Here is a 72,089-nt window from a genome sequence, read left to right as displayed (position 1 = left end):
ACCATCATCAATTGATTTATATGTTTTAAACCAATCTTTATGAATACACATGTGGTTAGATGCCCCGGAATCTAACAACCAATGTTGATCATGCTTTGAAACATTAACAGACAATACCTCATCACTCATACCTGAACCAGATACTGAACCTGTATCTGTGGTGTTGGCTTCCTTCTTTTCTGTCGAAGAGCCTTCTTTAGTAGCCTGCTTTCGCTTCGAGCAATCCTTTTTTAGATGTCCAGCCTTGCCACAATGCCAGCACTTCACCTTTGGCTTCTTTCCTTTGGATTTTGAGCGAGAGTCGCTATGCTTTCCTCCAGAGTGTCTCTCTCGTGAGCGACCTCTGGCCATCATTACCTCTGATGTAGAGGTATCTGCATTCGACCTCTTCCTCGTCTCCTCAGCCAACAAGGCTCCAACAACATCATCAAACTCAAGGATATCTGATGTACTAAAGCTTATGGAAGTAACAAATTAATCCCAGGATTCAGGCAAAGAACATAATAGAGTTATTGCCTTATCCTCTGAATCAAATTTCACATCTAGACTGTCTAATTGCACCAATAAGGTATTAAAAACATTCAGATGATCAGCAATTGAGGTACCTTCTTTCATCCGCAAACCATAAAGCTGCCGCTTCAGGAGAATTCGATTTGTCAAAGATTTCGTCATATAGAGCTTCTCAAGCTTCGACCACAAGCCTACGGCGGTTTTCTCTGACACAATGTTGAACAGAACATCGTCTGCCAGACATAACCGAATTGCGCTCAGAGCTCTATCGTCCATCTCATCCCATTCATCCTCCATCATGGAAGGAGTTCTTTTGTTTTTCCCCAACAGTGCTTTTGCCACACCTTGTTGAACCAGCAGATCGTGCATCTTTACCTTCCAGATCTCAAAATTATTCTTGCCATTAAACTTCTCAATTTCAAAACGGGCACTTTGAGTTTTCGCCATCTTGTATCAACAAAAAACACAACAATCTCCAATATCCAACCAGCAATTTAAAAAAAAATTGCCTATGCCTTTGTTTTTACATAACAAAGAAAAAAACTGCCTATGCTTGTACCTTTGCCTTTAAAAACGAAATCTGCCCTTTGCACTTATATTACTTCGATGTCTTTATTGATTTAGAATTTGTCTGATTTTTTTGTTTTAAAAAATTCGCAATGCAGGAAACTTCCATTATATACCAAATTCCACTCTACTATTAAATGCAAATAAAAGCCGAATTGCCATGAACTTTAATGACATTATACCTCCACCCCACCATATGCGTTCACCCATATAACATATTACCACCATATGCGTTCACCCATATAACATATTAATCCACCATATGCGTAAGGGTATAATATATGTTTATATCTTAACAACCAAAAAATGGCGGACGGGAGTAATAGAAACGTTTATTTTATTGCCTTAATCCAAAACAACAAAACAAATACCGTGAAGCTTAGAACCAATTTGGCAGCGGCACTCACCCTTCGCTCCAAATGAATTCACGCCGAAGATAACAATGAATTGAACTCCCACGCAGCAATCCAAAAAACCATACGCAGTACTCCAGGTATATCAGCGCTCACGCAGGTCCACAGCGATTAACACTTCATGGGTTTGGCACCACGGTCGCAGTTCCACTTGTTTGAGCAGCAGTAGGTTCACAATACGCAAGTCCAGCGTGCAGCGCTCCACGCAGGTTTGGTAAACAGCGTTCACTCAAACGCATACCAGTTCTGTGCATAGAAGACTCCCGCACCAGCACTGTCAGCACAATTTTTAAACAAAAAACGCGTGCCTGGATTCCTGTTGTCCTACGCACAACACTTCCAAACAATTTAAAAACTCCTGGAGTCTGTCCTCCACACAGCGTTTCACACCTCCACGCAGATTTTACTCAGCGCACCAGCAGCTCCACGCAGCACCAACACAGCCAGCGCTAACAGATCAACGCAGCACCTCCATCATCGATCAGCGCAGCGCCTCGATCAGCTCCTCCAGGCAGCACCTCCAACATGCTCTGATACCAATTGTTGGAATTCAGAAGCACAACAAATCCATAAAACACACAGCAAAATAAATCAAGTACATAAACACAGTTTTTAACGTGGTTCACCCAACCAATCTGGGCTACGTCCACCAAACATAGGCATCAGAAGTTTATTAATCAAATTAGGAGATTACATCATGAAATCCTCACACTCTCTTAGAAAACATCCGAATGGTTGCCTGTTATATAGCCTAGAGAATCTATCAGCCTCATTAATTCCCTCACATCAAATATAGGAGGCATTAACTCCCTCCCAACAACCTGGAGTTAATCTAGGACCTGAATTCCTATTGTTGTCACCAGCTGAGATTTTTCCTATTTCATCCCAAACAGAAAATCTCAACATTGCCCACACTCCAAAAACGCTTGCGTGATTACCATCCACACTCAAAAACAACAACAACATATTAATTATTTGTTCTGTAATGTATTAATGTAAAATTGTATGTTGAGATAAATATGTATGTAAAAGTCATTTTGCAAGTTAGAGAGAAAGACAACGAAAGTTTGTGAGGTGAAAATCATGGAACAAATTTTGGTGAGCGCGTGGAAACAAGTTTTTACTCCGCGTGAAGTGTAAATAACTATAAACTTTTTTTTACTTGGTGAATAAGTGCAAGTTCATATGAATGTATTTTCATGAATTAAAAATTAATCCTAAGTTTTTATTGTTGCTCCAATCTTACTCTGTTTTACTCATGAGTGAATACTGTGTTTTTAAGCCTCTGTATTGCATGAAATCTAGTTGCGCTAGCTGCTCGAAATTGAGTTGGGTGAAATCATCTTTGTGAAAGTCACCCAGCTGCTCGAAATCGAGTTGGGTGAAATCAGCTTTGTGAAAGTCACCCCTCTGCCTCTCCACTTAATTTTTTTTCAACATGGTATTCGAGTGGGTTAAAATTTGTTAATGTAAAAACAAGTGTGGGTTAAACTTTGTTAATGTAAAAACAAGTGTTTTTACTAGTAGTTAAAATTGTTTTCACAGAAGAATGTTTTTAGCACATTTACCACGAGGTAGAATTTTTTTTCTTACACTTACAAATGGAAACATCAAGCACACGCTTTACTAATCCTCAAATACCTTAGTTTAATGGAAAAAATTATGATTATTGGAATATTACAATGAAGGCTCTGTTTTCTTTTCAAGACATTTGGGATTTGGTGGAGAATGGTTTTTAAGAACCAGCAGATGCAGTAGCATACAATGCCTTATCTCCAGCAGAAGGAGATTTGTTAAGGGACAACAGGAAGAAGGATTCAAAATACTTGTTCTATATTTTCCAAGCAATTCATGAAAGTATTTTACCAAGGGTTGAAGGAACAACGAAGTCCAAACAAGCATGGGGCACCCTCCAGATAGCCTACGAAGGCATGGAAAAAGTCAAGACAACAAAGATGCAAATGTTGAGAAGAGACTTTGAAACACTTTGTATGAAAGAGTCTGAGAATGTAGACTCGTTTTTTACACATGTAAGTGGGCTGGTTACTCAAATCAGGTCTCATGGTGAGACACTTGAGGAAAGAAGAATAGTTGAAAAAGTTTTGAGAAGTTTGCCAGCAAGGTTTGATGCCATTGTTGTGGCCATAAAGAGACAAAGGATCTCACAGTTCTTTGTGGATGAGCTTAATGCATCACTGATTTCTCATGAGCATAGACTGAATAGAGAAACAAGCTCCTCATTGGAGCATGCCTTCAAGACACAAGTATCATTTGGTCAAGGTCGAGGCAGATGAAGATCATATGCTAGAGGAAGAGGAAGAAGCCTACATAGAGGTGGAAGAAGCAGCCCTTCAAGCTCAAATGGAAGAGGCAGTAATCAAAGTCCAAGTCAAGGCCCAAGCCAAAATCAGCCACAAGGTCAGAGGTATGATAAATCTCAAGTTCAATGTCATTACTGTAAGAAGTATGGTCATTATGAAAATGAATGTAGAAAGAAGCAATATGAAATTAGTAACAAACCAAGTGTAAATTTAACAAAATAAAGTCAGAACCATGATAACATGTTTTTATCTTGTAATGTAGCACAAGAAAAACAAAGAGATATATGGTATCTAGATTCAGGGTGCAGCAACCACATGTCATGAAACATAGAAACGTTTCCCAATCTAGATGAAAGTGTGAAATCTGAAGTGACATTAGGTACTGATAGAAAAGTATCTATCATGGGAAAAGGAAGAGTTAATATCCTAACAAAGAAGGGGGAAAAGAAGTACATCTTAGATGTTTACTTTGTCCCTGGTCTGAAGCATAACCTCATGAGCATTGGACGGCTCATACAAGGGCTACAATGTTTTTTTCAAGAATGATGTATGCAAAATTTTGGATAGGCCTCCAAGTATACCACTGATTGCAAAGGTTCATATGACAAACAATAGAATGTTTCCCCTAAAATTAAAATCAGATTTGAAGGAAGACGATGCACAAGCACAACTATCAATGAACTTACAATAAGAGGGAAGAAACGATGCAACTGTCACACAAGTAAACTTTCAAGTAGAGGTCGAAGATGAAAATTGGTTATGGCATTTGAGATTTGGACATCTCAACTTTAGAGGTTTGAATTTGCTGCATAGGAAAGGCATGGTGAAGGGAATACCACTCATAGAAAAATCATACAACCTATGTGAAGGATGTATCTTGGGCAAGCAACATAGAGAAACATTTCCAACAGGAAAGTCAGTAAGGGAAAGGGAACCTTTGGAGATTGTCCACTCAGATTTATGTGGACCAATGTAGACACCATCAATTGGCGGCATCCACTATGTATTGACCTTCATAGATGACCACATAAGGAAGACATGGGTTTATCTCCTAAAACATAAAAGTGAAGTGTTTGAGAACTTTTTCCAATACAAAACTCTTATTGAGAAGCAAAGTGGATAGTGCATCAAAGTCCTCAGGACTGATAGAGGTGGAGAATACATCTCAAATGATTTCCTTGGTTTTTGTAGGGAGCGTGGAATTCACAAGCAATTTACAACAAGGTATACACCTCAGCAAAATGGTGTGGAAGAAAGGATGAATAGGACCATTATGGAAATGGCAAGGAGTATGATGAAGGCAAAGCATTTGCCAAATGATTATTGGGCTAAATCTATCGCTTGTGCATCATATATCTTAAATAGATGTCCAACCAAAAGCGTCCATAACATCGTTCCTGAAGAGGCATGGAGTGGAAGCAAGAATAATGTCACCCACATGAGAGTTTTTTGATGTGTGACGTATGCACATGTTCCAGATGAGTTGAGGAAAAAGTTGGACAACAAGGGGGAGAAATGTATATTTGTTCGATACAGTGATGAATCCAAGGCATACAAACTCTATGATCCAGTAACCAAGAAGGTCATAATCAACAGAGATGTGAAGTTCATAGAAGAGGAAGCATGGGATGGAAGTTTAGAAAAGACAGTCAATGTCAAAGCATGTATACCACATGAGGACAAAGAGTAATTAACAGTAGCAAGTAATTCCTCAACAATGACTCCCTCTACTCCTATTCAAGCGCAACAAAGAAGGCAGCAAGCAACACCATCAAAAAATAATAGGACAACTTTGCGTAGCTAAGAAAGTGCTTCTCCAAGCACACCACAAAGTGCAACACCAAGTGACATGTCAAGCCCATCTTCATCAGCACAAGAAGACCAAAATTCAGAAATTTAAATGCAATTTATGAGCAAGATGAAGTTGATAGTAGCACTAGTTTGAATTCCTTATTTGCCTTGTTTTGTCATGTAGATGACCCAAACCATTTTGAGGATGTAGCCAAAGAAGAAAAATGGGTTGCGACAATGGAGGAAGAAATATAAGCAATAGAAAGGAATGACACATGGGAGTTAGTGAACCTTCCGAAAGGAAGACATGTCATTGGAGTGAAGTGGGTCTATAAGACCAACAGAAACATTGATGGAATGATTGAAAGGCACAAAACAAGGCTAGTCATCAAAGGATACAAACAACAACATGGAAGAGATTAGGTAGAGACATTCACACCAGTCGCAAGGATGGAGATAGTGCGCGTAGTTGTGGCAATTTCCATGCAACATAAATGGAAAGTGTATCAAATGGACGTAAAATCAACGTTCTTGAATGGGGTGCTGAAAGAAGAAGTGTATGTTGTGCAACCGCCTGGTTATGAGGTAGAAGGCCAAGAAGGCAAAGTGTATCGGTTGAGGAAAGCTCTTTATGGGTTGAAGCAAGCACCGCGTGCATGGTATAGCAGGATAGATGTCTACTTGTTGGACAATGGTTTCGACAAATGTGACAATGAACCCACTCTTTACATCAAAGAGAGCAATGGTAAGATACTTATTTTCGTCTTATATGTAGATGATTTGATTTTTTCGGGTAGTGATGATTTCCTCATCGTTGATTTCAAACAAGTCATGAAGAATAAATTTGAAATCACTGACTTAGGAATGTTAAGATATTTTTTAGGCATAGAAGTGAAGCAAACAGAAAATGGAATTTTTATCTCTCAAGCGAAGTATGTGGCAAACATTTTGGAGAGGTTTAAAATGTAGAACAAGAAGCCCGCACCAACTCCAAATGTCATGGGGTTGAAGTTGAGGAAAGAAGATTGCAACAACAATGTCAATCTGACATTATAAAAAAGCATGATAGGAAACTTGATGTATTTGACCTCCACTAGGATGGATATAATGTATGCAGTAAGTTTGGTGTCAAGGTTCATGGAGACACCTAAGGGAACACATTGGCAAGCAACAAAAAGGATTCTAAGGTATGTCAATGGAACAAAATAGAATGGCATTTTATAAATAGCAACAAGTGATTTCAGGCTGGTTGGTTACACTGACAGTGATTGGGCAGGAAGTGTCGATGACAAAAAGAGCACGTCAGGATAGGTTTTTCATTTGGGTTCCGGAGCCATTTCATGGGCCTCCAAGAAGCAGCCAATAGTGTCACTATCAATAGCAGGAGCTGAATATGTTGCAGAAATAGTCGCAGCGTGTCACACAGTTTGGATGAGAAGGATGTTGAGGGATCTTCGTCATGACCAAGTCTAGGGAATGATAACTATTTTATGCGATAACACCTTAGCAATTGCATTGTCAAAAAATTCTGTCTTTCACAAGAGGACCAAGCATATTGATGCTAAATATCATTTTATCGGAGAGTTGATTAATAATGATGAAATTGTGTTCCAGCACTGCATGTCATAGGAACAATTTGTTGATATCTTCACAAAGCCATTGGCACATGAAAGTTTTGTTTATCTCAGAAACTGTTTGGGAATTGTCAATTGCAGTGAGTGTGATTAAGGGGGAGTGTTGGAAATAATAATCCCAACCATCGCAATAAATACCCTGATAGTAGCCATACTTGTCAGAAGTATTTTTTTAGGTTGCGTCTCTGTTTGAAGATGGAAGGACCGAAGCCAGAAAATAAGTACCGCGCGAACCATTCTACAACACAACAATGAATTTAAAGCATTTAATGTATTTGGTAAATAGATATGGGAAAGCATTCATTCCGCGATTATTGCCCACACTCCACAAACACATGCGCGATTATTGTCCACACTCAACAACAACAACGTATTAATTATTTGCTCTGTCATGTATTAATGTAAAATTGTATGTTGAGATAAATATGTATGTAAAATTCATTTTGAAAGTAAGAGAGAAAGAGAGCGAGAGTCTGTGAGGAGAAAATCGTGGAGCAAATTTTGGTGGGCGCGTGAAAACAACAGTTACTGTGTTTTATTGTGTGTTATTCCATGTGAAGTGTAAATCACTATAAACCTTGTTTTACTTGGTGAATGAGTCGTGGAACAAATTTTGGTGGGCATGTGAAAACAACAGTTACTTGCTGTGTTTTACTGTGTGTTATTCCGTGAAGTGTAAATCACTGTAAACCTTGTTTTACTTGGTGAATGAGCGCAGTCTCATATGAATGTATTTTCATGAATTAGAAATTAATCCTAAGTTTTTATTGTTGCTCCAAGATTACTCTGTTTTACTCTGAATTTTTTGTTGTCGTGAGTGAATATTGTGTTTTTAAGCCTCTGTATAGTTGCGTGAAATCAGCTTCGGGAAATTCACCCCTTTGCCTCTCCGCGCAAATTTTTTTCAACATCGTCAAGAAGCTCGAATTGCTCTCTGTTTCCCTATGGAAACATAATGTTTCCATATTTTCCCTCTCTTGTAATTTAGAAATAGGTGATAATATTTTTAGTTCCAGAAAACGGAATCAACACGTAATTTCTCTCTTTTTCTGATTGTTGTAATGATTTGTTCTTCCCATAGTTTTGCAGTCCAACTTCAGATGGGATTGGTAATCCGCATTCCGGGTGTAATACCTATTCTATATGCATATCTTCTGACGAGTTTGAAACCCACTTCAAACATTGTAAAAGCCACAATACTTAATCACTGTTTACGAAGTGTCACACAAGTGGATTGGCTTGTGGCCAATTCGTTTGAGGGCTTAGAATGACAAACAGTGGAGGCTTTGCGGGACAAATTGTGTGTATACTACTATACTGTGTTGGGCCATTGTTCCCTTCTGTCTACCTCAACCCCTCACATCCTTATTGTAACGTCCCCGAGTCATAGTTCGGTTTTGCGACAGGGCAGCGGTGGACGAGTTGGACAAACTAGCGAGTTGGGCATGCCAGCACGGTGCGATGAGTTGGACCGGATAAAGGAAAAATGCAAAGTCATGAAAATGTCGAAGTTTTGGTGGGACGGTGAGTTTATATGGTGGGGTCGTCTTGCGGGTGGGCGCCCTCACCATGTGCCGACGTAAGAAAATGGCTAAGGCACAAAATGGTGGGTCGGCTGGGCTAGGCCAGCGCCCCCATGTTGGGCGAACTGCCATATAAATAGGTGGGTGAACTTGGAGGAAGATTCATTCAATCAAGGATCAAGCATCTAAGCGATATAGGAGAAAAAGTGCGAGCTAGACCTGGAGGTCTGAAATAAGAGGCTGAGGTGCAAGCGAAGCTAAGGGCCGAAGCACCTTAGTCGTAGAACTGGGCGACTTGAATGACATCGTTCAAGCGAGCTGAACAACATTGTTCGGGCGAGCTGAATGACATCGCGCGAGGGTGTGCGAGGGCGTCAGTCGACGGGCTATACGACAGACTGTTCAGGAAATCGGGGGATGGGCTGAATGACGAATCGTTTAGAGATTCGGTTGAAGAGCTGAACTGGTTTTCATGCGAACGCACCGAAGGGCGAGCTGAATGACATTTCGTTCAGGAGTGTTGGGCGACAACTGAATGAAACAACGCTCGGTGGTTAGGTTGAATCATGAGACAGTTGGGCGCGTTCGGGAAAACGTTGAATGGTGAGTTGAACGATATTTCGTTCGAAGTGTTGAATGGTCAGTTGAAGGTGTTCAGGTTGTCGAGCGGGTGAGGCGTTTGTGTGATCGGTTGAAGGAATTCGGGTGAATGAACGGGCGAGTTGTTCGGGTGAATGGTTGAAGGCGTTCGGGCGGTCAAATGGGTGAGCGTTCGGTGAACAGTTGAAACGTGCGACGGGCAGTCAACATGGTGAATGGGTGCGGTTGGTGTAACTCGTGCAGAGGGCGAGTCAGGCTGAACGAAGCATTCAGGAAGGAGTAAAAGAAGGTGCGTTGGGCGATCGGGTGGGCGATACGGTTGGAAAGTGTGACGAGCTGAACGGTGGGTCATTCAGGCGAGTTAGAACAATGAAATAGTGGGTGCGTGCGGAGGTAAATGACGAGCTAGGTAAACCAGTGAAACGGTGGAGGATAGGCATGGGTGGTCTGAATGATGAAGTGCAGAATGGCATATTTGTCGAGGCTTCATGGTGGTGCAGGATGAGTGTAAATTTTACAGGTTGATTGTAAAATTGTAAAAACTGAAGATTATCATTATTATCGGGCAGACTCTTATTTGTAGTGAGTTGCCCCTCCCGAGTTATATGTTGTGTATTTGTGGTTTAATGGTGATAATGTATTTATGAAGATGTTATGAAAGTTTTTGCTGTGTTAATGAAAGAATTTACTTAGTGAAGTTGAAAAATAAACTAAGTATAGAAAGTAGACGTAGTCCACAATCACAAGTATTTTTAAAAAGAAAGTGGTTGGTGGTGTCGCACCCCAGATCGTGCGGTTGGAAGAGTACCACCATGGTAGGGGCGTGACAAGTGGTATCAGAGCTTTGGATTCCACAGGCTTTGGTGATTTAGAAATGAAGGAAAGACTGAAGACTTGGCAAATGGTTCAAGTTTTGCAGGTGACTTTGGTGGATGATCTATACAAGATCACAAAGAAGGCAAATAGCAAGAATGGTGGAGGAACCTCGGGTTGTAATAGGTGAATCTAGCAAGGATGCTGGTGAAGCTTTCTTTGACAAGGTATTGAATCGTATGGAGGAATTTTATTCCGGCATGGCTTTGATGAAAGCTGATAACATACAAGCGAAATGGGAGCTGGATGAACTCAATATTCGATACGAATATATTGAATGGCAGTATACACGAATGGAAGAAGAACTCAAGAAGACTGGTGAAGCAAGAGATCAAGGTAATTGCAGCAAGCTCTTGACGATGCTCGGAATGAGATCGCGGTTTTGAAGAGGGTTTTGGGACACAATTCAGGTGGAGGTGTGGCTCATGTCAACCTCAAAGAGCCAAATTCTTATGATGGGACAAGGAGTGCGAAAAATCTTGGTAAATTTCTATGGGATATGGAGGAATACTTGGAGTGCTTGGGGATGAACAATGAAGAGTCCAAAGTGAAATTAGCTGCTCAATTCTTGACGAAGGATGCTAAGATGTGGTGGCGAAGGAGGATGGATCAGATTGCCAATGGCAATGCTGAAGACATAACTTCATGGGATGACATGAAAAAGGCTTTGCAGGCTCATTTCAGTCCACAAGACGAAATGTGGGATGCAAGGATGAAGATAAAATATATAAAGCAAACGGGAAGTCTGCAGGCATATCAGCGAGAGTTCTCAAGTGCGGTTTTGGAACTTTCAGACATGGTGGAGAGAGACAAGGTGTTCAACTTTATCATTGGGCTGAAACCTTGGGCACAGAATGAAGTGAAGAGATAAAAGATTAAAACATTTGAGGAGGCTTTTGTTCTTGTGGATCATTAGGTGGAACACTGTGATGAGGGTTCCGATGAGAAGAAGGAGAAGTATGACAAACCAAAAGAAAAAATTGTGAAAGAGGAGACTTCGAGATCGAATGAAAAGTCGAAGACGAAAAAACTGTTGAAGTATTGGATTTGTGAGGGACCCCATGTGGTGAATAATTGTCCTTCAAGATCAAAGGTGGTTGCCCTGGCACAAGCCAATGTGAAGAAGAAATAAGAGGCTTCTATAGGAGTTATGTAGATTTTAGGTGCTATGGTGGCTATGGAAGCAGTCTCACGAAGGGACCTAGAAAGAAACAAATTGGAGTATGTCGAAATGAAGGTTGGGAGTGCTGATGTACTCACTATGGTGGATAGTGGGGCAACTCACAACTTCATGAGCGAAGATACTGCGAGAAGGATTGGACTGAAGTTTGTACCAGTGCAGGCACAAATGAAGGCAGTGAATTCTCCTCCAGATTCTGTGATCGGTGTAGCTGAAAAGGTGGATGTGACACTTGGTGAATGGGCTAGGAGAGTCAACTTCACTATAGTGCGGATAGATGACTATGAGGTTGTACTGGGCATGGAGTTTATGAAACAATTCGAAGTGATGGTTGTTCCCCATTTGAAGAAACTATACATTTACGACGGACGAGAGGATGTACCTATCAGTGTTTCGACTGTGGGAGTAACTAAGCCCGGATGTAAACTTACAGTGATGAGTGTGGAGAATGGGAAACAGGATGAAGAAGTATATAAGCAGTTGTCTATTGCAGAGGCAAAGCTTATGGAGCAGTCACAGGTTATCAGATCATTGTCGGATAGCATCTTGGATCTATCTAGGAGGCTGGAGGCAGTGGAGGATGATGATGACAAAGAGTATGTGAGGCCAAATGTTCAAATGGAGGATTGGGAGGCATACTTGCAGAGAATGGAAGTGGAGGATCCAGATAGGTGGATTGAGTTGATTAGTGAGGGAGAGCCTTCAGGCTCTGCTCCCTCCTCGTCTACTTAGACTCTCACGGAGATGAGGCTCATTGTTAGCTGCTCATGGCAGTGAGTCTCCAACATTTTGAGAAGGCATATAAAAGGAGAGATGACATAGAATGACAGGTAGCATATATTGGATAGTCATGATGATGTAGGGGCATGAGTTCTTATGGAGGTGATGCATGGTTGGATTAGCTACCCAACTACTCAACAACATGAGGGGTACCGGCACATGATTCCTTGCATAGTAGTGGCACATCTATGGCATGAAACAGGGTTGAATAGTGGACATCTGGATTACCCATATACACAATTGTGTGGATGACTGTCTTGGCGGGAGGTGGTTGCTAGGATGGGAGATTGTCGAGGACGACAATTGTATAAATTCTCACTATAGATTAAACTGATTATGCAATGTACTAAAGCAAAATACTTAATCTACTTCTACAATCAAACTTGCGGAAGCTTAATCGATTTTGAGCAAGATCAAACATAACACATATAACAGAGAAGAAGATTCAATTACACATGAAACACAAAAGAATACTATGGGAAAAGCCTCAACTAAAAACCTCGTTATCTGTATTATCATATAAGTGAAAATATCTCAGGATTACACAAAGATTTAACTCTCAAGCTATCAAGCTCTCAGTACAATCCCTCACTGCTGCTCATAGATAGAATAGACAACACATATGCCTTCTCCTCTGTCCTCCAAGCCTCCTATTGCCTTGCGTAGTTTTCTCTAGGTCCTCCAGCTGTAACCTATGTGATTCTCACCTCACTCACTACTCTGACCTCTGTAGTAACTGCGCAATCGTCAAGGAATGAATTCCTTCTGCATGCAAGAGATATTCACATGGGAATATTCTAGCAATTGATCGTACACTATCCCTGCCTTTAATCTCAACTGGGTCTTTGTCTGAACTGACATGCATGAGTTATTTACGAGAGAATATTCAGTGATCTAGAGAACACTAGTTGCATACATGCATGCATTAATTGACTGAACTCACAATTAGTTCCACAAATTGTTTGGAACTAATTTAACTGGACTTAACTCAGTTAACTGAGCTAACTAATTACAACTCAAATACAACTCATCCTTATCTCCTTAATTGAGGGATAACTTCCTCAATCAAAGGGATAACTATTGCATGTCTTCACAAAGACTTCATGTTTGATTTTCACCAAGTAATTAACTCAAGATGAATTAATTAATTATTTTTCAAACAGCTGGTGAGACTAAATTCAAATTTTAATTCAAGGACAAATTAAAATTGGAATATATCCTGAAATGCTATCTATAACAATGTTATTTTTAGCATTTTTTGTTGCTATTTTCAACACTCCCTCTCAACAAGAAAGATATTCAACTCGAACCCGGTCCTGAACCTTTGGAATGTTCTACATGCAACACTTCTCTCAAGTGTTGTTGCTCCAACAACATCAGAAACAAAAAACATCAAACCTGAATCAATATGATGCATCTGTCATCAAAGTCTCTGACTGCTATTGCCTATGTCAACTGAAAACTATGCACTTCGGCTGACTCTGCCTTTTTGCACTAGTGTCAATCCTTCTCTGTGCTCTTTAGTATCTAACAGCTCTAGCCTCTGTCACTTTGATCTTTGACTACATCAATCACATTGATTCCTCCTGCTGCATCCGTGCTATTTCTGGTCCTATCTCCTAGCACTGCATCCGCATTGCACCTCCTCTCATCATGTTGCATCGTGCTACCCAATGTTGCACTGCAACTCAGTTACTGAGAAGTAAGTAATTGATCTCCCAACTGACCTCCTTGTTGAGCTAGAAACACCTTCTGATGCTGAAGCTCCCTCTGCCGCTCCATCCACATCTATCTCTATCCACTTAACCAGCCCTGCTACTCCTCGTCGGGGCTCTCGTAGAAAGGTCTAATCAAAGAGGCTGGGTACCTCAAGGATCCTGCCCCTATTTCAGCCTTCTTAGGACTATCACTTCACATTGCCCCACCTCACACCTGGAGGTATGGCTGCACGTGATCCTTCTACCAACTTGGCTGGAAATTTCCCCCTACTGGAGGTCTCTGCATGAGTGGATGCTTCCACTCGGTCTCCTCTCAGCATCTCCAATTGTGGCTCCTCCACAATTGTTTGAGACTTCTTATGGGGTTGCATATTGAGAGGTAATTTACTCTCCCTCTCAACCACCAAGTCTTCAACATTTTCCTTGCTCCTCAAGGCTTTGCATGCATCTTGAACCTTAAGAGCATACAGGTTCTTGACTCGTGAACCGATCTGCTTCACCTGTCTCATGGTGATGTGTCTAAGGAAAAACTTTCCCTTACTGAAGACAACATTGTAGCCATTGTCCTTCAACATCGCGATCGATACCAAGTTCTTCTTCAGTCCAGGCACATACTTCACATCTGTCAAGGTAATGAGAGCTCCATTCTCCCTCTGAAAAGAAATCGTGCCCACTCCTGAAACACTATACCTTTCATCATTACCCATATTTATGCGCATTTGGAGGTCTTTCTCCTCCAAGGTACTGAACAAACTCTTATTGTCGGTCATGTGGAATGAGGCTCCACTGTCAAGAAACCAACAAAAACCCATCATTGATGAAACCATGCATGCGATGAGGGTAAAATCCAATTCAAACTACAAGGTCAATGCCTCACCTTCAGATCCGTCCAAGGATCCCTTCTTGGATTTCTTCAATAGACAATTAGTTGCATAATGGCACACCTCATGAAAACTAAAGCATCTCACTTTAGGTTTGTCAATATTCTTCCCACCATGGGAAGAACTCGATTTGGAATGAGAATCCTTCTCCTTCCCTTTCCTTGCCTTACTGGCTAAGGCTAGATTTTCTTCATCATCATGCTTAGATGAAGAACCATCTCTGGTGCTTCTCCTGATCTCCGCCTACATCAGATTCGACCATAGTCGTTCCTAATTTGGCAGTTTCTCTCTTCCATTCACTGAGTCGTGGTAGCTATGCTAGCTCTTAGGAAGACTGAGTAGAGCAAGAATCACCATGTCATCATTGACTATTGTGATTCCTACACTTCCAAGCTCATCTCTGCAGGTGATGATCTTGTTCAGATATGTAGAAATCATGTTGCCCTTTTCATACTTGATTTTCTGAAGCTTGTCTTTCAGCGCTAGCTTCCTCTGGTCACTGTTGTTCTGATATAGATCCTTCAATGTCTTCCACATTGAAAATGGAGTCTCCTTCCCATGGAAACTCGAGACAATATGGTCTTGAACTCCCTCCAGAAGAATCCTTCTCGCTCTTGCCACACATTTCTTCCATTCTGCCAATTCTTGGGCACTAGCTGCCTTTGGTTTGGGGACTTCTTGATCAATGAAGTCCTTCAAACCACTGTCCTCTAATAACGCTTCCATGCAATCCTTCCATGCTATGTAATTCGAGCTGCCATCCAGGGCATACTCGAGTCTCAAGCCATTAAACGCCATTGGTAAACTTTGAGATGTGATAAGAAATCGATTTTGTACCTACAATCAAGAACTTCAAACTTCAAACGTCTCCCTTGTTTATATACTGTTCTCCGCTTTGATAACCTGGCTCTAATACCATGTAGAAATTCTCACTGTAGATTAAACTGATTATGCAATGTACTAAAGCAAAATACTTAATCTACTTCTACAATCAAACTTTTGGAAGCTTAATCGATTTTGAGCAAGATCAAATAGAACACATATAACAGAGAAGAAGATTCAATCACACATGAAACACAAAAGAATACTCTGGGGAAAGCCTTAGCTAGAAACCCCGCTATCTGTATTATCATACAAGTGGAATTATCTCAGGATTACACAAAGCTTTAACTCTCAAGCTATCCAACTCTTAGTACAATCCCTCGCTGCTGCTCACAGATAGAATAGACAACACATATGCCTTCTCCTATGTCCTCCAAGCCTCCTATTTTGTTGCGTAGTTTTCCTTGGGTCCTCCAGCTATAACCTATTTGATTCTCACCTCACACACTGCTTTGGCCTCTGTAGTAACTGTGCAATCCTCAAGGAATGAATTCCTTCTGCATGCAAGAGATATTCACATGGGAATATTCTAGTAATTGATAGTACACTATCCCTGCCTTTAACCTCAACTAGGTCTTTGTCTGAACTGACATGCATGAGTTATTTATGAGAGAATATTCAGTTATCTAGAGAACACTAGTTGCATGCATGCATGGATTAACTGACTGAACTCACAATTATTTCCACAAACTGTTTGGAACTAATTTAACTGGACTTAACTCAGTTGAATGAGCTAACTAATTACAACTCAAATACAACTCATCCTTATCTCCTTAATTAAGGGATACCTTCCTCAATCAAAGGGATAACTGTTGCATGTCTTCACCAAGACTTCATGTTTGATTTTCACCAACTAATTAACTCAAGATGAATTAATTAATTATTTTTCAAACAGCTGGTGAGACTAAATTTGAATTTGAATTCTCAATTTTAATTCAAGGACAAATTAAAATTGGAATATATCTTGAAATGTTATCTATAGTAATGCTATTTTTAGCATTTCTTGTTGCTATTTTCAACAACAATGACTTGAGGTGGGGGAGGATGTAACATCCCCGAGTCGTATTTCGGTTTTGAGACGGGTGTGCAACGGGCGAGTGACAGATGAGCTAGATGAACCGGTGAGTTGGGTGCACCTGCATGATGTGACGAGCCGGACCGAACGAAGGAAAATCGCGAAGTCATGAAAATGGCTAAGTGTTGGTGCGATGGTGAGTTTATATGGTGGGGCGGTCCTGGGGGTGGGCGCCCTCACCATGGGCCAACGTGAGAAAATGGCTAAGGCCAAAACGGTGGGTCGGCTGCGCTAAGCCAGTGCCCCCATGTTGGGCGAGCTGCCATATAAATACATGGGCAAACTTGGAGGAAGATTCATTCAATCAAGGATCAAGCATCTAAGCGATCTAGGAGCAGAAGTGCGAGCTAGACTTGGAGGTCTAAAACAAGAGGCCGAGGTGCAGGCGGAGCTAAGGGCAGAGGAACCTTAGCCGTAGAATTGGGCAAGCTGAACGACATTGCTCGGGCCAGCTGAACGACATCGTGTGAGGGCATTGGTGGGCAGCTGAACGACATTGTTCAGGTGAGTTGAATGACAATGTGAGAGGGTGTCGGTCAACAGGTTGAACGACCGATCATTCAGGAAATCGCTCGATGGGCTGAACGACGAACCGTTCAGAAGTTCAGTTGAAGAGTTGAATGGGTTTTCGTGCAAAGGCGCCAAAGGGCGAGCTGAACAACATTTCGTTTAGGAGTGTCGGGCGACGAGCTGAACGAAACAACATTCGATGGTCAGGCTGAATGATGAGACGGTTGGGCATGTTTGGGCAAACGCTGAACAATGGGTTCAACGATATTTCGTTCGAAGTGTTGAACGGTCGGTTGAAGGCGTTAGGGCGCTCGAACGGGCGAGGCATTTGGGCCAACGAATGGGTGAGTCGTTCGGGTAAACAGTTGAAGGCATTCAGGCGGTTGAACGGGCGAGCGTTCTGGTGAACGGTTGAAACATGTGATAGGCATCGGCATGGTGAACGGGCGCTGTTGGTGTGACTTGTGTGGAGGGAAAGTCGGGCTAAACGAAGCGGTCGGGCAAGAGTAAATGAAGGTGAGTTGGCGACCAGGTGGGCGACACGGTTGACAAGTGCGATGAGCTGAACAGTGGGTCGTTTGGGTGAGTCAGCACGTTGAAACAGTGGGCGTGTGTGGAGGTGAACAACGAGCTGGGTAAACCGGTGAAGGATAGACATGGGCGGTCTGAATGACGAAGTGCCGAACGACAGATTTGTCGAGGCTGCACGGTGGTGCAGGCCGAGTGTAAATTTTACAGGTTGATTGTAAAATTGTAAAAACTGAAGATTATCATTATTATCGGGCAGACTCTTATTTGCAGGGAGTTGCCCCTCCCAAGTTATATGTTGTGTACTTGTGGTTTAATGGTGATAATGTTTATATGAAGATGTTATGAAAGTTTGTGCTGTGTTAATGAAATAATTTACATGGTGAAATTGAAAAATAAACTAAGTATAGAAAGTAGGCGTAGTCCACAATCACAAGTATTTTTAAAAAGAAAGTGGTTGGTGGTACCACACCCCCAATTGTGCGGTTGGAAGAGTACCGCTAGGATAGGGGCATGACACTCGTGACTCTGTTGCGGGGACCAACTCGCAGGTAGATATGGACTATGCACAATGGCTGGATGGAAAGCCTCCTAAGTCAGTCATGTATGTTTCGTTCGGCAGTTTAATCTCCGTGTCCGCAAGCCAAATAGAGGAAATATAAATGGGTCTCAAGAAGAGAGAATGTAGTTTTATGTGGGTGCTTCAACAACCCACCCAAGAGACCGCTGAAGTCTCCGCCGTGCTGTTGGAGGGGTTTCTGAGCGAAACGAAAGAGCAAGGATTGATTGTTCCATGGTACTCACAGTTGAAAGTGCTCTCTAATTTCTCCATTGGCGGGTTTTTGAACCACTGCGGGTGGAACTCCACTTTAGAGAATATCTCCTCAGGCATCCCCATGCTGAGATTCCCTCTTAGCAATGAGCAACACACCAACTGCAAACTCATAGCTGATGAGTGGAAGATTGGACTGAGATTGAGAAGCGGCGATGATAATGATAAGATTATCGGAAGGAAGGAAATAACAGAAAATGTGAGGAGATTGATGGAAGAGAAGGAGATGAGAAGGGCAGTAGAGAAACTCAGAGATATTGCAATGTTAGCAGTAAGGAAAGAAGTATCTTCTGATAGTAATTTGGAAACTGTTGCGAATGGATTAAAGGCCAAACTCATTTAAGAGACGGTTTCAAAACTCGGTCTAAATTGTGATGTGTTAAATTGTAATCCTCTGAAGGGGTAGTTTTTTTAGGAAATGTGAGTAAATTAACATATTATTTCCTTAAATGCTGATTGAAAATAAGGTTTCAAAACAGTCTTGTCCAATCCAAAATTTGATGGGTTAAATTCCATCACTTTTAAGCGCTGAATTTTCAATAAATTTTGTTCATTTAATTTTTGTTGATATATGTGTTTAGGTTGGAAATTGAGTCCTTTTTCATTTTCAAGTATTATGTTACATAACTGACTTCCAATCATAGAATTTGAGTTTTTCTAATTATTTGGACATAGTTGATTTTACAACATGTTTTAAACTTACCAATCATTCATCGAATATTTTAGTTATAAGATTTATTTTAAATTCAAATCTAACATGAGTTTAGAGGGATCCAATTTCTTTAAGTGTCAGTTTTTTTATGAACCAACATTATTTAAATATTTTGTTAGTGGTCTTCTTTGTGAGGGCATCCCATATATTGTATCTTTCTTTTATGTTCCTGTATTGTATGTTTTATATTCATGCATTGTATTTTTTTTTTTATAGGAGATGATTTGATTCTCTCACATTTTATAGACATCATTGTAATTAATAGTCCCTTTGACCTACTTTGTGGTCATTAGTTGGACATAAATATAATTATCTTATCTTATAATTATTTTATTTTTATTTTTATTTTTTTTTAAATTTATATTTAGATCTATGTAAATAAAATTTCAACTAAATTACAAATCACATTACACTGTGAAATAAACCTCCAAGCTCAATAAACCTCCAAGCTCAATGACTAGATTCACTGTATCATATACTTGTAAAATAAACCTCTAACCTGAATGACTAGACTCGCTGTATCAAATAGTTATAATTTGGTTTCGTTAAAGTTTATTACCATGTTTTCTTTAGCATCTGCGTGATCGGTCTAACGGATTCAAAGATAATAATATTATATTTGTTTGTTTCCATGTTTGACTTGTGTCGGTGTTTGAGCCGTTGCTGTTGGTGCCTTGGCACACGGAATTTCATATGTTGTGGGCGAGAGATCTGCAACGGCTGCTCAAGCGACATTGAATCTGACCTCCCCTTTCATCTGCGCCTGCACAAAGCAATGCAAATATTAGAAAGCGTGCTTAAAATTAAAAGCATGAAAACAGATATATCATTGTTAAAAATAAAACCACATATGATAAGGAACCATTATAATATATTTGAAAAACATCTTCAGAACATTGTTGAAGAAATACATTTAATCATGGATATACTTCGAAGCACACACCAACTAAACAATAACGAAGAATTCCATTTCCCCAATGTAGTTTACAATTTTTAACTAGTTTTTAAGTTGGATATGATATCTGCTAGAAAGTGATGGACGATTCACTATGGTTTCTTGATTGTTAACGCAATTGTGTGGGGCAGGTTTCTTGATTGTTAACGCAATTGTGCATAGTGAATCGTCCATCACTTTTCACAAGACTCTTGTTTTTGGATTTTTAAATCATCTCCAACAGTTTTTCTTCACAAAAGACAAAGCAGGAAGAATATGGGTAGGTTCCATGATGGTTAACGCAATTGTGCATAGTGAATCGTCCATCACTTTTCACAAGCTTCTTTACAGGGTTCCTCCTTTGTCTTCTGTGAAGAAAAACGTGGGAGATGATTTAAAAATCAAAAAATAAAACTCTTTTGGACGCAATCTCCCTTTTCGGGTCAGAGATGCAATGCATTACAGTGACCGCAAAACGCCATTATGGATGGATTACTCTATATTTCTATCAATTATGGGAAAGGTTGATATGGGTATGTTATTTTTTACAGTCTTATAATAGAGTACGTAATGATTAATAAGTAGTAGAAAAAATAAGAAAATAATAAATGTTGAGTGATAATAGAGAGTAAATGTTATAGGAAATAAAGGTTATAAGTAGTAGAAAATAAGAAATGTTGAGTGATAATAGAGAGTAAATGTTGAATAGTTACAGGAAATAAAGGTAAATAATTAATAGACCGTGAATGTAGGTAGCAACTAATATTTATTTAATTATGGTAGTTTCTAGCATGTAAAATTAGGAAACTATAAATAGTTTATAATATTTTAAGGAAACTATACATAGTTTATATTTTTTTAAATTTTTATATTGAGTGAGATAGTTAAAGAAAATTAATTTATGTGAGTTTTAATTAATTGTTATGTGGTCAAAATTGGCTTTGAACATTTTTTATATTAAGGAAACTATATCTAGTTTATATTTTTTTAAGTTTTTATATTGAGTGACATAGTTAAAGAAAATTAATTTATGTGAGTTTTAACTTATTGTTATGTGGTTAAAATTGGCTTTGAACATTTTTGAGTGTGGTTTTTTCCTTAAGAAATTGTTGTCTAATTGTTGAATTTTTCTATGTTGTTTATTACTATAATTGTGTTTACTTGATAATTGCATATTCCACTATTATTGATTAGTGTAGGGCATGCATTACACACCTTTGTTTCCTTTCATTTGGTCCCAAATTCCAATCACCTCATGTCCAAGCCATTAGCTATTAGAAATTAATTAAATGAACAATGAAATACATAAAATATTGCGGAAATACAAACAAAAAAGTGCACAAAACAAGAGAGACATAAATATACGTGGTTCACCTAATTTTGGGCTATGTCCACTTAGAAACAGTGAACCATTCGCCATTCTTTTTATATTATTTAGCAAAATTAAGAGATACAACCTGCAACAAATCCGCTGAAATTTCCTATTCGTTCTCGCACAATCTCCTCTCTCTTTCTCGCTGAGAATAATAATACACATCCACAATACAATTCTCTCATATAAACCAAGGGTTTTCCTTCTAGGGTTAAAAACCGTAAATTAACATAACTTCTACCGTGAGATCATCTGCCTAATGAACGACACAGATTGACTATGAAATTATAATATTTTACAAGGCAAATTTTCATCTATTTTTAGCTTTGGGGGCGTTGTCCGCCGGGTGGGTGTCTTATCAAATTCGTCGTTGTCCCCCTTAATCCCCCTAACGGTGATTGAACGAGCAGCTTTGCCGCCCCTTTAGGAACATATATCTAAATCAATTGGAGAAAAAAAAAAACTCTGAACAACCCAACATTAGCAACATTTTTTTTAATATAAATGTTGGATTGAGTGGTAGCTTACAAGAAAGAAAATTTGGTTTCACGGAAATAGAAAGTGCATAATCTATATTAGAATTGGAGATGTTTATTGGCACTAACTTTGAGAGTTCGACGAGGAAAATTCTATGAGCTAATTTTCACCTATGGACTAATATTCCATGTATTTTCCAAAAAAATATTTCCAAATTTCCATTTTTTTCTAAAATGTTTTGTTAAAATTATATAGAATAAAAGTATTTTTCTTTAAGCCCAAAGGATTAGCTCAATTGGTCGAGTTCCCGTTGCTAAATACCTCGTGAGTTGGGAGGTCATGGGGTCAAATCTCTTTGATGTCCTTGGGGTTAGGCCCTGCCTTGTTTGGCTGACGAGTAGATCCCTTTGGGTTGATCTGCCTAGATTTTTCTCATGGATGTAGCATCAATATTAGGTGAAAGGGAGAATGCATAATTATGGATACCCTGTATATAAATTTTGAGGAAACCCAAGTCAAGTTTTAAGAGGGAATTGTATGACCTTTGTATGATATTGATGACCTAGAAGAAGGGGTTTATTAATAACTGAGATGCACAGATCTAAAAAAAAAACTCCAAGAAACAACCTACAACAACAAACATGTGAAGTTGGGTTGGAGGAATATGTCCCTTGTGAAGCTTGTGTTAGCCTCCTGCTGCAGCAGGTTAATCATCTTTCATGATCGACATTTTTACATGCCAAATATGTTGTACTATGCATGCTGCAATGCTCCATATTTGCTACAGATGGCCAGAGAAGTATCCATGAGAGTGTGCTAGTGTAAATGCCACTGCTGTGTTCCATTTTTGATAAGTTGATCCATTTTCATGAGTTTTCAGCTAAGGGAGGTCCAAACAGCTTAATCTTGGTCTCCCTAGGTTTCAATTTCCTGTTTTAGAATATAGAGAATAAACATCTGTCCAAACTGTTTAATCTTGGCAGATCTGTAAATAGGTAGAGAAACAAGGGTGCTCAACAGCCTAATCTGAGCCCCTGGATGCAATAAGTGTAGATTTAGATAGGAGGACAGCAAGAAGAAAAGAATGAAAAGCTGGGTATGCTAGTTCAAGTGCACCCAAACCAAAAAGAAGAGAAAATGCTAGGTGAATAGGCCGGGTAGGTAGCTTTGTGGTTGCAGAATCATGACTTGTGATCCATTTCAGATTTTCAAGTGTCATATCTATTCATATCACAAGTTTGAGGCAGTTTTCCATTTGAAGGACTTCAAGCGAGGCATGTCTGACTTCCCCTTCCTCCTCTGTCCCAAAGTCACTCACTAACTTCCCCTAAAGAGGTCAAGATCTGCTTGATACCTCTTAGATTCATCATTCTCCATATCATTTGCCTTGGTGAAGATCTGCTTCACTCAAGGAATGTTCACACTCCTTCTATCAGTCATTTTCCCCATTGATAGCCTAAGACATCATTCTTAGCACTTTTTCTCATCATTATCATATTAACTATTAACTTTACTACGTAGCTCCCTTTCCCCTTCCCCTACTAAAACTATGTATATAACTCCCCTATATATTTATCCCTTCCCCTGGTTGAAAAATAACCATATACATCCTTGGGAATTGCTAAGTTTATCTGAAACTCAGCAAGAACCCTCATTGACCCCTCTGACCATCTTCCAAATGCATAAGGACTCATTCCTTTGCATAGTTTCCTTTCATATGTATTAAAATCATCTCTTTGGCCTTGGTTTGCCTTTATAAGGCATGAAACCCTCTTTGGCCACTAAAACCCTCTCAAAACCACATCACTTTCCCCCTAAGTGCCTTTGGACTCCTTCCAAGGCATGAAAGTTTCCAAAAACCATGCAAAAATCATTAAAAACCTTCTACAAATGAAAAAATCCTCCCTTTTTGGCCATCGAACCCCTTCCGATGCCTTAGAATCCATCCGAAACACCAAAGGCTACCCCTCCGAATTCATTTTTCCTTTGCATTTTAATAAAAAGCGTGCTCCGATGAGATAAAGGTCTGTTTGATCCCCCTCCGATGCGATATCGCTATCGGGAGGGGGCAGTGGCATATATAAGCGAAAATGGCTAGGTCTCAAGGCACGGGGTATAGTTCCGATGGGACAGACCCGAAAACATATAAAGTGGACCGGTAATAGAATATCGGGTCCGTGCAGTTCGGCGATTCCATATGTGCCACCCTCTGGTCCCTCCGACTGCCGATTCGCCGACGGATCCAGGACCATTGGATCGGGCCACAGATCTAACGACCCAGATCTTGTCGCACGGCCCCCCACTTCGCATCGCCCCATATACTGCTCCGATTTGGCAGAGCCGATGAGTTATCAAATGCAGTTTTAAAGGGCTTTTGGGTCCGCGGACCCATTCCACTGTTAAAACCGCCGATTTGGGTTCCGCTGATGGGTCGGACCTGAAATAAAATAAAGAGGGCCTGTATAACTTATCGGTTCCGATGGGTTTCAGCGTTTATTTGTGGCAACCCCATGACCCCGCCGATAGCGAATTGCCGAGTTAAACTCAGTCGCCCATTCAGGCCCACAGATCAACGGCCCATATTTAATCGCATCACTCCTATATGGCTCCGACCAGTGGAGCCGAAAAGTAATAAAGCGCGGCATAAAGGCATATCAGGTCCGAAAGGGTCCGCGCTGTGTGCTCCTATATCCCGGAGCCGAAAAATATTAAAGGGCAGTGTTAAAGGTTTTCGAGTCCGCATATTGATTTTGTTAAAATCCGCCGATATAAAATCGCCGACGGACCGGACCCGATCTCCATAAAGAAAGGGTATATAAGCATTTCGGGTCCGCCAGGTTCATCGTTATTCGGAGGTTTTATGTGTTGGGACCAATGGTCCGCCCCGATGCGAGTTAGCGCCAGTCGTTGGATCTGCCTTTGCGCGGTCCAATGGCCAGGATTTAATCTCCACTACAGTGCCACTCCCGCCTATGTTTTTCACGAATTTTACATAGAAATTGGTCTTTTTTTCTGTGTAAAAGAAAAGGCGACATTTGTTCATATTTTCACATATATGCCCGCGCCCAACTCCCAATAGCGCAATTCATGCATCCCTAAGCTTTCTGAGATCGCTCCAAGGCCCAGTTTTGCTTCAGATAGCTAGTCTCGGCCTCGGCACAGTTGGCAACACTTTTTCCTCCTGTTTGCACCATTTTTCAAAAAGTTTAAGGCTAGTTTTGATCGGCCAAGCGCCGATTGCACCCAAAGGCCACGGAGGACATTAGCAGCAGTTATTTTTGCATTAAAAGGCAGAAAGGGGGCGATGGGACAGTCTAAAGAGTATCAGCGGTGAGAAAAGGCCCAGATTCAGTGCCAAAGTGTATCAGGATGCGACAAAGAGTATCAGTCCAGTTTTTCAAAGCAGATGAAAGCAAAGCAAGCCCAGCAAAGTCAACAAAGCATCATTCGGCCATTAAGGCTCACCAACACTTCTTTTGTTGCTTTAAAGCCACCTAAAGGCATAGATGAAGGCTTTCAAGGCAGAGTTATTGCAGAGACATTGTTCCTAGTCATATTTTTGGAGCAGCGCTGCTTCCTTAAATGCACAGTTATCACACAGAGGACAGCGCGTGGCTCAAGGAACTCTTTTGATCCATTTTTGAGGCAGCTGCCCCAGCGCAGCACTTAGATAAATGTTTTAAGCATTTACTTCAAGATAAAATAGATTAAAGCACTCATTTTCCTCAGATCTGCCTAAGATATGCTGTAATAGATATTTTGAGATGCCAGTTACCCCAGCGCAGCTATTAGATAGATATTTCTGCCATTTACTTCTGTACAAATTAGGTTAAGGGCATTTATTTGAGGAGATCTATCCCAGATCTGATGTTTGTAAATATTTTCTATTTAAACCACCCTCTGCACTGTTTTAAGGGTTGGTTGGTCGATAACTTCCTCTAGACTTGCATTGTATTTTCTGATAGTCTCTATAATCAAAGATCGCTGGAATGTTTGGGAGATGAACTGACTGTTGTGTTTTGATGTCTGAAGAGTGACTATGGAATCCTAACGCTTCTACATAGCCCAATAAGTGTTTCTTATCTCTGTTTATAGTTTATATGTGTTTATGCCATCATTGTTTCACTATCTAAATAGCAGAAAGAAAGAATAGTTCAGAGCTCACTTAGTTGTATTCTGTTCTCAATTTCTGTGATTTATCTATGTTTTCCTCTGAATTAGTCCTAAATGTGAATATTGATTTGCTCATATTTACACTAGTTCCTTCATATATGAATGTTGTTTAGGAATCCTTGATTGCTCCTATATAAATGTTCATTCACCTTCCCTCTGTTAGCATAATGAGAGCTACTTAGTGGCCTTTCATTCACTGACCTTCGTTCCATCTTTATTCTAGCTAGATATTGTTTTATGTGTAGCTATCCTGCTCTGTATTCCTCTTGTGACCAAGAAAACGCAACAGCAAGCCTAATCTACGACTCCATGCCCAATGGTTTGAACTTCTCACACTATGCATCCCAACTCTGTTTGAAAGAATCCTCCATCCCACCAAAATCAAAACAAAACCCAAGAAAATCATAACTAGCCTAAAATCAACCCAAAACAAAGCTAAATTATAAAGAGAGAGCCCTCTCTGATTGCAGGTAGGCTAGGACCTGCAGTCCAAAGATTGGTTTGTGGTTACCTCGGCCGTATCCTTTAAGGAGCTTTAAGGACAACCTGAGTGATAACAACTTGGAAGAAGAATGGTTTCCCCTCACATTAGACACTTGAAAAATACTAGGAAAATAATCTATGGCCAAAGCAGTCTCAAATGAGGGAGCCCCAACTGAAGTAAAAAAGAAAAAAAAAAAAAAAAAAAACAAACAAACAAACTCATGTAACTGTTCTGAGTCTAAATGACTTTGCTAACATAACCACATATAGTTGTGTTGATGATTAGAGAGGCCTGAGCATTGTGGAGGAAACCCGTTGAACTATGTGTAGTTGGAGATGAGTATGAGCTAAGGATCATGGAAATAGGAAATAAACACAAAAATTCTCCATAAAGAGAGTGTAGAAATTCCTATGCAATCGAATTCCTTGGCTATGCAGTAGAAATTTAACCCTTCATCCTAGTCAGATAGACACATTACTACAAATTTCAAAATGTCTATTAAACTATCCACACATTATTTCTACAGCTCAAGCAGGGGTCCTTCTATCAATATTAATTAAAATACGAAATCAACATTTTGTTGGTGTTGTTGGTCTGTCATTATATACATTTAGTGTAGTGTGTTCATTATTTATGTTCTTACTGAAGACACCATAACCAGAGAAAATTTTAAGGGTGGGAAATTATCTTGAAGTTTAAAAACATTGGCAAATCTCACTAGTCCCTAATATGCAAACTATAAAAGATTTATTGATGTATTTGTAAAATTATTCAGATTTATAATGATATTATATATACTCTCTATTTAATGATGGCAATTTTTAAGGTGAAATAATTTTATATTGTAATATTTGGGCGAATCATGTTTATAAAAAATGGAAATTGGCGAATCTTGTTTTTTGGAAAAATCATGGAAAATTAGCCCACTTGCGAATATTAGCCCCTAAAATTTTCCATGACCTTAACATTGTGCCTTCAAAACCTTCGTTATGAGTTTGACCCATGAACTACTAAAGAACGTGATTTCATCCGCTTCCTTCAATTACCAGGATTCGCCAAAATGAAGAAACAACACATGCATTTCAAAAATGCATTCTTCAGGAGACATCAATGGTGAGCTTAGATCCATTTTCATGAACATGTTCATTGTCAAAGGTATTATTTGTTGGGCCACTAGTATTCAACATAACAATTATTTCAATAATATTTCCAAGCTCATAAATGGAATAAACATCTCCCTTGTAATGACAGTTGCCAGAAGATGTTGAACAACTTAATATTTGATAAAATATATATTCCTATCTCAAACCATTGAAATATGACATCCCCATTGATAAAGTGCCAACTTTAGATATTGAAATATGTATATTCCCAGCAAATTGCAATAAAAACAATGGTATTTTTTTTTACATCTCTATCTTTGGTTTTATTTCATCCATTTATCACTAGGGGACATTTTTATGGTAATGGCTTGCCAACTCTTCTCCTCCTAATAAAGTCAGTGTGAAGTTACCTACCTTAGCTAGGAGTTCCAGGGCCTTCTTCAATGAGATTTTTGTGTAACATATAATTTCCTAATTTCTTTTCAATAATGGGGAGCTTCTAATTTTCGCCATAATTCCAATGTACACAAAACACCCACAACTTAAAATCAATAATTTTACCATCATGCTATTATGAAGTTCCACAAAACTAAATTTTGCTCTAGAATTTCATCAAAAAGTTGATGCACAACATCCAATTTCCAACCTAGCAATAATAGCTACATAGAAAACCACATCTAATTCCAACGTTTTTTCAAACATTTTTTAGGGTTCCATTAGCACACCCTTTCTATGCATGCCTACAAATAAATATATTCTAGCAAACTATACCCTGCTAACACATTTTATCAAGCATTTGGTATGCATTTTCTATATGTTGTTCTGTCTATGAGATTTGTCCCCTTAACCTTGGAAGAATTGTTTGCAATGCATTATATCCACCAATTAGCGTAGTCCAAGAATAATTATTTGGTTTTAACATTTTGTAAAACAATTTTTAAATCCAAAAAAACGGTAGTTAAAATAGTTGAAATCTTTTTCATAGTGATCACATAGATTTAAAAATTTTATCATATAATTTGCAAACATACTCTTAAAATTTTGGTTCCCTTTCTTTGGTTGGCATGTGCAGGCCTAGTATTGTAGCTTGGGCTTTGATACACATGTAACACTCCCAACCCTTCTGTCAGATGATGCCATTCACATAAATATCAACCTATAACCAAATACACATGCATAATTTAACCAAAACATAAATTTATATGCACAATGATACCCTAATAACAAAAGACCAAATAATAGCACAATGAAATACATGCCAAGAAAGTTCATGAAAATTGCACATAATGGGTTTTGCAACCTATCTGATAATTTTTTTTGGCTAATTGTGGACTGAGGAAATTCTTCCCAGTCGTCGACCGCATTGCTCAAGTTCTCTCGATAGCCAATCATCCCTGAGCTAGGACCATTATTCCACTCACCATCATCTTCTTGAGCGAGGTACATGCCTCGTACCAAATTTAACAGGACCAACCAAGAGGCTCACATACCTCATCAACCACACCCAAGTGCACACCCTTCTATGCACTTGCAATTCCTCTAATTTTGTCATTACCATTAGGGTGTCTAACTCGGGCAGACATGGAAGTTCTCAGAGTCCTATAGCTCTAGGAGTTCTTGTTGCCCTTATAGGTCTATAAGTACCCTTCAGGTCCTCAAATGACCAAGATACCAAACCCAAAATCCTCCAACCAACAGGGTCACATCCTCGATCAACCACATCTAAATTCACACCCTTCTTTTGCACATTGAGTCCCTTCTGCTATGTCACTACCACTAGGGTGTCTAGCTCGACTCAACATGGATGTTCTCAGAATCCTATGGATTCGAGCATTCTCTCTCCCCTTACGGGTTTCCAGGTACCCTCTAGGATATCATCCAATGACACTTGTCCCTTATTTGTGTAGAGCATGTTATGTAAATATATCAGTGTTCCATAGAAAATTGTACTTTATGTTGTTTAATTTTCTTGTTTAAGTTGGGCATGAGGTACTAGTAATGACGAACAACGAAAGCGATGTTATAAGAAATGGAGGGGGAGAGGATTGAGCTTCAGGGTCACACATGAGGGCCATGTTTGATGTTTCTTGGTGGTGTATTAGATGGTTGTGAATATTGTGAAAATTTATGTTCCTCCCGCAAGCTAAGAAACACACGTTTTTAAATATAAATTGGTGATTTCAAGAACCTTTATTGAAGTTTATCTTTTCACATGGCAGTTGTGTTTTTGTAATGAAAAAAGTTAGAGTGTAAGTACAACCCATGGATTATGTTTTATTCTCGCTACGAGCCAATGACGTGGTGAACGAAGAACGTAGATAGGGATATTCCCTTCTTACAATATTTGTGTGGGAGATTCAAACATGACACTAGTGGCTCTTTATCAAGAGTTCAAGTCATGAAGCATGAGCTTGCCAGTTGAATATGAAGTCGTGGTGAATCTTGAGCTAACCGTGGTGAGTTGTGAGCCTATGTCATAGTGTTCTCACTAAATAAATGGAAAATCCAAAAGGTTAAGAAGGTTGAAGCAACAACATGATATGTTTGTGGTCGATTTTAAAGAGTTGGAAATCAAAAGGAAAAATAATGCCTTGGCAATAAAATGCATAAAGGAATGTGTAGATGAAAGCATTCTTGCCCCCATTGCAGATGCCAAGACAACAAAGGAGGCTTGGGATATCCTTGAGAGGACTTTTGGTGTAACCGAGAGTAATCAAGTCGAAGATAGTAGTGTTGTACAACTTGTTGTAGAAGTGATTGAATATGAAAAGGAAAGTGGAATTGTAGTAGCGAATCTACAGAAAGATGAAGAGTTTAGAGAATCCTAATTGAAAGTGGATCACAATGTTGATGGTGAGTTACTAACAAGAGATGATTTTGGCATAGATAATTCTGCCAATGCAGATGCAATTGGTTCAATGGATCCAACTATTCAAATTGCTGGTGTTAACTTTGATGAAGAACAATCCACTAGTGATGAGTGGTCGCAGATGATGCAACAAAAATATATTATTGATATGTTGTTATTTGGTGAGAGAAACCCACTTGTGTTTGAAAGCCAAGTAGAAGAAAACCCGCTTACAGAAGCAGAGGTTGGTGAAGAAGTGGAGAATCAATATTATGAGCCATCGATAGAGCAAATAAGGAAGGAGAAGAAAATAAGGCTCTTAGTCCAGAGCAGAATGAACAAAACCAATATGGTTTTGAAAATGTTTTTTCATATAAACTTACCATTGATTTTGAGTGTGCAAATGTTAGCAACAACCAAGAAGAATCAATAAAATTTGAGAAGAATTAAATTTCCATGAAGCATGGCTTGAAACACCATGTGTTGTTGAACCTTGCATAGAAGTTGCATTAATGAATGTTGAAAACAACATGGACAATGTAGAAATTTAAAATGTCAATGAAATTTTCATGTATTGGAGTCCTAAAGAGATAAAATTTTATTATGGGCTTATGTTGCAAAAAATTGATAATCAAAAGATTGATGATAAAGAACAAACTATAGAAGATGACATGTCGTAGCAGTCCACAAACAAGGATGTTTTTTGAAAAAGTAGAGGACACTCATGGACAACTTGAAATGATTTTCTATGTTTTTTTTATGATAAATAAAGATATAACGATGGATGAGCTGCAACAAAAAATGAAGAAACTATTTGGAGCCTACACCAAAAAGGAAAAGATGAAGCAGTTCAGTGGATACATGATTTGGAAGAAAAGGAAAAAGAAATCCAGCACAAGAGTTGATGTCAATGTTTTGAGTCATTATAAGCCTAGCTGAGACTTAGACCAACAAGAATGTTTAAGTTATGTTGAGTCAAGGTTAATATTGTTGGTCATAATTATGGGGGAGTGTTGGAAATAATGAATCCCACAATTTAAAATTTGATTAACTCACCACCTACAAAGGCATACATCAAATCCATTGAATCCACCACCTCACCATTTCAACACTGCCATGACCTGTTCAGCTTCGAAGGGGAGCCACTTCCATAAATCCTTTAACCTGAAGGGGCAGTTATCGACTTAGTTTTTTGTATAAATTGAGATGATCATCAATATAATATATGTACATAGCCAATGTCAAAATGCAACTATAGTTGCTTTGACATTTCAATATTCTATTAAATCATGTCTAGCTTTTCTATTTAATTAACAATCGTAGCAGTGTTGTTTTGTGTACTCTGAGAATTTCAACATGGTGGTTGTTTCTAGAATAGGAATTTGTTGTAGAAAGCTATAGGAAAATCTAGAAAATTAACTTCAAAGACATTCCCATTTTCCCTTCATTATGCATTTTCTAGAGATTTTGTTTGCATCTTGCTGAAAGGGCCATTTGGGGCACAAAACTCATGTCTTAGTTTTTCTTCATTTCGTCTCAGCTGGTTGCAATATCTATGCAAAAAATATCATGGATGTAAGGTGTTATAGGTGATTGCTATAGGAAATCTAGAAATGACGGTTACAGAAAATTTGGAAATGACTGCTGCAAAAATTTTAGAAAAGATTTTTGGAGGGAATTAGGGGAATTTTGAGGTCTAAAATGGGCTTCCTAAGGAAATTATAAAATAATAGTGGAAATAATAAAATAATACTATATTACATCATCAAATTTTATAGGGAAAAAAAAATGAAAAAAAAAAAAAACTATTTTTTCAACTCGTATTTTCAACTTATCTCCACATGAGTTTACTCAAATTTCAACTTATTATTTTTTAATATTTTTACTTTTTTTACTTCAAAAATGGTGAATCATTCCCTATAGTTGATATCATCATCTTGAATCCTATTGGTCCTTATAAAATTTATTTTGGTTGTACATTTTTCTTAGGAGGCGCATTTTAGACTTCAAAATTCCCCTAATGTCTCCTTATCGCCCAAGTCATTACATGTTCTGATGCAAAAAAGCTTGTGAACAAATTTTACATACTCAGAATGTTTAGCCCCTTATTTTGTTTCCTTTGTCCCCCAATATCCTTTTTCAATTTCTAGTGTTACCATTAAATGACCACTATCATGCATATTTTACTTCCGAGTTCACCTTCATGTCCTTATCTTGTAGACATCAACTAGAATAAGTTTATTTTGTGGATATTATTATAATTGAAAATAAGTTTCATTTAGATATTATTACACTGCCTTACACATTCAATTTTGCTTTGACTACTTATTAGTTTGTCTTTGACCAAAATTTTATGCAAATTATTCATATTTTAACAGTAGGAATTCAATTTTTGTTATTTATTATTATTATTTAAATCTATTTATTTGTAAGGTGAATGGTTGAGGTTTTATTATGCTGTTTAGTAACTTCCATTTCTATTAGTTACTAACAATTTTTTTTTTTTTTTCTTGACTTTTAATTTTCAATTTAAAGCTACTTACCATAATATTAATAGTTATATATATATATATATATATATATATATATATATATATATATATATATATATATATATATATATATATATGAATTGCCTTTAGTGCGACTTTTTGGACTTCCTAATGCCAGAATCCTGCGGAAACAATTAAGGTGAAATCTTGATTTGTCTTATTTAAACTAGTTTTTTGATTATATATATGGTTTCATCACCCCGAAAAACCCCTAAGGCACTTCAATTGTGCTGGGGTTACCCATCAAACTTGTGATTTCACTAAATTCCTACTGGATTTTAGAGAAATTAAATCGGAAGAACTTGTCGGAAAAGCTTCTAAATATATATATATATATATATAACAATATTAGTTAATCATATTTCTTAATTTTTAATGATTGCTTTCAATGATACAATATTTTAATTATATATATATACATATATATATTTTAGTTGAACATATGTTTTTAATTCTCGGTGATGGTTGGCGATGGTTTTCAACGATATAATATTTTATTAGTTATTTTATTACTTGTTTTATTTTGTGATGAAATCTTCATTTTTATTGTTTTTTAATTTAGTTAAACTTTATTTACACTAAGCGGAAGATATTACCTACGGCGTTTGTTATAATTATAATTTTAAAATGTTAATTTATTAATTTATTTAAATTTAATTTTTATATTAATTATTTTATTAAAAATTGTAAAATAATAATATTTTTTTATTTAAATTATAAATTTATAAATAATGACAAAATTATTCATTTTATTTTATTTAAAATTTAATAGAAAGATTACGCGATTATTTTCTCATAATCCTATTTTTATAATAAATTATTATATTATTTAAAATTTATAATATAATATATATTTTTCAATTTTAAATTGACATGTGAAATATATATAAATTAATTTAATGATGATGTTGTTTTTATTTTTGTGTTTTCAATTTTAAATTAATATGTTCAAAATAAATAGATTGATTTATTGATAATCACGTGTTTATTTCTGTGTTAGTTGGATTTATTTTAGATATTCGGAAATCATATTATGTTTATTTCATTTTTTTTCCTTTTGTAAGTTCTTGCAAATGATTTCTAGTAATAAGAGAAGGTATTAATGATTTAATTTAATTTTAATTAATACTTGATTTCTATTTTATTTTCTTCTAATAATACTTGATTTACTTGATGTTCTTGTATTGATTATATTAAATGAAGTTTAATTATTTTATGTTTGTCTTTTTAGTTAAAATATAGAGGTAACTCTTTTTATATATAATTTTTTAGATGGCTATATTTTATAAATTGAAATGTAATTAATGAATATATAAATAAATTTAAAGTTTCAAAAAGAATCCATAATATTTAATTTATAGAAATTTAATAGTTTTGTCACACTAATTTTTAATTGGAATCAAATATATTTTATTTTAATTTTAATTATAATTAGCTTAAATATATAAATTAAATGGTTGGTAAATGATGATACACATTAAGACACTTTGTGATAAAAATACATGTAACAAGAATTCAATTCCATAGATAAAACTTGAACGGAAACCAAATTTGATACTTGTGTATATAGACATGGACATGACATCTTTTTTAATTAATTTGAAAAGAAAAAAAGGACATAACTATCTTTGAGATAAATCTCAACTCTTTATTCTTGAATTTTTCACAAAGGTAAAATCCTACCACTCCTTTTTTTTTCTTCACAAAAATGAGATATTTTATATTAAATGTGTGCCTAGTCGCAGTAGATACCTAGGAAATGAGTTACATTTGTGCTTCTAGCAGTTGACCCCTTGGGGTGGGGATATTACTAATATCATAAAAAAGTTCTACCTAGGAAGTCTAATATGACTATATGACGACAAGAGTACATCTTACAAAAGCATCAGAGTAGAAGACAAAATTTGCACTGAGAATACATTAGTATATGGTAGGAGTTTCCTCTTCTGAAGTTCATTTGAGGTTAGGGAGGAACCTTCCAATGTGCCTACTAGAAATGCTCGAATTTGGGTTCTTATTGTTCACATGATTTCTCTGCTCTTAGGCCTTCAATTTGCTAGCATAGGGCATCCATCTCATTGATTGATGGGCTCATATTCCCTTCAAATTTTGTATCTCCTCCATAATATTGATAATGGCCATCATTTGGTCTTTTTGTTTATGTTTTCCTCCAGGATATGAAGTTGCAAAGCTTCCATCAATGGTTTTCAGTTTGTTACACATTGTCCAACTACTGTCTCCAAGTTCTTTACTCTTATTTGCCCACATTATGGATCAATTGAGAATGATTGACCTATGAATCCCTTGAATCCTCTGTCGATTCCACCTCTTCCCTATAGCAAGTACTTCTTGTTTTATGTCGATATTTTTAACTTCTCAGATTGAGATGGCTCTTGCTTGACATGCAAGAGTGAGTTGATGCTAATAACACTTGAAGAGGTTACTCAACGTGTCTTAAAATACCTCGTCGATTGGCTGATGCTCGCTCAGGAAGTCACATGTTGGGTTTAAATTGAGGGAGGTACCCATAACGAAATTTGCCAAAATGAGAGACTTCACATAATAAAGTACTCCCCCGAGATTCTAAGAAATAATAATTGCCAAATTGATAGATGTTTAACACCTTCAGTAAGGCTGAGAGAGCCATGCATGAAGGAAATTACTAGACATGGGAGAGTTGCTTACCTATCGAGAAATTTGTTTGCTAATCAGTGCAGGGAAGTGAACTTGTAGACAAGACACTCGGGCTCACCGAATTACAGTCTTCTAATTCAATCATAAGCATGAGGAATGATTACTTTTGCCAACAATCTGACTTAGCCTGAAACGAATATCACCAGACACAATTAGCCAATTGGTCTTACTTAGAGTAGGAGTTCGTTTCACAATATGAAGGTGTAGCCTTGAGAAGCACCTTGTGGGAGCCAGAGAAATCTGTGCAAGGAAATTGCATGGCCACACAAATTGCCTTAGACCTTGATTTTTCTAAGTCTAGAATTTCCAACACAGGAAATTATTCATGCTTTCTATCATTGTAGCTTCACTAAATTATATTTCTCTGTAATCCATCCACATACTTTGATCATAATCTCACCACAAAATATCACAATTTCCACATCCCTTGTATCAATTAGCAGTTGTGATGGAATTCCTTTGCTAATACCAGGCCATTGTTAACACATTGTACCGTGATCGTGTGATGTGATGAGCCTAGAGAGCCCTAAATGCATCGATTTTACTAGGTCTCACACAACGACAATTTTGGCCTCTTCCAAGTTTGATTGAGTGATTCATAATGTACACTTTGGTCGAAATGTGCAAATGAGATTGATATGGACCTAAGCCCATGGAACTTTGATTATAAGGATGGAATGAGGGGTTAAGGCAAGTTTTTCCACCCTTTTTTGCCATTGGATTCTAATTGGCCTGCCATGAGTAGGCATGTTTTATTAGCTTGATGATTAGCATCATTATTATGGTTTCTTAGAATGTGGAAGAAATATTTTTGCGGGATATCCTACAGTAACCTTGTTATGCGCTGCAACAAGAGCTTGAGGTGAACTTATCCTTTGGACAAGTGCATTTATGCAAGTGTTGAATTATTATTAGCGAATCCACTAGAATAGAAATGTTTGTCACATGCATTTCCTTAGCCAAGATTAGACCTTGCAATAAACTTTGCTTCTCTACTTGGTTATTGGTCATGTGCCCTAATCCCATGAATATCTTGATATCATTTTTCGAGCGGGGTCATATAGAATCCCTCCCTCTCTCGCCACCCCATAAATCCCACCATCCACTTAATAATTATTAATAATTAAATTAAAATTATAAAAATTATATTTCAAAATAAATAAACACACATAAACATTTAAATAAATTCTAATATTTGTAATTTATTTATATTTTTATTAAAAAAAATTAAAATTAAAAATATTTACATTCATATTAAATACTTTAAAAATTTTTTATAACTGTACTTATTTAAGTTTACACTGAAAATTTAACAAACTTGATCTAGCACTTTATCGAATGAACTTTCTATCTTTGAAGATAATTGCGACAATTTTTATCATCATATTTCTAGTTGTAAAAATATAATATTTTTAGTTTAGATTACAAATTTATAAAAAACGATAAAATGATTCATCTTATTTTACTCTGGTTAATTATATATGTAGGGTAGTGATGTTATCATATTATTTTGTCAAAACAAGATTTTTAGAATAAATTAGTATTTTATTCAATATTTATAACATAATATATATTTTAGTTCTCTCTCTCTACACACGCGCGCGCGCGCGCACACACACACACACACATATATCTCCAAGAGGTATTGGATAAATGGTGATCGAGTGCTTCACCGTTCAATTCCCGGCCCCAATCGGGGTGATATATTGGACATGAAGAATATATATATATATATATCCACGAGGCCTCAGATAGATGGTGATCAGGTGCTTTGTTAAGGCACTCCTTGATGTGAAGCCACCGGTTCAATTCCCCACCCCGATCGGGGTGATATATTGGACATGAAGAAGAAGTAGTCCTGCCAAACTTATATATATATATATATATATATATATATATATATATATATATATATATATATATATGGCTTTTTACATGACAATTTTTCTGGTTAATTTTAATCAAAATCTCACAATTTTTTTTAAACTTCAGTTTAAATTATTTAATGTAACACCTCCTAGATAACAGTCATAAATTAGTTTATATTGTTTAATATTATAGTAAATAGAACTCAGGAAAGACCAACGAAATTTTAGATGAATATTTAAATAGTAAATAATATTGTTTTTATAATTATGAAATCGTAGAATTCAAGAAGAGAGACCAGAAATGAACTCCAACCTCCAGGAAGTTAGGAATAGTTAGAGACAGTTACACCTTTATCTCCTAGAGATAAAAAGATATCTCAGTGGAAAGAAAGGTGTTCAGTCTTGTTGGAGAGAAAGAAAATATTGAGTAACATGAAGGACATCCTAACCTGGACTTGAGCAATTGGATAACCTCGTTACGAGAAGGATTCAGAGGCTTGAAGATTCGATTGTAGTCCTAATGTCTGTTTCCTGATTCAAGAACAAAAGATAATGTTACCTGTCGTTTTGGGGTGGAAGCTCGAGGGGTAGAAAGGGACATCATTGCCCTTCTCAAGGTTGGGCAGAGAAGGTATCACCCTGTTAAATTTGAGAAAATATTCAGAGAACAGATAATATTTAAGATTCCTTTTAATTCTGTGAGTTTTGCAGGGAAGTGTACCTGTTATTACCGTGCATGAAAGTATGAAAGTAAACTCATAATTTTTTTTACCTGTAATATAAATATGTGAATGAATGTTGAATGCACAAGAATTCTATTTTATTCAATTTACTACAGACTGGTAACTTAAAGTGCGAGCTATAATGTTGATGTAAGCATTGTTGTAAGGGGGGGAATTTAAATATAGGAACTGGTTATATACATATATAAAATTTGCAATAATTTAGAACTGCGAATGTGGTATGGTGGCAAAGATTAAGGTCTAGAATTTAAAGCAATGAATCAAGAAGCAATAATCTAGGGAATTCGAACCAGGCCAAGTATAACATGTAACTATGTAAATAAATTCATGTAAATTAAGAGGGTGTTGTATGTAATTAAATCAAGTAATGGGTAACCAGAGTAGGACAGGATAATTGTAAGCCAAAATGGAATTCAAAGGAGAGGTAGTCTTGTTGTTTCCAGAGAATCAGAAAGATTTATTAAACAAATGAAGATCCTGAAGACACATTCATAACACACAAATCAATGGGCGAAGGGGTTAGGACCAAGCTGCCAAATTTGTATCGACTTAATCCAGTCCCCTACGCAACTGTGTGTTAGTCAAGCTATCTCGAAGTACAAACTATTAACTGGAACCCTATTAAGAAAATATACATATTTATATACTGAAGGTTAGGGTTAGTCAAAAAGGAATTTTACATAGAAGCTGTAGTAATAAATAGAAAGAAGTAAAAAGAAATAACAGTGAACCCATCCTATTCCTATTAAGAAAGTCCATTTACACATAGAAGATTGAATTGGAACTTGTTTGCAGACAAAGTAAATGTTGAACAATATAAAGTTCATTGTAACCATATCACTCGAGGTGAAAAGAAAGAAAACTCGTAGAATCAAGTACTAAACATATTAACCGGGTTAAATTCAAAACTGCACATGAGGGAAAATTGCTTAAAGAGTAAAATACTTATTAGTTAATGGCAAGTATGCCCCAATCTATATTTTCATGTAGAATCTCAGTTCAATTTAACTAGTATGGAAACATAAAAAAAGGAACATGATAACTTATAAACATAGTTCATGCCAGTGACCCAAATTCCCTTTAACAAAATTCAGTATTTAGCAATTAAGGCATAAAAGACTAGTTTGACTTGAGTCCTAATTAATCAATTGCGAGAAAAGTAGAACAATTATAACCCTAAGTTATGATCTTCATAAAACCCAGAATTATTAAGCTGTTTTCAACAACAAATCTTGAGAATTTAACTTCAATGCGAACCTGGAGGTGTCATTGGCCAGAGCTTCACTTTGTCCCATGAACCGACTCTTGAAGGGCATGGACAAAGCCCCTGTAGAAACCCCTGCAATGACAGAGAAAACTGAGTTAGGGTTTGTAAAATTCACCCTTGTGCAAGAATCAAGGAAATTTGATAGTTCGATTAAAAAGTGAACAAACCCTCACAGTACCTGAGTTGATTGAAAGGCAAAGTGTTGTTTCCAAGATGTTTGCTTCTCTAGGAACAAGATTTACACTTCTTCAGGCGAAGGTGAGTTAACAATCAACATTATACTAAAATTACAATGAACCTTGTGTAACCTTGTAGCTCGAATGGCCGGACACTGCAAGGGTAGCAGACCTTGCCGCCACTGCCTCAAGAAAAATCCTCTCCGGGATTAGTAGACATCCAAGGTTAGAAAAGAAAAAGAAATTACTGTGAATTTGAAGCGATTAAGACTAAAACATACCCTATTCATAACTTGTAAAACATCCTTAAGAAAACTGCAAATATTCGCCCAACTGAGTACCAGTTGTAGAGCTGCCTCCTCGCAAGGGAAATGAAACAAATGATTTTGCTCCTAGGCTACCCTCGAGGTAGTTACCCTAAAGTATAGCCAATAAAATTTAATCATTTGATGCGACCAGTTAAGATCAAACGTGGTGAAAAACCTATGTGTCACGCTGCGTACATGCGCACTTAGAGGACAGAGCCAGAAGCATCTAGAAATTCCAAATGTATCAATGGGAGGCAAGGTATTTAGAACTGCATTGGGACTGCAAATGGTTACCCAACCCAACCCATGGTAATGTGAATGATAAGTGGACATGTTACAAGTGCTTTCAAAGGCATAGGTTCTAGCACAATGGCCTTGTGTAAGAAAAGTTGTTAATAACAAAAATGTTTAAATGCACAGAGAGAAGAAAAAGCAATATGAGAAAGGGACGAGGAACCACCCCACCTCGTGGAGTTGGATCTAATAAGGAAATGTGGGTCTAGATAGGGGAAGGAACAACGAATGAGAATGTAGTGCTATTAGAGATCCTGCAACAATTAAGAGTAGAAATGATGAATTTGCGCGCTGACAATGAGAGAGTGAGATTAGAGTAAGAGAGGATCCTGAAAATCCTCTCGGATCAATAGAACACGAGGGATCCATATCCTAGTGCACATAATGGAAATAGGGAGGAGACAAGGCAACAATAGAGAGATCGCCCAGATATAGAAGAAACTCGAACGAATAATGAGGAAGAATAAGGAAATACGTTTGAAGGTAGAGGGGCTAAGAGGCCAAAGATTGAATTATAGGGGGAATTTAAGAAAATAAAACCTCCATTATTTGATCGAGAAGAAGAAGAGGTTGCAGAGGCTTGGATGAGCAATATGAACCAGTATTTCCATATTTGTGAATACGATGATAACTTAAGGGCTCGACTAGTTGTTTGTCAACTGCAAGGCAAAGCCACACTCTGGTGGGAAGAGATTAAAACAGTTCGAAACGTTGACGAGTGAGAGGTGACTTGGAACACTTTCCAAAAGAATTTCAAGGATAAATACTTGACGGAAAGGTCCTATGATTTAAAGGTGAAGTAATTCCATGATTTGAGGTTGGGACAACAGTCTATAGATGAATTTATAACCAAGTTCACTTCCTTGCTACGCTATGTTCCATACATGCTAGAAGAAAAGGCGAAAGTACAATGCTTCTTAAGCAGTCTACCTACTCATATGAAAGAACGAATAGAGTTTGAAGACCTAAAAATAATGGATGAAACTATTCGGAAGGCCTGTATATTTTACCAGTAGATGGGATATAAAGGAGAAGGTAATAAAAGATGGTTGGGCAAAAAGGGACAGAGGGGATTCTTAAGTAATTATAAGGGAAAGAGATCAGATGGGTGAAATATGTAGCCAAAAACTGATGGGAGGATCCCGAGGAAAGCATCAACAGTGAAACCGAAATCCTAATGAAGCCAAAACAATTGAAACCTTCAACAAGATAGAACTTGGACAACCACCAAAACTATCCCTTGCAATGTTGGGGTTGTGGGGAAGCCCACTATTACAAGAATTGTCCTCATCGCTCCAGACCTGGAATTACAACAAGCATTCAAGAAGGTTCTATGATTGGTGATGTGGCCAGGAACATACTGAAGATTAATGTTGCCTTGGAGGATCATCAGGTAAAATATCAGCCCGCTATGGAGGAGTTTGAAGGTAAGATAGATAATCAGACTATTTCTATTTTGATTGACCCACGAGCAAGTCTTAGTTATGTTAGTGCAAAAATGGTCAAGAAATGTCATTTATCAAGTATGAAATTTATAACTTCATGGCTAGTGCAATTAGCCACAGGCGCAAAACGTAGAGTGACAACCAAGATAGAAATTTGTCTCGTAGAAATTGCAGGCCAATCCACTAAAGTAAACTTAAATATATTACCATTGGGTTTTTATGATGTGTTAGTTGGGATGGATTGGATATAAGGACATTGGTCCTTAGTAAATTGTAAGGATAAAACCATTAGTTTCCTCACAGAGGAAGGAAACAGTCAGGAAATATAGGGTATTCAAAGAAATATTAAGTTGCAATTAATCATCGCTAACTAGTTAAAGAAATGTTTCTGGAAAGGTTGTCAAATATATGCGGTGTAGGTTGGATATGCCAATTCAAAAGATAAATTGTCCTCTTTGGAAGATATACCTGTTGTCCGAGAGTTTATAGATGTTTTTCCAGAAGATATACCTATATTACCTTTGAAAAAAAGCATTGATTTTACCATATAAATTATCCGTGGAGCTACCCCAGTGTTGAAAACACCATACCGTATGAGTATTCCTAAGTTGACTAAACTCAAAATGCAGCTACAGGAATTACTCGAAAAAGGGTACATCTGACCAAGTGTGTCACTTTGGGGGGCGCCAATAATATTCATTAAGAAGAAAGATGGACCGCTGAGACTTTGTATTAACTATAGACAATTAAACAAGTTAACCATCAAGAATAACTATTCTTTACCTCGAATATATGATTTTCTTGATAAGGTCAAAAGTGCCAACATATTATCCAAAATCGATTTGTGATCGAGGCATCATCAAATTCAAATTAAATATGAGGATGTTTGTAAAACAATGTTTAGAACACGCTATGACCATTATGAGTTTATCATGCTACACTTTGGGTTGACTAACGCCCCAACAACCTTTATGAGTGTAATGAATGTGATTTTCCACCCTTACTTGGACAAGTTCGTTCTAATTTTCATTGATGATATTTTAATCTACTCGAAAAATGCAGAAGAACATAAGGAGAATTTGAGGATTGTTCTCCAAACCTTAAGAGAAAATCAACTTTATGCCAAATTAAGCAAATGTGACTTTTCTAAAGAATATATACAATATCTGGGGCATGTGATATCTTCCGAAGGCATTGTTGTTGACCCTAAAGAAATTAGGACTATCCTAGACTGGTCTATCCCTAAAAATGTAGCATATATTCGATCCTTTATGGGTTTGGCAGGTTATTATCGTCGATTTATTGAGGGGTTCTCTAAGATTTCTTACCCCATTACATCTCTACAAAAGAAAGGGAGATTTTTTAAGTGGAAAATGGAATGTCAACTCAGTTTCGAGCGATTGAAGCATTTACTAACATCTGCTCCAATATTGAAGGTAGCTGACCCAAAAAAGGACTGTATTATTTGTATGGACGCTTGCCAACAAGGGGTGGGAGGTGTTTTGATGTAGAATGGAAAAGTGGTGGCCTACGAGTCTAGGAAGCTCAAAGAGAATAAACAAATATATTCGGCTTACGATATAGAACTTAGTGCGGTGTTGCACGCGTTGAAAGTATGGTGCCATTACTTGCTGGGAAAGAAATTCATGCTTATGACAGATCATAGCAGCTTAAATAATTTCTTTAAACAACCTAATCTAAATGCACGTCAAGCTCGGTGGACAACCTTTCTAAGCAAGTTTTACTTTGATATAAGGAATCTTAAAGGAAAGGAAAACCGAGTGTCAAATGCCTTAGCAGAAAGGTGCAATGTGTGTATGAAATTCAGTATCATTGCATAGAATTCCATGTGACGGAACAACTCAAAGATGCTGCCCTCAAGGATCCTAAATATAAATTCTTATGGCAGCAAACTAAACAAATGCAAGATTCTAGAAAACCATCCGAGTATGGTATGGATGAGAGGAATCCGTTAACTTTCAAGGGAAGACCGTATGTTCCCAATCAATTAAGTTTTAAACAAATGTTGTTAGATGAGTTTCACAACAATCCTTATGTTTTCCACCTGGGTTATCATAAAATGTTTTATATAATTAAGAGGGATTATTTTTGGCTTGGGATGAGAAAGGATATCATGATATATTTGGCTAAGTTCTTAGAATGTCAGCAGGTTAAAGATGAGCATAAACACCCGCTAGACTCTTCCAACCACTTCCTATACCTGAGTGGAAGCCGGAAATGATTACATTAGACTTCATGACTAGAATTTGGAGAAATCGGAATTAGCATGATTCCATCATTGTGGTGGTGGATAATTTGAGCAAAGTTTCTCATTTTATTCCTATTAAATATGTATAATAGTCAGTGGAAATCACATACATCTTTATGAAGGAAATATTATGATTGCATAGCATGCCGAAAGTAGTAATATAGAGATGTGAAATTCACATCTTCATTCTCAAAAGCTCTTTTTATAGGGCTAGGTACTCATATCCAATTTAGTACCACTTATCACCCCTAGACGGATGGACGAACAAAGCGGGTCAATCAAATATTGGAAGATATGTTGTGAATGTACACGATACAATAACCAACCAAATGGGAAGACTATCTTCATTTGGTTGAATTCACTTATAACAACAACTACCATGAATCATTAAAGATGAGCCCCTATGAAGTGTTGTATGGAAGAAGGTGTAGGACTCCAACTAGTTGGCATAACCCAGAAGAAAAAATGATCTTAGGACCGAAAATGTTTGCAAAAATGGAACAAGAAGTGAATAAAGTTCGACAGAACTTGAAAGCAGCTCAAGATAGACAAAAATTGTACACAGATAAAAATAGAATTTTCAAAGAATTCCAAGTCGAAGATCATGTTTATGTCTAGATAAAACCCAATAAAAACACCTTGCAAAGGGGTAGTTGTGCTAAATTGGCACCTTATTGTGGCCCTTTCTAAGTCCTAAAAAGGACAAGATCGATAGCTTATCAGCTTGCTCATCCTCATCACATAAAAGTTCGTAATGTATTTCACGTGTCACTATTAAAGAAGTATGTGTATGCCCCCAAGTACATTATTAATTAACAAGATGTGCAAGTAAGTATGACTGAATTTGAATTATATTACATCAAAGCTAGAATGAATAACTAATGGTGATAATGATGTTTTTGACAGGTCGAACCAGATGGGGAATGTTTGGTAGAGCCACTGCATATTCTCGATTGGAGAGAAACAATGTTGCAGAAGCGAGTTATCACCCAAGCTAAAGTGTAGTGAAAGCACTTTAGCCCAGAGGAAGCTACTTCGAAAGATGAAAGTTTGGTGAGATAAGCTTATCCTACTCTGTTCCATGGGCTACAACAAACACCGAGGATGGTGTTTTTCCTTGGGGGGGAAGATGTAACACCTCCCGAATAATCTCTGGAAATTAGTTTATCTTGATTAATATTATAGTAAATAGAACTCAAGAAAGACCAATGACATTTTAGATGAATATTTAGATATTAAATAATATTGTTTTTGTAATTATGAAATCTTAGAATTCAAGAAGGGAGACTAGAAATGAATTCCAACCTCCAGGCAGTTAGGAACAGTTAGAGACAGTTACACCTTTCTCTCCTGGAGACAAAAAGAGATCCCAGTGGAAATAAAGGGGTTCAATATTGTTGGAGAGAAAGAAAAAAGAAAAGATTGAGTAACATGGAGGACATCCTGAGCTAGACTTGAGCCAATGGATAACCTCATTACGAGAAGGAATCAAAGGCTTGAAGACTGGACTGTAGTCCTGATGTATGTTTCCTAATTCAAGAACAAAAGGTATTGTTACCTGTTGTTCAGGAGTGGAAGCTCGGGGGGTAGAAGGGGAATTCATTGCCCTAGAACTGAGTATTACATATATAAACTCTAGTAATTTAGAACTATGAATGTGGTATGGTGTCAAAGCTTAAGGTTTGGAATTGAAAACAATGAATCAAGAAGTGATAATCTAGGAAATTCAAACCAGTAAAAGTATAACTTGTAACCATATAAAGAAATTCATGTAAATTAAGAGGGTGTTTTATGTAATTAAATCAAGTAATGGTTAACTAGAGGAGGACAAGACAAGCGTAAGCCTAAACCGAATTCAAAGGAGATGTAGTCTTTCTGTTTTCAGAGAATGACAAAAATTTATTAAACAAATGAAGATCGTGAAGACAACTTAATAACAAAAAGATCAATGGGCGAAGGGGTTACGACCAAGCTGCCGACTCAACAACGACTCAGTCTAGTCCCCTACACAACTGTGTGTCAGTCAAGCTATCTTGAGGTACAAACTGTTAACCGAAACCCTATTAAGAAAATATACATATTTATATACTGAAGGTTAGGGTAATTCGAAAAGGCATTTTACATAGAAGTTGTAGTAGTAAATAGACATAAGTAAAAATAAATAATAGTGAACCCATCCCGTTCCTATTAAGAAAGTCCATTTACACACAAAAGATTGAATTGGAACTTGTTTACAGACAAAGTAAATGTTGAACCATATAAAGTTCATTGTAACCATATCACTAGAGGTGAAACTAAAGAAAACTCGCAGAATCATGTATTGAATATATTAACATGGTTAAATTCAAAACTGTACAGGAGGGGAAATTGCTTAAACAGTAAAAGAATTATTAGTTAAGGGAAAGTATGCCTCAATCTATATTTACATGCAGAATCACAGTTCATTTAACCAGTATGGACATGTAAAAAAAGGAACACGATAACTTATAAACATAGTTCGGGTCAGTGACCCGAATTCCCTTTAACAAAATTCAGTGTTTAGCAACTATGGCATCAACGACTAGTTCGACCTGAGTCCTAATTAATCAATTGCGAGTAAAGTAGAACAATTATAACCCTAAGTTACGACCTTCATAGAACCCAGAATTATTAAGCTGTTTTCAATGGCAAAGCTTGAGAATTTAACTTCAATGCCAACGTGGAGGTGTCATTGGCCAGAGCTTCACTTTGTCCCTCGAACCGAGTCTCAAAGGGCTTGGACGGAGCCCCTGTAGAAACCCTTGCGATGACATAGAAAACCGAGTTAGGGTTTGTAAAATTAACCCTTGTGCAAGAATCACGAAAATTTGACAGTTCAATTAAAAAATTAACAAACCCTACAGTACCTAAGTCGGCTGAAAGGCGATGAGTTGTTTTTGAGATTTTTGCTTCTCCAGGAACAAGATATACACTTCGTGAGGCGAAGGTGAGTTAACAATCAACATTATACTGAAATTGCAATGAACCTTGTGTAACCTTGTAGCTTGGATGGTTGGACACTGCAAGGGTAACAGACCTTCCTCCCACTGCCTCAAGAAAAACCCTCGCCAAGATTAGTAGAGATCTAGGGTGAGAAAACAAAAAGAAATTGTTGTGAGTTTAAAGAGATTAAGGCAAAAACCTACCCTATTAATAGCTTGTAAAACATCCTTAAGAAAACTGCAAATATTCTCCTAACTGAGTACCAGTTGCAGAGCTGTCTCCTCGCAACGGAAATGAAACAAATGGTTTTGCTCTTGGGCTACCCTCGAGGTAGTTACCCTGAAGTCTGACCAATAAACTTGAGCCATTGGATAAGACCGGTTAAGATCAAGCGTGGTGAAAAGCCCATATGTCAAGCTGTGTATAGTCGCACTTGGAGGACAGAGACGGAAGCATCGAGAAATTCCAAATGTATAGGCGGGAGGCGGGGTATTTAGAACTGCGTTCGGACCGCAAATGGTTGCCGAAACCAACCCATGGTAATACGAATGACAAGTAGCCATGTTACATTTGATTGGTAAAATTTGAGTGCCCCAAAGTTTTGCATAGTATTGAATAGATTTATACATTCAAAATTATATTTTAAATATAAAAAATTCACAAATTTTTAAAATAATTTTATCGGATTCTTGTGAAAAAATATATTTAGTATATAATTTAGACCATACATATATATAATAATTTATCAAGTGTTAATTAAATTTATTTTAAATAATTTAACGAAGGAAAATATTAGATCTAAATTTACCTCAATCTAAAATATTATTAGATCTAAATTTCCCTCAATCTTGTCTCTATTGATAATTCCAATACGTTTCTCTGTTTTCAAAACAATCACGTACCCGACCATGGGATTACATACGATGATAGGCCTGTATCGCCCAGGTCGCTGAGAGGATTCTGGATTTACAATAAGACAGTAATTCTTCGTTATTTTTTTATCTATTTTTTTTATTAAAGATGAATTTTCTAAAATTTTGAAAATAATTGGATTATACAAATTTGACTTTCTTAAAACTACGAATTTTCCGCTCTTTCACCAAATTTGAGAAAGAATCTTCCCAATAATCCGCCCTCAAAATGCCCAAATTCACTTCGTTACACACCTGCTTTGAACAACGAGGATAGATGGACACAAAATCCCAGGCGCACTATTCCTACTAGGACACGTTTTTCCGTCTTTAATTTGTTTCTCTCACCTTTCTTGATTTAAGAAGTCAAATCATTATGGAGAAAGGGACACCATTTGTCTAAATCGCTCCGTTGCACTGTACCCACTGCGTACTTCCACGTTTGAAATGTATAAAAAAATTACTATGTAGAGTTGTTACCGTACAAATAGGGTTTGAGAAATGTGTATAATCGCAGGTTTTAAGGGTTGTTATTATCAAAATTAGACAGATTCATGTTTAAATGGTATAAAATTGTTACGTGAAATTGTTCCACGACAATTAGGGTTTAAGAAATCTGTGTGTCATTGCTGAAATTACAAATCAGTAAAAAATGATGAGGGTTTACATATCTTGGCTAATGTGTGAAGATAGGTGGAAAGACTCCACCGGAATGGTGTGCATCTTTGACTAACTACGATACCTGCAAATACCTACAAATATTTGTTCAACACGGTTCTGTGCGTTTCTCATCAACCCTACCAATATCTTCAAAACATTGAATCGAAAGGACGTGATAGTCCGGCTATGGAGAGCACAGGAAATGGTGGCTTTCACGCCATAGTCGTCCCGCTGCAGAGGCAAGGACATATCAATCCTATGATGCAGCTCGCAAAGAAGCTCGCCTCCATGGGAATTTCCATTACATTTGTCCTCACAAACTCATGGCATCAAATCATCACTAACGCCCATTTCGGATACGGTGTCGATGCATTCTCCCACGCTCGAAATCTTGGCCTCAACATTCGGCTGGTGGCTATACCCGATTGCGTGCCTGGTGAGTTCGAGAGATGGAGTAAGATCCGAAAGTTTTATGGGTCGTTGGGTAACATGGAAGGGCCTGTGGAGGAGCTCATCCACGATCTTCGTCGGCAACCCAATGTAACGCCCGTCTCCTGCATCGTGGCCGACACTTACCTCGCATGGGCAGTGCCTCTAGCCAAGAAGCTCAGCCTGCTATCCATTTCTTTCTGGACGCAGAGTATCTCAATGTTTTCCATCCTTTACCATTCCGAATTAGGTGATCATTTCCTTTCTCCAAGGAACTTTCCCTTCAAACCCTTATCTACCCATCATTTCTATTTTCTTCTGAGTATTGTATTGATTTGTTCTTCCCGTTGCTGTGCAGTCCACTGTAAGGCGGGATCGGTAGTTCACGTTCCAGGTGAAACCTCCAGACAGGCTGCAGATCTTGTGCCGTTTTTCAAACCAGGTGTCGACCCTGCAAAGGCTAGAGCTGTTGTTCAGTGTTTAGAAAGAGCCAGAGAAGCAGATTGGGTAGTAGCCAATTCCTTCCAAGCGTTAGAAGGCCATGTAGTGGAGGCTCTGTCAAAGAAATTGCAAGTATACTGTATTGGCCCATTGCTGCCTTCGGCCTACCTCGATTACTCAGTCTCTCGCGACTTCGTTGTGGGGACGAGCTCGCGGGTGGAGATCGACTGCACAAAGTGGCTGGACGACCAGCGTCCTAAGTCCGTGATATACGTTTCGTTTGGCAGTTTAATCCCCGTGTCGGCAAGCCAGGTACATGAAATAGCAATGGGTTTGAAGGACAGCGGTTACTGTTTTATGTGGGTGCTCCGACATCCCGGTCCGGAGGCCACCGAAGTCCCAGCCATGCTGCCGGACGGCTTTCTGAACGAAACAAAAGAGCGAGGAGTGGTTGTTTCATGGTGCTCGCAGCTGAAAGTGCTCAATCATCTCTCCATCGGCGGGTTTTTGAGCCACTGCGGGTGGAACTCCATTTTAGAGAGCATCTCGTTGGGCATTCCCCTGCTGGGATTCCCTCTAGGGAATGACCAATACACCAACTGCAAACTCTTAGCCGATGAATGGAAGATTGGACTGAGATTGAAGAACAACTGTAATGATGAAAAGGTTATAATTGGGAGGGAAAAAATAGCAGAAAAAGTGAGGAGATTGATGGAAGGGGAGGAGCTAAGGAGGGCGGCAGAGAGACTGAGAGATGTAGTGCAGATGGAAGTAAAGAAAGGAGGAACTTCCAACAAAAATCTGGAAATTGTTGCAAATGGGTTGAAGGCCAAACTCAGGTGACTGACTTGATTTTCTAAATTTTCATCCTTGGGTAAATTTCACGACATCTTGAAGTGTAAATCGTATTTCTTCTTTATAATTTGGTTTTTGTTGAACGTCTGATCTATTACTGCTTTATAGTCTGGTTTTGTTGAATTCTGCTGCATGAATTAAGTTTCATGCAATCATATTTACAAATTCTTCACGCATGGTTTCCACTACCTAATTAGCTTGGATATAACGATCAATTTACGAAATGTCTGAAGTAGGGTAAAATTATTTAGTTGGACTCTATTTGCTATTTGCTTTTACTCTTTTCACATTCTAGTATTTATGGGTCTATTATTTTAATCACCCTACATCATATCGTTATATACCTGAGATTAATTAATCGTAAAATAGATATTTAAATTTATTTGATATATTTTTAATAATTTTACATTTTAAAGTAGAGATATATTTATTTTGAAATAATAATTATTGGGTGTATAATAGGATTTGAGATTCATATTCACATCATATTTATAATAATTATGTGAACAATATCTCTTTCACATATCGCACAATAAAAAATAAAGAATATGAGGGAGATATTTTCACCAAGTTATTTTTAAAAAAATTAAATATATATGGGCTAATTAATAATTAATGGAAAATAAAAAATGCTAAGGAGATGTTGTTCTGTATTGTTACTTTAAAAAATTTAAAATATATGTAGGCTAATTAATAAAAAATAAAGAATAATATTGAATATGTAACTCAATTAAACTTTTTAACAAAAAGAACATATATACAATATTATTGTTAATCACAAAAGAGAATTAAGTGTGGAAAAATCAAGAACAGAAAAGAAAAGTATAAGGCTAGTTTAGTTAGGTACCAAAAACTTAAAACTTAAGTTAAGGTATGTTTCATCTTCAAATAATTTTACTGTAACTTGTAGCAATGAAATGAGATTAGTTGTCTGTAAAACGTGTTGCCTTAGTTCACATTTGATCCGCATTTAAACAGGAATGCAACAAATTACATATATAACCATAAATACAAAGATGCAGTAGAAATAACACCTCATTTCATTAATATCAAATACTGAAATATGCTTACAAACAGAATGGAAATAAGACTAGCTCGGGCGATGGTAGCTTATATTTGAGAAGAGATGTGGTGGCTACACCCTCTGAACTGTGTTACAATGAGGCTCAATGGCCTTTTTATTATTGAACAATAAGAGCAATCCCTAAACAACAAAAACCCTAACATGAGCAGATGTAATGCCAAGAGTTTATGGGCCTCGTTGGGGTTAGTTGGACAGCCAAATTCCCGGAGTCGCGACTTGGTCATATTATCTTTGTTTGACGCGCATGATACCCCGTTAGAAAGATCTCTCCGAGGACTATGACAGAAAATACGGTTTTATCATAAAATAATTGGCCTCAAAAATGTCTCTAGAAAAGACAATTTTATTAGAAAAATGTCGTTTAGTGCCTCAAAAGGGCTCTGGAAGTTTGAGAGTCGAAAAACTTCTAAAAATAGTAAAGACTTTGTTGCCTACCTAAAACTTGTGTGGCACCCAATGTTGATCATGTCACTGCTTGTACTTAGCATTTGATTTCTCAAGAATGTTGTGGACCTACTGGCGCATATGTTGGATGTTCTCAATGAAGTTGTTTGCCTTATCAGTTTCAGACTTGACATGAGTCGAATCTGCCTGAGTAGCTACAAATGGCATGGCCACATCAATGTGACATAGTGGCTGGAATCCCAAGCGCACCTGAAAAGGGTTGTGGCCAGTCGAGCTGTGGAGAGCCCAGTTATAGTTGTGTTGGACATAAGGGAGGCTCTCATCCCATGTGCATGGATCCTTTGAGTTGTACATGCGCAAAATGTGGATGATCATCCTGTTGACGATCTCTATCTAGCCATCAGTTTGGGGATGGAAAGTTGTCGCCTTAGTGAGCTTGGTGTCCAACATCGACCAAAGACTAGACCAAAATGTACTGAGGAACCTGTTATCATGATTTGAGATGATAGACTGTGGGATCTGTTATAGTTGCTGCAACAACCACTCCAAAATTGCGGGAACCCTAAAATTTTTAGAGCCCCTATACTGAGTGGAGCCACTAGCCCCACAAGGTTTTGCTCAAGATTTCAACAATCTCAAAGAACCTAAGGAAAAGTCTAAGTTTTCTGCTAAGTAAGTCCAAGTTGCTAGTTCCTGCCTTAGTCAGTTGGTCGCGACGTCAGAGTGCAACTAAGCCTAAGCCTTGTGACCATCACGACTTATGTGACCATTGCGACTCACAGATCGCGGAGTCGCACTTTCCTCCTCGTACTTACTTGCCAACCTTGCGACCTTGTGACCATGTGAGTCGCATAGGTTGCGTTGTCCTCATGCAAACATAGATGCGACTATGTGACCTTTGCGACTTCGCGACCCGCCAGGTCACAAGGTCGCATATGTCGTGAGGTCGCACCATTGCCTCCCTTTCATGGACGCAACCATGCGACCCTTGCAACTTTGCGACTTGCCCGGTCGTATGGTCGCATAGGTCGTAAAGTCGCATGCCAGACATGTGTGAACTCACATGTGTGACCAAAACTATATAAAGAAGTCACCCCAACCTCATTTGTAACTACTCCTTGGGTCGCACGAAGAGCTAGGAAATCCTCCGACTTGGGTTCGCGCGCATCTCTCTCCGGGTATGTAACCATTCACCTTCGAGCAATCATGATTTTCTTCCAACTGTCGTTGTTTGCATTCCCCGACCTCTCACATCCCCTCACCCTAGGGTTTTAACTCTTTTACTTAGTTTTTTTCTACATTCCTTGCCTAAAATAGTTGCCTTGGCTACAATCTCCATGCTCGAACCCAAACATCGGCCTTTGCCTCAACGTAAACCCTCCTATTTTTACGAGTAGGCCTGAATTTACTCATCTGAGGGAGACCTTGACCTCCTAAGGCCATTTCAGTGCCTTACCTGATCCTCGCTAAGCATAAGTCACGTGTCTTGAAGCCGCGATATCCTTTTTCTCGCGACTTCGTGACCTCAGAACCTTGCGATCTCGTCGTGTTGTGACTTGCGACCAATCTCCTTGACTTGAGACCTACGACTTTGCGACCCCTATCAAGCTGTGACCCATGGTGCAAGTCGCTTAGTCCCATTCCTCTTCCTGCGACCTATCTTCTCTATGAGTCGCCTTTCACCTACGGCAACTTTTTTGTCTTTCATAATTTTAATTGATTTTCATGTCACCTCTCTCATCATGGGACTGTGTTTTTGACATGCTAGGTGATTAGATCTAGAGTGCATATCCATTTCTTCTTTTGAAGATGAGATGGCTCCCCCTACCACTAAAGCTAGTCACGGGGCCTCGGGAACTGGGTCATGGGAGGTCGACCCAAAAGAGGAGCCACCCATCTTCGGGGACACTACCTACAACATCAGCGAAACCACAAGGCTCTCCTAGTATAACATTTACAAGGATTTTGAAAATTCAGACATCCTGTAGACATAAGAGGATTTTCAAATGTACCTCCACGTCAAAAGGTCACGGTTCCACAATGTAGCAGCACACCCCCCAGTCTTCCCTTGCTCGAAAACCATTGAATGGATCTTGAAATGCATAGACACAGAGTATTGGACGATCAGGGGCCATGATGGGGTGCCCATAGCTACTATCTCCTCGGCATACATCAACGCCTACTACAGACTCCTTGAGAAACAGAAGGTTTTCAATACGAGGTGGCTCGCCGAGTTCTCGAATCCAACGAATGAAATCCTAAGGGAATGGTGGAAAGACTCTTCTAAGTTCTGGTCAAGAGAGATCAGGGTTACAAGACAAAGGGATTACAAAAATTATATCAGTTAATTGCTGCAATGATGTGTCATTTGTATGGCAAGCCAGACTGTGACATTTTCTATGGCACCTGGGTTCCCCTCATGTATGTCGTTGCCACCCGAGGAACCATTTTTAATTGGGAAAGCATCCTTTGCTCATCCTTGAAAACAAACGTAATGACTGCCAAGCTCCCACAACAAGAACAACCTCCAGAATTCTATATGTCATGATACCTCCTCGACATTGTTTGCTCGAGATGCTACTTCAAGAACTGGAGTTGCAACTGGGACTCATCGGTAGCTAGCCCTGTGCACAACCATTACAAATTTTTTTGGGACACGGGTTACAAAGGCATGCTAGATATAATCTCTGAAACTTTCATCAGCCCATTGTACCAGCTACTATTTGGGGAAGAACCACCATGCATGTCTAAGAGGGCTATGAAGACAGTCATTAAGGTAGTGCATTAGTTTCCCATTGAGGAGGGAATGTTCATTAGAGTGTTCGTTACCCATAAGCCTCTGCATTCCCTACCCAGGTTTGCCACAGACAAGACACTCCTGCGAGAGGTCTGCTATCAAATGACGCAAGGGTTTTCAAAGATATTGAACAAAGGAAAAAAGAAACCCTATCCTGCCTTCCCTCTCACCATCACAACGTACGTGGTAGAAAATTTCAAGAAGGTGGAGGCAGAGTCCAAGGCATTGAAGGGAAGCCATTTCGTAACGCTCAGCTACTGAACATATGATCCAGAGAAAGTCGTGGTTGCCCATTGCAAAAAGGTAAAATTCAGTTGGTCTTATTCTCATACCAGAAAGGATATTGAAGACGGGGTTAGAAATTGGTATAATGCTACAAGGAAACTCAACCCAAGCGATTAGCGTGCCGTGGTGGATGAGCCGCAGGACGATTCCTAGGAAGACATGAGCCTCAAAGAAAGAGCTTATGTCATAAAGAAAAATCAGCATGAAGCATCAACAGGCACCGAGGAACCTGAGAAGCGCAAAGGGAAAGAGGTTGAAGACCCCATGAGCGATAACGAGGAGGAAGATGCTAGACTAGAAAAGAGAAATTTCCGCTTGGTAAGTAAGATGCGAGAGCTCAAGAGGAAAAGGTAGATGGAGCGCAATCAACCTCAATATTCTTAGCAACCAGAGCCAGAGGGAGAAAAGGAGAAGTCAGAAAGAGTAAGAAAAGGAGAGACAATTGTGGGAAAAGCAACTTGAAGAAGAAAGGAGAGCCCAAGAAGAGGTAGAGAAGAGAAAGCAGGAAGAGGAAGAGAAGAAAAAAATGGGAAGAGGAAGCTGAGGAGAGAAGGTAGGAAGAGAACAAGAGGTTGGAACAAAAGTTGAAGAACATGGAAGATGAACTAGAGAGGCAACGAGCACTAACAGAGGAAGAAAAAAAGCAACGGGAAGAAGAGCTTAGGAGGGATAAGAAAAAGGAAGCCAGGGAAAGTGAACAAGGGGAGACCAGCAAAACATCTAACCTAGGCATGTCACAAAGTGACCTTCCCCCATTAGATGTACCTCCTACTACTTCCCTCACTGGAAGACACCTTCCACTCCAAGAACTGGGTATCTCGGAGCATCAAGACGAGGAGGTCCTATATCTTACTAGACTCACTTTCAATGAAATAAACCTCAAGATCGTTCAAGAAATGAAGAAATATTGCAGCAGGAACCCAACCGAGCCCTTGTTAGTAACCATGGCCGAGGATATCGTGCCTAAAATTACAACAAACCATCAAATGATCGCCTCGGCCGAGACAACTTTTGCAGCCACCACAGAACACAATGTGGCCTGGATGAACAAACAGATTGCGGATTTGCAGAATAGGCTTTAGGTTTCTGAATAAAGGGCCACCATGGCGGAATAGGAGAAGAAGAAGATGGAGGAAGAGAACACGACACTATCCTTAATATGCACAAGCGCAACAGAATTCCAAGCACTAATTAAAGTGGAAACAGAGACTCTGGGTGAGGCCATGGCAGTAGTCTACAAGGAGATGTCTAAACTACCCCACACTGTAGCCCCAATTGTGGCCATCCAAGCCCACACAAAAGAAAGTGTCGCCATCCTTAAAGAGGCTATTACTGCTTTGGATAGGATACATGAATGGTCCGTCAAGTACCCTGGAGCATCGGTGGTGGTCCCTAAGAAAGATTGGATCACCATGAAAATTACTAAGGTCCAAATCCACATCAAAATTCAGTCCAAAGAAAAATTAACCAAAGATGTGGAGAGGGTACTGACATCCTATAGGCATTTGTAAAACGACATGGAATCAGTGATCCAGTTACATGGAGTTCCCTCAATAGGGGAAGTTGGACAGGTAACGAAGCAGGATGAGATCACCAAGTACAGGCATTTGTAGAGACGTATAAACAAGCAACCCGTATGAAAGACATGCTAATCACCAGAGAAAATATCACACATTATGTGGTGAAACCAATGAGTATCTACATCAAATTGGGAGCCTTCTATAATTTGGTGCATGTAAAATGGAACACCCTCATCCTAGATGCACTCGAGTGCCTACACAAACATGATGAAGACTAGCCACAGATCACTGCCATTGTAGCAGAATAAAACATGTGGTGCACATGTTTGATGAAACAAATCGGTATTGACGTTCCAGAACTTTCCATTATTAAATTAGTGAATTAGATTTATAACTATTTTTTTGAGGTTTTTTCTACAGTAGAATAAAACACCTTGTGAATATGAAAGGTCATGTAGAATGCTAAAAGTCATTTTTGTGAATATGAAAGGCCAGGTAGAATACCCAAAAGTCATCTGGTAAACGAAATGTCATGAGGTAGTCCAAGAGTCAAGGGTAGGCCAAGAGTCACTCTTACCCTATAAATGTACCCTCATGCCTCATTTGTAAAGGACCTTTTGCTGAGGACTTTTTTGGAGATATACATTGCTTGAGAGAATTTGTGTCCTTTTAATATATGCAAGGAGTGATTGTACGTTTCCACTATTAGATTCTTCAAATATTTTATGTGCTAATGCCATGACTATTTTCTCCACTTGATGGATCAAATGTTCTTGAAAGCTATTTGATTTGTGGTTTGCTCACATGCTGTTTCATACTGCAAACTTTGTGTTGCTTCGTATGAATGGTATTTGATTCGCTAACTCTATGCTCGTGCTGGTGAACTATTTATTTGGTATTGGTATCTATTTTGAATACACAGTTACGCATGCTCGTAAATGTTTGATCGTTATGAAATGATTTACAATTGTTCAACATTTTATCTTGGAATACATGAGTCTTATCTAAAGCCTGCTAATATTAACTTTACATAGGGTTTATGTTGTTTATGGTTTGGCTATTCATGGTTTATGTGACATAGGATATTTTTCAATTATTTCCTTGTATTTATTGAGGTTTGTGCTTTTAATTAAGTCCACATTTCACCTTCGTCCAAAGCAAACTCTACATAACCGAACGGAAGTCGATCCTACATACCCGAAGGGATCCCTATCAAAAATGGTGTAGGTTCTATTTGGGAACCTAGATCAGGGAGATCCCCTTGACTGTTGGTGGAAGAGTCTAGCCCGTCAACAGATTTGGCTCTAGAAGGAGAGTAATGGCAAGTACTAATCCACGACCTCACATCGAAATTTCCCATCAAGTTCGTAGCCAACCTCGACCTTCCGCACCTCTTGAGGTACGATACAAGCCCCCTTATGGTCTAGCTTTCATGAGGTTGCTCCAGGAGGAACCCCAAATTCCCCCTCTTGAAGATGCTCCTGGAGGAGAAGAACTCCCCATGTTTGAAGTCACTCGCAAAGAACTCAGGGCTCTATGCCCTATTACTCGACAATTCACCAAGGGTTTGAAATGCATTCCCGCCACTAACTCCCTGTCCAATGTACGCACCTCCGTGCTTCACCACACGTGCCAATGCGTCCTTGTTAACTCTATCTCGCAGTTACTCGGCCTAGCGCTCAATGACTATGCGGATGCAGTTGAGAGGCTATTTATCGAAGGGTTGGAAAGCCAACTCGAAGATGAAGGGGGTGACCCTAGGAATACCTTCATCGATGGAAATAACCAGTCATACTGGGAAGAAGTGATGGGGAACGATTGACACATCACCAAAGAGACCCCTGTTAAGAACCAACCTCTCATTGGGGATAGTCAAGGAATCCTGGTATAGGCAACTAAGGATTGTCTTAGAGAGCGCATAAACATCTACAACAATCAACATGTACTAAGAAACTTGAGGAATACTAGGAATGCAAGAAACATTCGAGATTTAGGTCACCTCAGAGTGCCTCGAGGAGAAGGCAGGCGACCCCCCACACCAGCGGGGGACCAGGCATGGATAGTGAACCAGAAGACAATGACTGCCACCTCCTTTTCAACCCTAGAGGAAACTGCCGCCCACCACTGCTGGCCTAGATGGATCAATACCCATTGAACCTTAGAGGCCTGCTCTATGACATGCCTCACCATTTGTAGAAACACCTCCCGAAGTTTGAACCTAAGAAAGGGGCCTCAACTAATGACCACATTAGCGATTTTTACCTAGCCTTGCAAACGATGAAGGTCCAGTATGATGATGTAGCTTGTCATTTATTCCCTTACACTCTTGAAAATAAAGCGGCCACTTGGTATCGATCGCTACCTGTCTATTCCATCTGCACTTGGGAAGAGTTTCAAAAAACTTTCCTGGACAAATTATGAGAAGAAAAGATTCCTTTTATGCTTCTCACCAAGCTTAGCACACTAAAATGTCATAAGAAAGAGAAGGTGAAAGATTTCAATCAACGTTTCACCACGATTTTGAATAAGTTCCCAATGGACGTAGCTCTTGATGATTCCATCACGATTGACTACTACACCAGGGCCCTTCCTAGGGATATTGCCGTGTTCGTTAAACATGAAGCAAAACTCTCCCTGGTAGAGAAATTTGATGTTGTGCTCGAAGTCAAAAAGGATCTTCTCTCTATTGTGCTTTAAAGCATGAGTCCCATGAAGATACAAAGCCATCCAGAAAGAATAATTAGGCCTCATCAAGTAAAACCGTAAATAAAGACAAAGATTCCTTTGATTTCGAGGGGCTAGCAAAATCCCTAAAACAATTGACTAATGAAGTGTCTGAGCTAAAGAGAAGGACTAGTGATGCTTTAGGAGGAGCAAAAATTGCTAAGGCCTTTTTCCAGAAAACTAACAACATCCCCCCCTAAAGTGTCACAAACATCTAGCTCAACCTTCAACATGGAGGAGCTAGTAAAGGACAAATTTTGCACTTTCCATTAGGTGTCCCACTCTGAGAAGACCTACCTGCAGTGGCTCCATAACATGACTGTCGTAGTCACCTAGCTGTTAGAAGATCAAGCCACCGGGGAAGGGGAAGAAGATACTAATGATTTTTAAGAGGATGACTCCCCTCCCGACGATGATACTCCATCTGTTGTGTTAACCTTCGAAGTCATCCGTGGGGGGGAAGTGTGCACTGCTCAAGAGGCCTTTGTTGGAGTTTCCTCCCCAAAACCCCCCAAAAGTTACAACCTCAAGATTAAAGGTACTATGTCAAAATCTACTCTGGAAGACAAGAAAAGAGCATTGTTATGACGGATCATGCCCCCCACCAATACCAGCTAGCCATCCACTTCTTCTCCTAGAGGGACGGATGATGTAAGCCCAAACAAGTCGCCAATCAGTACAAAAGGAGACTCACCCACACCTAGAAATTAGTCTAAAGGGGTTACAACTAAAACCGCCTCAACAACACAGCACTTAGCACAAGAATCTCCATCCAAGGCTTTAGATTACAATATCATCGAATATTTGAAGAAAAATTGAGCTAACATCTCTTTGTATGAGGTATGAAAGTTGGCTAGTTAGCGTGATTTAATGGCCAATGGATTCACCTTCCCTCCTACTCCTTCAAAACCCTCCACATCAAACAAAGGGAACTCTATAGGCCAATCCCCAGCCGTGGGCGACCTCCAACCTATAGTGAATTCCGCAAACACAAACTCGAGAGGTTCGACCCCTCTTTTCCTCTTAACCTTCGAGATGTTCAATTTTAATGATCACAATTGCGTTGTCGATTCCGGCGCATCGACCAACGTCATGCCCTGGTCAATATGCAAGAAGCTAAATATTCAACCAGAAAATACTGATGCCAAAATTATCCAACTCGACAGGTCTCAAGTTCCGGCTATAGGAGAATTAAACAATGTCATTATTCGGTTATCTTTTGATTCTTGAGTTCACCAGTGCATTGACATAATATTCATAGATATTCTAGAGGCCTACGACCTTCTTCTCAGTAGATATTGGTCTTGTAAACCTCAGGGCTACTTCACCACAAATTGGTCTCACTTGTGGCTACCTTACAAGGGAAGGAATAACCAGATCAAGGTCAATAGTGAGCCTTGTATGAAACACACCGTAACCAAACTTGAGGGCTCTAACAAGCCAATCAGCTATGCCCAACAAGAACTACGAGTGTGCCTCCTAGAGTCCCTATTCGGGTGCTATCAGCCCCAGACATCAACCGTTCCCCAAGATACCCAGATTGAAATTCCCATGCAAACCCTAAGGCTCGATTGTGAAGATTGTTCCTTAAATTTACATATGTCAAGTTTACCTTCCCTTAGTACCGAGACATGGACATTGTATTATGATGGATCTAAAACTCATGATGGAGCAGGAGCAGGGTGCATCCTGATAGGCCCCAAAGGGAAAAGATTCCTGATCTCTTGTAGGTTGGTGTTTCAATGCACCAACAACACTGTAGAATATGAAGCATTGGTCCTCGACCTCAAAAAGGCCATCGACCTGAAAGCAGACTACCTAAAAATTATTGGAGATTCTGAAACCATTACAAGATAGGTACGCAATACCATTCATTGTTTGTCACCTCACCTCTCGAATTACCAACAATAGGTATGGCATCTCATAAATTCATTTAAAGCTTTCAATATTATTTCCGTTCCTAGATTTAATAATGATGCTACTGACACTTTAGCTAATGCTGCAACTAGGTTCACACCCCTTAGAGACGGGTTTTCTATTGAAATTATGTATAAAGTGGCAGTGCCCGACAACATAACTAACTTGCACGTTTTCAATGATGACCAACAGATTCTGGAATTCATGAAAAATGCGGAATTATTCAAAGACGTAGCTATTGATGAAGAGGAACATGAGAGATTGCTACAAGAAGAAGTAGGTTCATGGAAAGGAAACCCCTTACCTAAAGGGGTGGTGACATTAGAGAAATTGTTCGACCTCTAGAGCCATTTCAGAGGTCCTCTAAATACCAAAACTCATAGTCCAACTCTCTCGCATGAGAAAATCAACCTCGGGATTGAGTTTGACCCCAAGTATGTCAACTTGGGGGAGGGGTGCACCCTAGAAGAAAGACATGCATTCATCAACTTATTTAGAAAATACCATGATGTTTTTTCTTGGACATATGATGATGTTAAGATGTACGATACCCAAATTATTCAGCATGTCATTCCTACCAAAGAAGGGGCCAAGCCATTTTAGCAAAAATTGAGGGAGGTGCATCCCGTGTTAGAACCACTCATCCAAAAGGAACTCAAGAAATTGTTGGATGCTCGCATTATCTTCAAGTTCAGGCACTCCACATGGGTATCCAATCTAGTGCCACTGTGGAAAAATTTTGGGGAGATACGTCTACGGGTCGATTTCTGTAACCTTAACCGAGCCTCAGACAAAGATAATTGCTCGATCCCCTCCATGGAGAAAATCCTCCAAACTGTCTCAAGATCCGAAGTCTTCTCCCTGCTAGATGGATTCTCCAGTTACAATCAGTTTCCGGTAACCGAACTAGACCGCATCAAAACAACATTCCGAACAAAGTGGGGAATGTTCGCATTTCGCCGTATGCCTTTCGAACTAATAAATGTCAGGGAAACCTTCTAGAGAGTGATGGATATCACTTTCCGAGGTCTTTTGGGTTAGAGTGTGGTGGTATATCTAGACGATGTCACCGTCTTTTCAAAGAAAATGAGTAACCACCTTCATCACTTGAAGCAGATTTTCGAAAGATGTCAGAAATATGGGATCTCCCTAAACCCTAGGAAGAGCATATTCACGGTTTCGTAAGGAAAACTGATGGGCCACATGATCAACATGAATGGAATCATAGTAGACCAACCGTGTAAATGCTATAGCACAAATCCCTCAGCCGAGCACCAAAAAATGTATTCAATCTTTCCTCGAAAAAATTAATTTTCTTCGCAAATTTATTTCAGATTTTTGTGCAAATTGTCAAACCTTTACACAACATGATAAAGAAGGATGAAATATTCAAATGGGATCAAGAGGAAAAGGAATGTTTTGATTGGATTAAGACAGTGATCACGGAAGTTCCTTCCCTCTCCAGCCCTGATTTCAAAAAAGAATTTATCTCATACACTTTCACCTCACATTCATCATTGGTTGCAGTCCTTACACAAAAGGACTGTGATAAAGATGAACGTCCTATATCATTCATGAGTACAAGACTCCAAGGTACGAAGATAAAATACTCAGACATCGATAAGCAGACATATGTAGTCTACAAAGTAGTGAAAGACTTCAAACCATACATCCTGAAAAATCGTGTCACAATAATGGTCCCACGCCCAGCTGTTAGATCCCTTTTCGTACGACAAGAGCTGGGAGAGAGGAGAGCCAACTGGATGACCTCACCCCAAGAATAAGATTTGGAATTCAAACCCTCCCACACTGTGAAAGGACACGGACTTTGTAAACTGACCGTTGAAGTGGCCGATCATCAAAAAATAGATTTTGATCGACCGACCCAGGAGGCATAAGGATGGGAACATGATATTGTAATGTACCAGAATGAAATCCTCAGCTCGCACGATGCCTCATCATGGTACTCTCATTTAAATAAATACCTAATGTAGGGATCTTTACCCGAAGCTATGTCCGCCAAACAAAAGAGAGCCGTCAGGATCAAGGCTGCCTCATATCAAAAGGTTCAAGGAAACCTTTTCAAAGAGCACCACCTCAATATATTACTGAGATGTTTAGAATATGATAAGGCCCAACAAGTGTTGAAAGATCTACATGATGGACCTGTAGAAGGTCACTATGCAGGCAACACCACGGCTCATAAGATCATGCAGGTAGGTTTCTACTGGCCCACACTATTCAAGGATGCTCATGCCTATGCTTGGAAGTGTCCTATCTGCCAGAAACATGTAGGCAGGCAAGCAAGGTCATCTACCCCGGTCCAACCCATAGCGGTTAAGGAACCTTTTCAGCAATGGGGGTTGGACGTCATAGGGCAGATCATGCCAAACTCGTCAAAACAACACAGGTACATACTCACAGCCACCGACTATTTCACCTGATGGGTAGAGGAAATCCCATTACGTAAGGTTAATGACGATGAGGTAATATCCTTTATTAAGCAGTGCATCATAGCCAGGTTCGGTGTTCCAAACTCTCTTGTCTTTGATAAGATACTTATTTTCCGTCTTTAAGATTTTATGATTTTTCTTTAAAAAATAGCATTGTGTTGAAACATTCGGCCAACTACTATCCTCAAGGGAATGGCCTAGTATAATCAACCAACAAAAACCTCATCCGTATCATCAAGAAAACCTTTCTTTCGCAGTAGAGGAATTGGCACAACGCCCTTAGTAATGCCCTATGGGCTGACCATGTCACTCTCAAAACATCACCAACACATCCCCCTACTTCTTAGTTTATGGTAAAGAAGCCATTCTGCCACCCAACCTGTACCTACCCGCCCTTAGACTGGCTCAAGAGACGCAAGGCTCCCCGTGTCCTGCCATTCAAAGCCTAATCGATACCTTGGTAAGATTGGAAGAGGAAATACTGAAAACTAAGGAAAAATTCGCCATCCATAAAGCACGGATCAAGAGGTGGTTTGACAAAAAATACGTAGGGTCCCGCAAGTTTGATGTGGGTGATCAAGTGCTTAAGTGGGATCAGGCCCATGAGGACAAGGGAAAGCACACAAAGTTCCAAGCGTTGTGGATAGGCCCTCTCCAAATCATAGAAAAAATTGGTCATCACACCTTAAAATTGCAAACCCTGGGAGGATGAGTGGAACCCCTCCTGATGAACAGCCATGACCTTAAATGTTACTGCACCTAGCAACCCCAAAGTTGCTGGCCCCACCTTGTACTATAGTTTCCTTTCATTTTCTTAGATAGTCATCATTTTCTGTCAGTATTGGTTTTTGTTTGCTTTGCTTGTTATCTTTTGGAATAAATTCAAGATGGTAGGTATAGGTTAAAAAGACCCTCCATACTGGCTCTCGTGGATGCTCTCTAGAGCCGTTTACTGGCCAAGACTTAAGTTGAGATGAAAAATATAGTATGCCAAATTGGTGATAATGGGGAACTCGATGGCACACATGGTCTTCGCTCCCACTCACGTCAGTCTGACCCAACTGCTTACATGGCTTAAAAGTCCTGAATTGTTCTAGCTCATATGTGGTTTTGGGAATGAAGGGGAAACTGAAGAAACCTGTCTTGAGCATACATATATCTCAGGAAAACAATAAGGTCTCTAAAAAACCAGAAACAACCTCTTTGCAAGTCAAGTAAGTCAGGATCCCTCGTCTGCCCAGGCTTTAACCCACCACCAAATAAGTGTGTATATGCATAGATAAATAAGTGCCAATGAGCACCTCCATCCATTTCATAAGAAGGGCTAAAGGATCGGGAAAGGCTTTCTATGAAAATAGGTCAGGCAATGACTCCCCTGGGGTACTCACCAGGCTCACTGGAAGTGGAGAAACGTTCGTGATTTCTAGGTAGTGACTTCGCTGGGGTACTATTCAGGCTCGCTAGAAGCGAAGCAACACCAGAGTACCATGACCGCTATACTGAGAAAACTTCAAAAGCTCATAGTGTAGCTTAAACTTCCCCTTTCTTTCAGAGGACAGCGGGAGGTGATACTCTATCTCGTGTGTAAAGACCATGTTATGCAGGCTGGGACAACCGACCAAGTTCGAAGTGGAGGCCCAAATACCATTAGTGTGACCCACAGCTCCATGAAACACACTTACTTAAAGTCCCCTTAAGCTAGGCCCGGAGGCGTCAGAGATCCTGGAGTCTCCCAAGGAATCGCCAATTATTGGAGTTGCTGCAACAACCCCTCCAAAATTCCAGGAACCTTGAAATTTTCAGAGCCCCTATACTGGGCGGAGCCACCGACCCTGCCAAGTTCTGCTCAAGAGTTCAACAATCTCAAAGAACCTAAGGAAAAGTATAAGTTTTCTACTAAGAAAGGTCATGTCACTAGTTCCTGCCTTTGTCAGTTGGTCGTGGCGTCAGAATGCGACTAAGCCTAAGCCTTGCAACCATCGTAACTTATGTGACTCACAGGTTGCACAAGTCATGCAGTCGCATTTTCCTCCTTGTACTTACTTGCGACACTTTCGACCTTGCATCCATTTGAGTCGCGTAGGTCACGAGGTCACGCTGTCCTCACGTAAACATAGATGTGACTATGCGATCTTTGTGACTTCGTGACCTGCCAGGTCACAAGGTTGAATAGGTCACAAGGTCGCACCGTTGCCTCCCTTTCATGGATGTGACTATGCGACCCTTGTGACTTTGCGACTTACCCGGTCACATGGTCGCATAGGTCGCAAAGTCTTATAACAGACCCATGCGACATCACACGTGCAACCAAAACTATATAAAGAATTTGCTCCAACCTAATTTGTAACTGCTCCTTGGGTTGCACGAAGAGCTAGGAAATCCTCCGACTTGGGTTCACACATGCGTTTGTCTCCAGGTAAGTAACTGTTCACCTTCCAGCAGTCATGATTCTCTTCCAAGTGTTGTTGTATGCATTCCCTGAACTCTGGCATCCCCTTGCCCTAGGGTTTTAACTCTTTTACTTTGTTTTTTTCTTCATCATTTGCCCAAAACAGTTGCTTTGGCTACTCTCTCCCTACCCGGACAAACATTGGCCTTTGCCTTGACCTAGACCTCCTGTTTTTACCAGTAGGCACGAATTTCATCATCCAAGGGAGACCTTGAACTCTTAAGGCCATTTCAATGCCTTCCCTGATGCTCGCTAAGACTAAGTAGCGTGTCTTAAAGCCGCGATATCCTTTTCCTTACGACTTCGCGACCTCATGACCTTGCGACCTTGTCGTGTTGTGACTTGCGACCAGTCTCCCTGACTTGCGACCTGCGACCTTGCGACTCACCTTTCACTTGTTGCAACCTTTTTTTCGTAGTTTGAATTTATTTTCATGCTGTCTCTCTCATCGTGGGACTCTGCTTTTGAAATTCCAAGTGACGTAGATCTAGAGTGCATATCCATTTATTCTTTTGAAGATGAGATGGCTATCCCTACCTCTAAAGTTGCTCACGGGGCCTCGGGAAGTGGGTCGTGGGAGGCCGATCCAAAAGAGGAGCCACCCATCTTTAGGGACATTACCTACAACATCAGTAAAACCACAAGGCTCTTCGGGTATATCATTGACGTGGAGTTTGCAAAGTCATACATCCCAGAGACACAAGAGGATTTTCAAGTGTACCTCCACGTCAAAAGGTCGACGTTACACAAAGTAGCAGCACAACCCCCACTCTTCCCTTGCTCAAAAACCATTGACTGGATCTTGCAATGCACAGACATAGAGTCCTGGACGATCAGGGGCCATGATGGGGCACCAATAGCTGCTATCTCCTTGGCAAAAATCAGTGCCTACTATAGAATCCTTGAGAAACAAGAGGTTTTCAATACCAGGTGGCTCGCCGAGTTCATGACTCCAACGAAGGACATCCTAAGGGAATAGTGGCAAGACCCTTCAAAGTTCCGGGTCAAGATAGATCGGGCTTACAAAACATAGGGATTGCGAAAAGTATATTAGTTAATTGTTGCAATGATGTGCCATTTGTATGGCAAGCCAGAATCTGACATTTTCTATGGCACCTGGGTTCCCCTCATATAAGCCGTTGCCACCTGAGGAACCATTTTTAATTGGGCAAGAATCCTTTGCTCATCCTTGAAAACAAACATAACAGCTTCCAAGTTCCCACAACTAAAACAGCCTCCAGAATTCTATATGTCATCATACCTCCTCGACGTTGTTTGATCGAGATGCTACTTCGAGAACTGGAGCTGCAACTAGGACTCGTCGACAGCCAACCCCGTGCACAACCATTACAAAGTTTTTTGGGACACGGGTTAAAAAGGCATGCTAGATATAATCTTTGAAACTTTCAACAACCCATTGTACCAACTACTATTTGGGGAATAACCACAATGCATGTATAAGAGGGCTATGAAGATAGTTGTCAAGGTAGCACATTGGTTTCCCATTGAGGAGGGAACATTCATTAGAGTGTTCGGTACCCATAAGCCTTTGTATGCCCTACCTAGGTTTGCCATAGACAAGACAATACTATGAGAGGTCTGCTATCAAATGACGCGAGGGCTTTCAAAGATATTGAACAAAGGAAAAAAGAAACCCTCGCCTGCCTTCCTTCTCACCATCGGAGCATACGTGGTAGAAAATTTCAAACAGGTGGAGGCAAAGGACAAGACATTGAAGGGAAGCCATTTTGTAACACTCAAATACCAAACATATGATCCGGAGAAAGTCGTGGTTGCCCATTGCAAAAAGGAAAAATTTAGTTGGTCTTATTCTCATACCAAAATGGATATTGAAGACGGGGTTAGAAACTGGTATAACACTACAAGGAAACTCATCCTAGGTGATTAGCGGGCTGCGGTGGATGAGCCCCATGACGATTCCCAAGAAGACATGAGCCTCAAAGAAAGATATTCCGCCATGAAGAAAAAGAAGCACGAGGCACCAATAGGCATTGGGGAATTTGAGAAGCGCAATGGGAAAGAGGTTGAAGACCCCGTGAGAGACAATGAGGAGGAGGATTCTACACTAGAAAAGAGAAATGGCCGCTTGGTAAGGAAGAAGTGAGAGCTCAAGAGGAAAAGGGAGTTGTAGAGAAAACAACCTCAAGATCCCAACAACTAGAGCCAGAGTGAGAAAAGGAGAAGGTAGGAAGAGAAAGAAAAGGAGAGACAGTTGCGGGAAAAGCAACTGCAAGAAGAAAGTAGAGTGTAAGAAGAAACATAGAAGAAAAAGCAGGAAGAGGAAAGAAGAAAGAAGAAAGAGGAAGAGAAGAAAAAACGGGAAGAGGAAACCTAGGAGAGAAGGCAGGAGGAGAACAAGAAGTTGGAACAAGAGCTCAAGAACATGGAAGATGAACTAGAGAGGAAACGAGCACTAGCAGAGGAAGAAAAAAAGCAACGGGAAGAAGAGCTTAGGAGGGACAACGAAAAGGAAGCTGGGGAAAGTGAAGAAGGGGAAACTAGCAAAACGACTGACCTAGGCATGGCACAAAGTGAGCTTCCCCCATTATATGTACCTCCTACTACTCCCCTCACTAGCAGACACCTTCCACTCCAAGATCTGGGTATCTCAAAGGATCAGGACGAGGAGGTCCTAGATCTTTCTAGAATCACTTTCGATGAAATAAACCTCAAGATCATTCAGGAAAGGAAGAAATATTGTAGTAGGAACCCAACCGAGCCCCTGTCAGTAACCACGACCAAGGATATCGTGCCTAACATTACAACAAACCCTCAAATGATCGCCTCGCTCGGGAGAGCTTTTGCGGCCACCACTGAACACAATGTGGTTCGAATGAGAAAACATATTGCAGATTTGCAGAACATGCTTTATGCATCAGAACAAAGGGCCACCATGCCGGAACAGGAGAAGAAGAATATGGAGGAAGAGAACATGGCACTTTGCTTAGTACAGACAAGCGCAGCAGAATTCCAAGCAACAATTGAAGTGGAAACAGAGACTCTAGGGGAGGCCATGGCAATAGTCTATGAGGAGATGTTTGAACTACACCACATTGTAGCCCCCATCGTGGCCATCCAAGCCCACACAAAAGAAAGAGTTTCAATGCTTAAAGAGGCTATGAATGCTTTGGATAGGATACACGAATGGTTCGTCAAGTACCCTGGAGCACTGACGATGGTCCCTAAGAATGATTGGATCACCATGCAAAATACTAAGGGCAAAATCTGCATCAAAATTCAATCTAAAGACAAATTAACCAAAGATGTGGAGAGGGTATTGGCATACTACAGGAATCTATTCATCGGCTTGGAATCAGTGATCCAGTTACATGGAGTTCCCTCAATAGGGAAAGTTGGACAACTAAGGAAGTAGGATGAGATCACCAAGGAAGTATAGGCATTTGTAGAGATGTATAAACAAGCAACCCGTACAAAAGACATGCTAATCACCAGATATAATATCACGCATTATGTGGTAGAACTAGTGAGGCTCTACACCAAACTGGTAACCTTCAATAATTAGGTGCATGCCAAACGGAACACCCTCATCCCAGATGGACTCGAGTGCCTGCACTGACACGACGAAGACCAGCCACAGATTACTCCCATTACAACAGAATACAACCTGTGGCACACATATTTGACGGAACAACTCGGGCTTGATGTTCTAGAACTTGCCATTATTAAATTAGTGAATTAGATTGATAGCTATTTTTGTGACATTTTTCTATAGTAGCATAGAACACCTTGTGAATGTGAAAGGTCATGTAGAATGCCAAAGGTCATTTTTTGCAGTGAAAATTTTAACGATGGAAATTTAACTTAAACTTTAGAAACCTTGGCGAATCCCACTAGTCCATAATATGAAATCTATAAAATGTTTGGAGATATTTTTGTAAAAATATTCAAACTTATAATATTTTTATATAGTCTATATAAAAAAAAATTTGGCGATTTTTAGGGTAAAATAATTTCATTCCATAAAATTTGGGCGAATCATTTTTACAAAAAATTGGAAATTAGCGAACCTTTTTTTTTGGATAAAGTATAGAAAATTAGCCCATGGGAGAATATTAGCCCCTAAAATTTTCCTTGAAATTTTTTTGTGAATATGAAAGGCGAGGTGGAATACCCGAGTCATCTGGTAAGCAAAAGGTCATGAGGTAGTCCAAGAGTCAAGGGTAGGCCAAGAGTCACTCTTACCCTATAAATATACCCTCATGCCTCATTTGTAAAGGACCTTTTGTTAAGGACTCTTTTGGAGATATACATTGCTTGAGAGAATTTATGTCCTTTTAATATATGCAAGGAGTGATTGTACGTTTCCACTATTGGATTCTTCAAATATTTTATATGCTAATTCCATGAGTATTTTCTTCACTCGATGGATTGAATCTTCCTGAAAGCTATTTTATTCGCGGTCTCCTCACATGATGTTTCATACTCCAAACTTTGTGTTTCTTCATATGAATGGTATTTGATTCGCTAATTCTATAGTCATGCCGGTGAACTATTTCTTTGGTATTGGTATAATCTATTTTGACTGCACAGTCACACATGCTTGTAATTGTTTGATCGTTGTGATCTGATTTACAATTGTTAAGAATTTTATCTTAGAATACATGAGTCTTATCTAAAGCCTGCTAACAGTAACTCTACATAAGGTTTATGTTGTTTATGGTTTGGATATTCATGTTTTATGTGACATAGGATATTTGTCAATTATTTCCTTTTATTTATTGAGGTTCATGCTTTCAATTAAGTCCACATTTCACCTTCATCCGAAGCAAACTCTACAAAACTGAATGACAATAGGGCCTACATACCAGAAGGGATCCCTATCACAAAAGGTGCAGGTTCTAGTTGGGAACCGACACCGAGAAGATCCCCTTGATTGTTGGTGGAAAATTCCAGCCCGTCTATAGATTTGGCGCTATAAGGAGGGCCATGGCAAGTACTAATCCACGCCCTCACATCGAAATTTCCCATCAAGGTAGTAGCCAACCTCAACCTTCCACACCTCCTGAGATACCATACAAGCCCCCTTGTGGTCCAGCTTTCACGAGGCCTCTCCAGGAGGAACCCAAAGTTCCCCCTCCTGAAGATACTCCTGGGGGAGAAGAACTCCCCATGTTCGAAGTCACCAGTGAACAACTCAAGGCTCTACGCCCTATTACTCGACAATTTTCTAGGGGTCTGAAATGCATTCCCGCCACTAACTCCCTATCCAATGCATGCACCTCTATGCTTCTCCACAGGCACCAAGGTGTCCTTGTTAACTCTATCTCGCAGTTAATCAGCCTAGTGTTCGATGACTATGCAGATGCGGTTGAGAGCCTATCTATCAAAGGGTTGGAAATCCAACCCAAAGATGAAGGGGGTGACCCTAGGAATACCTTCACTGGTGGAAATCATGGGTCATACCAGGAAGAAACGCGGGGGAACAATGGAGGCATCACTGAAGAGACCCCTATTAACAACCAACCTCTCACTTGGGGCACTCAAGAAATCCTAGGACAAGGAACTGGGGATTATCTTAGAGACCGCATAAACTTCTACAACAATCAGAATGTCCTGAGAAACTTGAGGAATACTAGGAATGTGAGAAATATTCAAGATTTAGGTCACCTCAGTGTGCCTTGAGGAGAAGGTAGGTGACCCCCTTGCACTAGTGGGGGATCAAGCACGGATATTGAAGTAGAAGACAATGACCAAAGCCTCCTTTTCAACCCTAGAGGAAATCGTCTCCCACCACCTCTGGCCCGGATGGCTAAATCCCCATTGAACCGTAGAGGCTTGCTCCATGACATGCCTTGCCATTAAGAGAAACACCTCCCGAA

The 72,089-nt window shown here is 39.1% G+C and overlaps 1 protein-coding gene, 2 long non-coding RNA genes and 1 pseudogene across 3 annotated transcripts; 2 read left to right on the top strand and 2 right to left on the bottom strand.

Moving 5' to 3' along the window:
* The first annotated feature begins 18,343 nt into the window (after positions 1-18,343).
* Positions 18,344-19,024, top strand: LOC149245209 (UDP-glycosyltransferase 75C1 pseudogene; annotated as a pseudogene).
* An 835-nt stretch (positions 19,025-19,859) lies between these two features.
* LOC149245208 (uncharacterized) lies at positions 19,860-40,496 on the bottom strand. Its single transcript, XR_016265530.1, has 4 exons — positions 40,303-40,496; positions 40,024-40,203; positions 39,836-39,917; positions 19,860-20,093 (listed from the first exon to the last, which is right to left on the bottom strand). It is a non-coding gene; the product is annotated as an uncharacterized LOC149245208 (long non-coding RNA).
* A 6,302-nt stretch (positions 40,497-46,798) lies between these two features.
* Positions 46,799-47,413, bottom strand: LOC149245207 (uncharacterized). Its single transcript, XR_016265529.1, has 2 exons — positions 47,223-47,413; positions 46,799-47,116 (listed from the first exon to the last, which is right to left on the bottom strand). It is a non-coding gene; the product is annotated as an uncharacterized LOC149245207 (long non-coding RNA).
* Positions 47,414-49,022: 1,609 nt separating this feature from the next.
* Positions 49,023-50,582, top strand: LOC149245206 (UDP-glycosyltransferase 86A1-like). The gene has a single exon (XM_089437663.1). The coding sequence runs from the start codon at positions 49,056-49,058 to the stop codon at positions 50,580-50,582; it is 1,527 nt and encodes a 508-aa protein (XP_089293789.1). The 5' UTR covers positions 49,023-49,055.
* The last annotated feature ends 21,507 nt before the right edge of the window (positions 50,583-72,089 follow it).

The sequence above is a fragment of the Pinus tabuliformis genome, chromosome 7, assembly GCF_031772625.1.
Source record: "Pinus tabuliformis cultivar Carrire ecotype Pingquan chromosome 7, CPIR1, whole genome shotgun sequence".
NCBI lineage: Eukaryota > Viridiplantae > Streptophyta > Pinopsida > Pinales > Pinaceae > Pinus > Pinus tabuliformis.
Note: the sequence above shows the minus strand (reverse complement) of the source record. Positions and strands in the feature narration are given on the sequence as shown.

Excerpts from the sequence above, each read along its gene's own strand:
- LOC149245206 (XM_089437663.1), top strand. The coding sequence starts at position 49,056 with ATGGAGAGCACAGGAAATGGTGGCTTTCACGCCATAGTCGTCCCGCTG.